Source organism: Rissa tridactyla, chromosome Z, assembly GCF_028500815.1.
Source record: "Rissa tridactyla isolate bRisTri1 chromosome Z, bRisTri1.patW.cur.20221130, whole genome shotgun sequence".
Classification (NCBI taxonomy): domain Eukaryota; kingdom Metazoa; phylum Chordata; class Aves; order Charadriiformes; family Laridae; genus Rissa; species Rissa tridactyla.
This window is the reverse complement of record NC_071497.1, coordinates 36,550,159-36,620,377: the sequence shown is the minus strand read 5'-3', so window position 1 is coordinate 36,620,377 and position 70,219 is coordinate 36,550,159. Positions and strand designations below refer to the sequence as shown.

The 70,219-nt window shown below is 40.1% G+C and overlaps 2 protein-coding genes across 3 annotated transcripts; one reads left to right on the top strand and one right to left on the bottom strand.

The window, feature by feature from the left end:
- Positions 1-9,885: 9,885 nt before the first annotated feature.
- On the bottom strand, positions 9,886-20,042 carry LYRM7 (LYR motif containing 7). 2 transcript variants are annotated; one of them, XM_054186585.1, is made up of 5 exons: positions 19,221-19,879; positions 18,464-18,536; positions 17,744-17,814; positions 15,328-15,409; positions 9,886-10,477 (listed from the first exon to the last, which is right to left on the bottom strand). In XM_054186585.1, exons 1-5 carry the CDS (start codon positions 19,383-19,385, stop codon positions 10,401-10,403), a joined length of 468 nt encoding a protein of 155 aa, XP_054042560.1. In that variant the 5' UTR covers positions 19,386-19,879; the 3' UTR covers positions 9,886-10,400. The 2 variants fall into 2 exon arrangements, with proteins under 2 accessions (XP_054042560.1, XP_054042561.1); XM_054186586.1 differs by lacking the exon at positions 19,221-19,879 and adding an exon at positions 19,888-20,042 and having other exon boundaries at positions 9,894-10,477.
- A 3,803-nt stretch (positions 20,043-23,845) lies between these two features.
- LOC128902690 (adenosine 5'-monophosphoramidase HINT1) lies at positions 23,846-28,147 on the top strand. The gene is made up of 3 exons (XM_054186101.1): positions 23,846-24,009; positions 26,932-27,036; positions 27,807-28,147. Exons 1-3 carry the CDS (start codon positions 23,899-23,901, stop codon positions 27,969-27,971), a joined length of 381 nt encoding a protein of 126 aa, XP_054042076.1. The 5' UTR covers positions 23,846-23,898; the 3' UTR covers positions 27,972-28,147.
- Positions 28,148-70,219: the final 42,072 nt, after the last annotated feature.

Sequence of the window (70,219 nt, the reverse complement as noted above, 5' to 3'; positions counted from 1 at the left end):
GGCTGGATGGGGCTTTGAGCAGCCTGGTCTAGTGGGAGGTGTCCCTGCCCATGGCAGGGGGTTGGAACTAGGTGATCTTCAAGGTGCCTTCCAACTCTAACCATTCTATGATTCTAATAAATTATTCCTTAGGTCGGGGAAGTTAAAGCATTAATGTACCATATATAAAGGCATAAAGATGAGCATTACAAACCAAGGAAGTCAAAACACTTGACACAGCATGTAACTTGTCTTTTTGAAGCAGCATGTTCACAGCTGCATAGCTGTGCAAGCAGTCAGTAGCGTGAAACTTTGTGAGTTTCTTTGACAATTTTGTTGCTCCATGCTACAATGCATGTGCAGATTAGAAGGTCTGAAGAAGGCTTTGCTGGTGCTCTCTACAGCTGGTTCTGTGACTGTATCTTTTTGGACTGTTACCGTCCTATATATATGAACAAAAAAATGTATCTATTTAACTGTACTAGATACACTTCTTAGAGAACAGACACATTGTCAGTAGAAATCGAACATGCAAGATATGAGCCACAAAGCTATTTTCTATGAAAAGAAATCAATCACTATGGCAAAGATCGATACAGACATTCTCCCGGGTAAAAATTCCAAATGGCTCCAGAAATTAAATGAGTGGTTACACATCCTTTCTATTGATTTCTGTATTGCTTTTAGGCTACTACTTACCCAAAGGTACACAGTGCAAACAAGAACTTGGCACACTTTGAAGACTATGCCACATCCTACTTGCTTTACGCACCAAGGTGAATTCAGTAAGACTGCTTCTGTGCACAAGGCAGGAAAGATTTACTCCCAAGTTCCTTATTTCCTTGGCATACTATCATTATAAAACTTGCTGTCAGTTCTGCAACTGACATTTTAATAATGTCAGTTTAACAACCCATTTAATTGGGCTGTTTATAAAAGTTGGAAGGTGTATTTGCTCAAATAATAACCAATACTAACTATAGATAAAATTCTATGCCATAGCTGGAATTTTCATATAAAGTCATGCTTTAAGTAGGTAAGACACTCCTTACTGAAAGCCCTCTCCCATTGCTGCAGCAGTGATGGTGTGGGTGAGGATTACACACCCAGGGGTTTTAAACCTGTAGTTCCATACACTGCCTTTCTACTTCCTCGTTGTGAGATTGATGGTTGAAGATAAGGCAGCGAGAAGCGCTAGCCTTTCTGGTTCTAATGGACTCAGGATATCCACAACGATTTACATCTTGCGTATACAACTACCTGGGACAGAACAGGCTGCTGTTAACTCTTCTCGCAGTTCAGCAGGAGCAAAAAAAATAAATCAACCTCTCAAAAAGAATCATATGAGATATGTGGCACACAGTTAGCATCAGTTCCTGTATCTTGACAAAAAAGGAGCATTCTGGTTCTCAGGCAGCAAGAGAATGACAAAAGTTGTGAGGGAAGATGACCAAGACAGATGTCAGCCAACAAAACTAAAAGATTGCGAAAAAAGACATTTTTCTGTACCAAGAAACTGCTCTGATAATTGTACCCTAGCCAGAACTTGCTGTGGACCAACATTATGTACGTAAGAAGAACCAGAATGACAGACTTACAGGAAACCCTCTCACAATCCTGGAACAGCTGGTAGATGAACCTGAAACGTGTGGAGTGCTTCCACTGATTCAAGTGGGATTGTTATTCCTCACACTTAACTTAGTGCAAATATCAGCAGAGTCCCTGCAAATGATTACTAGCTGATTTTTTTCAGGGGTAGAATATTCAGAATCCATCTGCTGGGTAAGGATTAAGTAACCCATGCTAATACAGTGTTAACATTTAGTACTTGACATCTGTGAAATTGGCTCTGCGCAGAGTTTCTGAAGGGCACAGGTAGGAGAAGTCAAATGCGCAATGTTCATATGTAAACTATTAAGACAAAAAAAGAAGACTAGTAGCTCACACAATTTTCATCTTAAGTCACCTGGCAGGAAGACTTCCTGCTGTAGAGACCATGAGCTACAGAGGGGTATTACAGAGGGGTGTACTCCCACCGAACCAAGTGCATCACATCATCTTTTTTTGCACTGTCTCTCTCCTTGTCTCCTAATTTTCTGGTAAGCAATGGTGGAGGCGTAAGAATCTCCTTCCCTTTCAGCTGCTGTGTGGTTGAGCATGTTGCTTCAAAATTACTTTGACATACCTATAACATAGCTGTTACAACTCATTATTTTCCTAGCATCCAGCTGAGTCCTCAATTCCTACTCATTCTAATGTGTTTACTGCATATACTTCAGTATTGTGGGAGGTGAGACTTCAAACATCCTAACAAAAAGGGTGTCCACTTTCCTGGAGGCAATACTTCACTGAGAGAAGATACTGAGCAGAGTCTAATTGGCACCAGTGAGAGCTGCACTTCATGCTTTTCTTGATATTCAGCCTATATTTTCCCCACTTTCTCTTAGCCCCAGTTATACATTATCAAACCATCCCAGCCTTACCTTACCTTCTGAGGACATATATTGGATGCGTAGTCATATTGCGAAAGTATGCTATTTTACACCAGCCAAAAATACAGCTCTCAATTCTTAATTTCCTTATATATATGGATACTTCCTTGGAGATCACTGTTTAGCTAATCTTAGTTTATTCTTAACTTCACATCGGAATCCATATAAAACATTCTTTCTTGATCTGCTTTAACAAATATTAAGGTAGCATTTTGCGCCTCTGTTTAGTAACCCTTAGTGATTTCCAGATACAAAGCATTCCTCTAAATAATTCATAAAATAACAAAATTATTAACATTTCTTTTCTTCTTGCTAAAATTTACTATTACTTCCTATTAGTCCTATTACTTCCACAGAGGTTTTCTCGGGTTCAAGGGGATTTTAATTTCAAAAGCATGCCAGGTGCTAAGCAGTTCAGTTCAGGTGCTTTTGTGCTTTTTTATTTCTTTACAATTTCAGCTTTCCCTATTTATTTGCTTTCTTTGACATGGAGTAGAGGAAATGGCACTTAGGAGAAATCCCTGAGAGATCACTTGACTTAACTTCTGTGGTTTGAGTTAACTGTGTATTTGAATAAATTACTTAGGTAACTACTTCATCTGTGAGAAAATTAAATTTTAAATAAATGGAAATGTACAAGATCAAGGTGATGAAATTTGCAGCAAGCTTTACAGGATGTCTCAATCACAGAAACAATGTTGCATACTTTGTTCCTTGTTTTTGGGGTTTTTTTTGGCACTCCTTTCCTTTTGCATATTTCTGCCCTGGAATGCATGTACCAGCATTTGCATGCTTTTTCTCCATTTTAAGTGTTTGTAGTTTCAAACATTCATTGAAATGTGGTTAAAAGAAATAGTGAAAGAAATCCCAATGTGCATCTTAAAGCAGATTTTCAAACTACGAATCTGTCACAGGGGAATGGGAAATACGTCAAACAGCATGCTCTGAAGTGCGATTCATCATCTGATGTAACCGGTGCACCATAGCATACATTTTCTATCTGACAACGGCAGGTAAAGCACTCTTTACAACTCTGTCCCAGGTCTTTTGTCCTTGGAGTCATAAATCCCCTAAATTTTGTCTTTCACACAGTAGCTAAAGCAAAGCAGCACTGAGGAGCATACCTGCCACAGTTCTGCCTGCCCGAGGCCTTTCTTCAGTTTCTTCTCTAAACACACCTTAGAGGCATTGCAAAATGGACCTCACCATTTCTAGAGTCCTTGTTCCTTTTCTTTTTATAAGTGTTTGTATCGTTAGTCTGACATTAAGTTGCCATGTTTCATTTTCTCATACATAACATGCTTATAATCTACTTAATTCTGTATTTTGATGAAACTACAAGAAGCTGTGAGCTTACCACCTAATGTGTGCATATCTACAATGTTACCAGAAAGTAGTATGGGTATATTTGAAGTTCTTACATGATCCTCCTTGTTATAACGTTTAAGAGGTCCCTTATATGGGAAATTCTCTTCATTCTCCAAAGGAATAAAAATACAGACGGAAGTCTCTGCAAGTCATCGCAGATGGGTATTTATTTATCTAAGTACCACTGAATGCAACTGAAATAAAGCAAAAACTTACATAAAATTATACAAAAAAAGGACTGCAAAACAGATAATTGACTCTAAATCTTTCTGTTCAAAGAATTTACTTTCTGCACATGCTGCAGTCCTAATGACGACTGCAATGAAGCATAATCAAGTGAAAATTAAAGAAAGTATTTGCCTTTATTATTTCTCTATTCATTCCTCTGTTCCTCTTCAGTCTTCCTTTCACCTCCAGTCTGCACTGCAGAATATAATTAAACAAAGAAAATCTGACATTTTGTTATACTGGAAAATTGTTTAAAAAACCATTTAGTACATTGACTTTTTTTTTCACACTAGTGCATAATTTTTACGTAATATTCCTTTATTCCATTTGCTGTTCCTTATATGCATTTTAATGCTCTCATCCTCATTCATATGCTCATACATTTCACATTTCATTTATTGCTTTGACAGTATCCAGCCTCACCTCAGCTACTATTGGACAACACTGCAGGGTCCAGTGAGACGAATTGTCTGCTTGTATTTCCACAAAGCATGTTCAGAGGAAATTTACTGAGGAAACCACATACATAATTAAATACTAGTGACCAAAAAAACCTGGCACGTTCTTAACATTAAAGGGAAATTCCTTCAGGGACTATTTCCAGCTAGGTAAGAATTCCTTCTCAGTATTCCCTTTATTCAGTACCATGTTGTTATATAGGAGATTTCTTCCCTGCTGATCCAGTATAACACGTTGGCCAAACTGCTACAGAAAGTTTACTATATACGTAGCCTTTGAAATCACATCCAAAGGAATTACAGCCTGAGAGCCATACTCTGTGTTGTGACATAGCTAGAGACAGCTAACTGTGAAAAGTGCAGGTTTGTTCCTACTCCTTAAGAGCACTTGTTTTTCATGGGCAGAGTTTGTGCTGAGTCTCAAAAAATCCTCCAAGAAACTGATTTCAGGCAGTACTTCTGCAAGTGTCAGGAGGAAATGTGAAGCAGAGGATAGCAGCCCTCCCAGACAGAAAATGTATGAATGGACTGATATAGACTACACAGAAACATCAGTGCTAGCTCCTCTGCAGGTGGACAGAAATGGACCAAAGATTTTTATCTTAAATACACACTTAGAAAGGGAAGGAAGCATTGCGATGACCTTTTATTTTTTTTCCTTAACAAACTGACTGGAAAAAGTGCAGCGTCACTGCCTGCTTATTTTTACTACCACAGGTCTACTGCACAGAGAGCAGAATGACAAAATTCCCATGCTCAGCTACAGAGATGTCTTTCAGCTGGAAACGGCGGTTCAGCAGCAGCTGAAACAACCTCCGCACAAAGCCACTGACCTCAGAGTACACAGCTGCTACTACTGCAGCAGCAGGTGAAACAGTAGAGCTGTTCCTATTTTTACGGCCTAATGCAGAGAACGCTATCCACTCTTCCAGCTTCTACTACTTTACAGTAGTTTCACCGGCTGTTTATTTAATCCTGACTAATCCTGGTCTCAAGCCATAGCCTTTCAGGCAGATGAGATGGAAAGCAGAAGCACAAACTGCAAGAAAAAGGAAAGTGTAGTATGAAAAGTAGATGCTTTTACTCCTCCATCTGATGCAAACCAGATTATTGAAGTGCTAACTGAATGGAATTATTTGCTTATAAAAAGAGCAAATTATTTAAACTTATTGCTGTTTACCAAAGTATAAAGACGTGCCCTTCTTTTTTCCCCTCCTCAGATTTATTCTTGTTGGCAGAAAAAAAAAGTCACCGGAAATCTAAGCTTTTAAAAAACTGAATAAAGCTGTCATAAAAGCATCACTAGTGAAGTCTTTCAACAGAATTATAGATCTGGATATCTACACCACAGATTTAAGCCATACAAGCAACATATACTTTACCGTTAAAGATGACTGGATTTCTACTAGAGTTATCAAAACATCAAATCCTTGTAGCTGTAAAATACCATCCTTAATAGTAAATTCATCTTGCAATTTGTGCTTTCTGTTTAGTAATTAATTTCCCATAAAGCTAAGGATCAAAGATTTGAAAGCCCACCAAACTCCAGAGTTTAGGATTAAACTGTTGCAAGTAGTTTGGAAAGAGTTATCTAAGGCAGGGAAGTACTAGGACTCAGCTCTTCCTGTAAGTTGGTCAGCCTTTATTTTTAGTTTTCAATTGTCAATATTTTTTTTCCCTTTTGTAAAGGAAGCATAAAGAACTGCCAGTACTTGAAGCTAAATTACTTTATTTACCAGTCCAGTGTGATACAAACAGGACTGATGATGCTATGAAGCATTCAGACTAGTACAGCTCCTTCAGCTGGCAAGACCTCTAAGAAAAAGAATGAATGCTAATGCTGGATTTAGCCACCGAAGTTGCCACAGGTTTGTTGATCTTGTATTACCTGAAGAACTGCCCAAGAACTCAACACCTTGGGGAAGGTATAAATCACTTTTCCACATTAAACTTCTAATGCTACTTCTAGATCAAGTCTTTGTGTAGTCGCTTTGTGGTATACAACAGCACTCCCTGTAAAAATAGCAATTAAATGCTTCCCTTACCAAAGTGTGCAGGAACAGAGAAGTGGATTAATTTGGCCCTCCTAAATTAGAAAAGCCACTTTTGTTTCACCTGAAAACCATAAAGACCTCAACACAAATCCTACCCATGCAAACAAAATCAATTCATAGATTAAATCTATCACCTGTGTTTTATGAACATCAGGCTATAACAAATGTACTAATACCATGCTTGATCCCTATCCTGAGCTACTGCTTGCAGAAAAAAAATCCTGAAGAAACCTTGTATTTTGAAACTGTTGAATAAATGGGAGGGAAAGGTGTTTATAACAAAACCAAAATATTTAAACAGGAAATATTCCTTAGCTGTATTTAATGCTTTCATTAAAGCTACAGTGCACACAAAGTCAACACTTTGTGAAGGAGAACACCAGGGCAGAAGGCTCTAACAAACACATTTCTCATCGATGATTTCAAAAGCTGAAGTGCTTAGAATGTTATTATGTGTAATCACTGAGGTGACATCTGTTCTGCCAAAAACTGCGTAAGCACATGACTACCTCAAGTAGACCTGAAACTTGCCTTTAAAATACCAGGTCCAGCTAAGCAGCACTGCTGGTGTATCTGCACAGGTCACAAAGGCACCTCTGGACAGCAACACCCACTGGTTAGACCATGCTGACTTACTGGCTATAGCAGCCGACCTGTAGCAGATCTGAACAAGCAACAAGCCCCTTTCAACAGAATTTCCTGCCTGCCTGCAAAAGATTTCTACAGATTTTTTTCTATTTAAGATATAGTTAAACTACAGTTTAAAGAACTATTACCTTTAAGGCTTATCTTTTAAGAGTGATGATACATACACTGGAAGAAAGGCACATATGTCTGCTTTAAAATTCTGCAGTTCCAGTAAACCTGAAAGAGTTTACTGTGATGGAATCATGTTATTGTTTGCCTATTAAATTAGTGTCTGTTGTAAATAATCTTTTTCCCCTTCCAAGTCATTAAGTAAAACCTTGTGGAATGTTTGAAACAGTTTCAAACACTTCAAATTTTGCAGAGGGAATGCAAAAGTACTACCTGTCTTTTTAACGTTATTTATTACTTTATAACATTATTTATGACATTAATTAAGGAAAATAAAGAGATATATGAGCACAAAGCCAGCAGCATCAATAACAGATTTACACCTGGAGTGAAATGAAAATGGAAACGGAAGTTGGGGAGATGACTGAGTGGAACATAAACAAAAAGGTAAGCATGGAACAAGGGGAGGTGGAACAGCCACTACCACCACTTAGCACAGAGAAGCCTTTAACTACCAGCTGCTCATTAAGCAGTTTTGTGAGAGTCTTTCAAGGTTGGAAAGTTAAATTTGCAGAAAGCAAGCACCTGCTGCACCCAGACAGTGCCCAACTCTGAGACGCTTTGAGGCTCAATTCCTTACTTGGATTCCTAATTATCCTGGTCTGGATACCTCCTGGATTCCTGTTTAAGGACTTTAGTAGTCTTTTGCCTATCAACTTGATTTTCCTCATCTCAGCACTGCAAAATTCATGTCTTTGCTGCCCAGGAATGCACAAGGACAGCAGTAACATGGAATGTTAATGCACAGACAGTAAACATACTGCACAGCAGCATAATGAGAATTGTTCTGAAGGCCATTAAATTCTAACAACCTTTTTCTAACACATTCTTTATTTTCAGCAGTTGTCTATGTTATTCAGGTGACTCATTCTGTATTTTTATTAGGAGTATTCAAAATGTAGGTAAGATGAAACACACAAATGCCTGTCAAATCCGAAGCCTGATACTGTGAGTTGACATTTCCACAGAATCTTTCTATTAATGTGTTAATTTTTGTTAAAAATAAAACCCTCAAACATATGACAGCAGAACAATACTGAAGCAACAGTCACATGAAAATAGTTTCTCCACTTGGCTATTTCCTCAAACATCATGCAAAAGACCGCCATCTACTGTTGATGTCACTAAGTCTTTTAATACATATTTTGCACAGTAGCAGGCAATACTATTTTACATCACTACCAAAAGACTGCAGGCCTACCAAGCCTCAGTTCTATGAAATCGATCTGAAAGATAAATTACTAACACATTACTCCCATAGCCTAAAGCAATAGGTCTACCAGAGATTAATCCCCCCAAATTACAGCATGCCATGGGATGTATACGTTAACAGTTGTATAATTTGTCATTCTTGCCAGATCCCTGCTTAATTATTTGTGCTTAAAAATTAGTTGCTTCACTTGACGTAGTGTTCTGTTTTCTCTTTATAACTGCAATTACCTTCTGTTTTCTCTCCCTTGCACACTCTTATCCCCCTTATGGAAAAAAAGTCAATGTAAGCAGGCTGCAGAGCAGTGGGAAACCAGACATAGAATATGCCTTGTCCTTAGGGAAGTAAACAACACAAGAAGCCTAGAACAGCACATTCCCTACAGACCAAGACATTTGGTTTTTAGTGGAGCCACTAGATCGCAACAAATAGCACGAACTGCACTCATGTCATTCTATTTCCCATAATTTGCTTGCTGCCTTTAGCTACAATGCAGGGAGCATCAGTGCAACTGGAAGAGGGTTATACTGACAACATATTTGCTGCTGGCCGCCCTGCCCATGGCAGCCAGAGGCAAGAGTTTTAAAGAAAGGAGTACTTACTGCACTGACATGCTGTGTGAGGAAAACAGTCTGGATGTGGACAGTAGTTTTCCGTTTTACTCAATCAGTGAAGCCCTGTGAGATCCCACATGGATATGCAATATTGACATCCTGGAGGCCTACTAAAAAAACCAGAATCACTGGGACCTGAAACAGAGCTAAGAGGTGTCACTGGGCTACCTCACTCCTGTGGTGAGGTATTTAGATCTTAGGATGGTGCCTGTTACTGATTTCACACACAGAAGATTCTATGTATCACTGTGGTTGTATCTGGTTCCAATGAAAATGGAAGTGAGCAGATCACTCTGATGAACTCTGCACGAAGCAAATAAGTCTCCTTTAAAAAAACAGAAGTGATAAGGGCTTAGTAAATAAACTCACCATAAATTCACACCAGGCAAGACAGATCACTTACAACTAAGCAACAAGCCTCTTTTCTTTGGAAAGTGCCTCAGTAAGTCACTCTATAAACACAAGATAAAAAGAAAACCTTATATTCATATACCATATGATCTAAACCAACATCCTTAGGGGCTAGGTTGTGGCTGGGTTCTCTTGTTCCACTGTCATCTAAGAACTCCAACCCTGCCATTCCCGCTCGTTCAAAGATGCTGGGGAGAAGCAAAAAAACTACACACACTCTTCCATCTGTAAACCTGAATAATTTATTCAGATAGACCTTACGAATGCTCTCAAACATTACAGTATACTAGTGTACAATTAATGACAGCCTCAGAAATCACATTTTTGGTGCAAAGCATAAATTTAATGCTAAGTGCCACGAGACGGTTTTTCATTACTTCAAAGCAGCATATCATTTACAATAGACTTACGAATTTTACCAGGATTAAGAACTGCATTTAATTTGTGTTTAGTTTTGAAAAACTCTAGGAAATAATCTCTGTCTTACAACTGTCATAATTAAAAACATTCCTGTCTGAAGTAACAGCAGTGTATTTTTAAGGGAACCGTGTGACTTAAGTTTCAGTGGAAATATTAGTATCTTCAACAACAAAAGTGCACGATGGTATCACAGCACACAATTAAATCAGTGACTTGGTTTCAGTGTCTGTTTTCCTGATAACAATAGTTAACTGTTTTTAAAATTTAGGTTTTAAAAATGGTATCCACTATTGGCTATCAGAGATCTCATTACAGGATGTTAACCTTCTGCAGGGAAGGGCATGTTCTCCTCAGGATTCATGCTTTTTTGTTGATTTATCAATGTAAGGAGTGTTGTCTTGTAGCAGATCTTTCCTGGGTATAAGCACTGTAATAGAAAGAAACCCACACCTATAAGAAAATACTATTACACTAAAACACTTATTGAAAATACTATTTAAAATTCTAAAGTTGTTCTTACATTTACAACCAAAAAATCAGGTTACTACAAAAAATCAGGTTACTTAAATAAGAATCTGAACTTCTGGTAAGTGTACAAGCAGAATCATGGTATCTACCCAAGACAAAATTATGTTAAGATTTTTACTTTTTGTTGGTCAGAATATTGCCTTCTCCTTTTTGATTTTAAAAGCACTGAAAATATTTCAATAGCATTAAGAATCCATAAAAACTGGTGTTGCAGTAACTTTTAGCAAGTGAGAAAATGGCAATTTTATCATGCCTGAGTCAGATTATATTTACTTCAACAGTTCCAAAAATTAATACTGAATTTGACTTAGCCCTCTCCCCCAGCATGCTAGAATCTGATCTGTAATATTCATCTTGTCACACCCGTTTTAAAGGCCAACAGGAAAAGAAAGCATCAAATGAAAATTATGGCCACTATATCACCACAGAAGTGCAGTGTCTTTGTCTAATTATACACTGTTTTAACCTCTTCCTGACTCTAAGTTCTTGCCATCTAGCTCTTCAGAAATCAGCTTGTCCTTTCTTCATGAAGGGAAGGAGCTGTGTCATGTCAGATTTGCTCCAGTAGAAAAAATAAAGCACAAACACCTGAAAACATAATGCTGTACTTTGACTAGGTCAGACCACTGCAAAAGGTACAGTAAACATGCAAAACTGTGTGTGTTTGTGTGCATGTGTGTAATAAGTAACATTCTGTCCAAAGTGCACTGATATCCCTTATAAGAAAACTGATTTTCTTGAAGGTATGTTCCTTTTGCATCTGTGTACTGATACTGATGCATTTAATAAGTTTCTAAGAGCTTTAAGTAAAATTTCAATTGCATTACTCTTAGATAAAATACTTGTGAGTACATTTATGACAAAACATGTTGATCTACACACCTAGACATAAACACCAAAGAAAAACAGAATTGGACATAAAGTATTGAAAAACAGAAGTCCAAACAAATAAAGGTTGAAAGAAGAATTTTTAACCTTCCTTTTCGAAACTATGTTTTAAACATACACTGCAAAACCACCAAATCAAAATCATCGTAACATACTGCATGTGTGGTATGTTACTAAAATGTAAGCTCTACTTGTATCAGCTTAATCTGAAATTAAAGTGAAATGAATAGAACCCAGACATTTTTATACATAACTCAGACCAAAACACTTTAAAAAAAAATCATAAAAGTTGTCTAATATGACTAACAAGCTCCTAATTGAAATTGTCTTATTTTTAGTAGGAAAACCTCTGTCTGGTTTCTTTTCTTTCTTTTTTTTAAAGATTTACCAATGAACCCCTAAATGACTATACACTGTTACATCTCAAATTTTTTCTTTTTAAAGAATACCATTTCTCTGTGCACTGCTTTTACCACAGCACAGAATAATTTCATTTGATTAGGGAAAATTTTCCCCTCATCAATATTTGTTCTCATTAAGACAAGCCTTTGGCTTTTCCTTTTCATTTATTAAATAGCTATTTTAGAGATGTAGGATTGAAAAAAAAGCCAAAAAACACAAAAACCCACAAACATGAGGTGTAGCTAAATTGTATATTGTCAGCTATAATTCAAAAAGTTAGAGTCAAGAGATTCTGACAGTAACTGACATAAGGAAGCCAGCTGCAGCAGTAGGTTTCTGAAAACGTTTTACCTAGTTTCTTTTCTCCCTGCTCTTCTTTCATAAAACATAGGGATTGATTGATTTAATATTTTTTTGGGCAGGGGGAGAAGGGGGAAATAGCTTGGGATGAAGCAAAGAAATAATACTAATTAAAATACAGCCAAAATGTTAAGTATTCTACAACACTTTTTTTTTTTTTTCCAAATAGGCCGATGTACTTTCTATTACAGCAAAGTAAACCTTCACCTACAAAGTCTCCAAAACAAGCATGTAGCACCTAAGAAATGTAGCACTATGAAATGTAAACTTTTCAACTGCGGTCTCTTATTTTTATTTGCCAACAAACCGCAACTCAAGCAGCCACCTTAGGCCTGCACTTCCCCTTTTTTTTGCACGTGTTAATAAATCTGTCCCGAGCCTCTCATTTAATACATGATACCATAAACGCAATGAGGGAGCTAACTGTAATTGTATTGGCACTATAAAAGTTACTACAAGAGCATAAAGATTACAGATCAAACAAGTTGATTTTGTTCTGCTAACACTTCCTTAACCGAAGTCGTACTGGAACGGAATACGAGCTTTGAATGTAAATTTCCACTTCACTATATGCTCTTTACATTTTCATTATACCAGTACAAGTAAGAATATCTATCCATTCTATATGGTTTTTTATACTGTCCATTCTTATTCTGTGAACTTCTATTATGATACTCTAGATTTCTTTTCTAAGCATTCCTGATCTTCTAATTGGTGATTCACTACATTATCAAGACTAAATATTTCTCACTTCAATATATATTCCAAACACACACAAAACAGACAGCTCTTAAACTGTGATGGCTGTTTCAAGATTACTGTTTTGTTCTTACTGCAATAAGATCAATTACAGAATGAGAAGCAAAGCTCAGATCTATCCAAAAGAGATACGGGGGGGGTGGGTGGAGGAGGGGGGTGGGGTGTGGAACCATGGGCAAGAGACTGCATAATGACATCCTTTGCATTCATAAGCACGTCAAATCAGGTCAAATGCAATCTGTGTACAGATGCACTCCAGATTTTTTGCTGCGGGACAAAGTCTTCCTGGCCAGTACTAGACTCAGGAAGACCTCCCTCTGTAGAATTAGGTGGGGGCAATTCTATCGCATTTTGTTTACAGTGATTTTAAAGGAGATGGCATTAAAGCTCTGCTACAGTCAAAATGGACTATCATCACTACTCTCCCCTTGTCTTCTGAGTGAAGTCATTTCACTGTAAAAGGGTATTAGACTGGTCAGAGAAGATAAATCCTCTTCATAAATCTTTGCTGACTATTCCCAGTCCCCATTCTGTTCATACAGCAAGACCTGAACAGGCTAAGACAGTTGGGAAGAGCAAAACCTTATGAAATCCAACAAGGGCAAGTGTAGGGTGCTGCACCTGGGGAGGAATAACCCCATGCACCAGTACAGGTTGGGGGCTGACCTGCTGGAGAGCAGCTCTGTGGAAAGAGACCTGGCAGTCCTGGTGGACAACAGGATCACCATGAGCCATCAATGTGCCCTTGTGGCCAAAAAAGCCAATGGCCTCAAGAAGAGTGTGGCAAGCAGATCAAGGGAGGTCATCCTCCCCCTCCACTCTGCCCTGGTGAGGCCACATCTGGAGTACTGTGTCCAGTTCTGGGCTCCCTGGTTCAAGAAGGACAGGGAACTGCTGGAGAGGGTACAGCAAAGGGCTACTAAGGTGATTAGGGAACTGGAACATCTCTCTTATGAAGAAAGACTGAGGGAATTTGGTCTTTCTAGTCTGAAAAAAGAAGACTGAGGGGGGGATCTTGTCAATGCTTATAAATACTTAAAGGGTGGGTGTCAGGAGGATGGGGCCAGCCTTTTTCCAGTGGTGCCCAGTGACAGGACAAGAGGCAATGGCCACAAACTTGAAATTCCATCTAAACTTGAGGAGGAACTTCTTTACCTTGCGTTCTTTACCTTGAGGGTGGCAGTGCACTGGAACAGGCTGCCCAGAGAGGTGGTGGAGTCTCTGTCTCTGGAGACATTCAAAACCCGCCTGGATGCATTCCCCTGCAACCTGCTCTAGGTGACCCTGCCCTGTCAGGGGGGTTGGACTAGATCTCCAGAGATCCCTTCCAACCCCTATCATTCTGTGATTCTGTGAACAAGTTCATGAGAGAGAAACCCACTCAGGATAACTAAAACAGAAACCATCCCTGGCTCAGGAATGGCTGCCAGGTGTAAACAGCTGGAAGATTTGAGAGTTCACTTGCTTTGTTCCTCTTCTACTGTCATCTGCCCGGGATCACTGTGGAAGACTCAACACTGGTCTAGACCTATCTTTGGCCTTGATTATAATGGCTGTTCTAAAGCTAAATGCTTTACCAAGTCTAATACTGAAAAATAGTTACAGCTTTACAGACACCACTAAGGGGAACTGAAAGGAAACAATGTACACAGCTGAAGATTTCTCCTATCCTCTAGCACACAGTTGCATGCTGAATCTACTACTTCTCTTGTGTTTGATTGCAAGATAAAAGAACTTCTAAACCAGGAACCAAGAATTTGATAGGCTTTGCGTCAAGGCCATTATTATTATTATGTCACAAATCTTCCAAGGCATAATCTGAAAACTTAAATTGTCAGAATGAGGTTTTAGAAAAAAACACTCAATACTCAAAGAAAAAGCTATTCTATGGATAGCGTACTACTGCATCTGGTAATTCCTCTCAGGCAGCTTCTCCCTATTTGGTAGAGCAAACACCTACAGATACTGTGGCTACTTTCTTTAGATATACACTGACTTACTAGCCAGTGCATTCGTGCTGACTTGCTACCTAATCGTTGTCACTCCTGATACTTAAGGTACGAAGTTATAACTTCTTTCTCTCAGTAAGGACATTAAATGCAGTTATTACTTCTTTTCCACCAGACCCTCTATTTCAAAATATTTGTTTAGAAACTGTACTTCTGAAACCTCCACCCATCCTAGGTAGTGACAGTAGGCTTAAATTAAGAGCTTGGGCAGAGAAATGAGAGATAGACAGACTTTTGCCCTCTCTATCCCCTTACTTAGTTTTCAAGTTTTATATTTACTTACTGAACTACAACATTTTTAAACATCTTTTTAGCATGCAATTTTACTCACATATTTTGTCGGAATCAGTGTGAACTGCCTGAATAACAGAAGTTCTGAGAATCACTTCAACATCTGAAGCCATTTTCAGAAGCTAGTAAAAGGGAAAAAAACCAAACAAACAACACAACAGAGTAAGTTAAATTATATGTAATCATTCCTGAAGTATTTTCCATACTAGACAGCTATCCAAATAATAAAGCCAGTCAGTTTTATTATTCAGTTAGCTATACACTATCCATACATAACTTCTACTTTGGGGATCCTGGAGTAACTTATAGGTTGATACATAAGTTATCTTGACATACAGCACGAGAGGAAGGAAACCTGCTCAGTGACACACAGCCGTATAAAATCTATACACGCAATTAAAAGTGCAATCAAATAAGGTAGAATGCAACTACGAAAACAAGTAATTAGTTACAATGATCAAAGACATTGGTGAATGCCTCAATGACATTTGACTATCCCTAGTGAAAGGGCAATCTGGTTCTTTTAACATTCCTGCTCTTGAAATAAGGAGACAAAAATAAGGGCAAAACATGACAAAAATTTAGAATACTGAGGTTTCACAGAAAAGCAGTACAGGAACAAGAACAAGGCACTACCTAAAGATTAGTAGAGGCATTAATATTTGGCAAACGGCCTACGATTCCTTCCCTCATTAAGAGGATAAGCAGAAGCACCTTTTCTGGTTTTGCGGAGCGATTAAGAGAAGCCTAATACTTGGTTTGCATGACACCTATATCAGGAACAAATGAAATTGCACAAGTGGGATACTTCGCGAGACTTGCTTACACTAGGAAGTAATGTGTACCAACAGAAGGGGATCTTTGCAAGAGTTAGAGCTCAAGATTTGGCATCTACACTGAATTTCTCCATCCCCCTTTCCCTTTTAAGGGTTTGGATGAGGTATCCTCCAGTTCCCCCAACTGAAAGCCCATTAGCAGCTAGGCTGCATGCTCCTGAAGCACACCTTCCACTTCAGATTCATCTTAAAGGAATTCTGCCATTACCACTACCATCTGCCACAAAACAAGCCAAATTACAGCACATGGAGATAACCAAGGTAACTTCAGAAGCACACTCCTGGTCTGAACTAAAATGCTGCAGTAGATTCAGCTGCCACATCTCATATTCTAATACTGCAGATAGTTACTCCGACCTCCTTAGTCTCTCCATAACTAAGTATTCGATGTCACATTAGAAGACATTGCAGCCTTCTATTCTGGCCAAGTAATGCACATGTGGTTGGTCAATATTAATTTTTTTAGCTGCTCTCCGAAGCAGAGCACTAACACCCTTATGTTTATGCAATCAAGGGCCCAAATTCTCACAAGTCCTGTGAGAATTTGAGTCCTGAACAAGTAATTTGATTCAGTTTCTCTGCATCTGAGTCTATTCAGTATATATATATGTGTATATATAATGACAGCTTCTATGATGTTCTAGGATTCTGTCGTTGTGATGAAAGTCTAGAATTTCTTCCACTGCCACATTTAATCAAGATCTCAATTAACCCCTGTCTTTTGTAGGTTGCCATTCCCAAAAAATACAGATTTAAAAATTACAACAAATATTTTTCCTGTACATCTATAACAAAAAGAACATAAAATTTAACAGATCAGACACTGGGAACACAAACACAGGGGCCTGATAACAAGGTAGAAATGCTAGTAAGTCCTAACTAAATGCTCAGAACTATTTACATTACTGTCCAGTGGCTGGTATGATGCAGAGGTTTAGATTTACTTCTGCAAAGGACACACAGAGGGACTTTCTTTCAACTAGGGCCCAATGACAGTGTAAATACAGTCTGTTAAAAGGCTGAATGACAAGGACTAAATTACTCATTCTGTATGGAAGTTACGAACTAAAAATAGCTAAAATATAAAATTTTCATTTCAGGCCTCAGTAAGTTTTGGAAAAATGACTCAATAAGAAGTGTTAAGACAACAACTGAGCAAAGGTTACTTATATAGTGAGTTCGCAGAATGGTCTATTCCTTCAACTGCCAGATTATCTAATTTCTCTGTATCTTTCTGTGCTTGTGTATACAACAAAGACCAGGTAAACTTAAATGACTACAGCTTAGATGGACGTTAAGAGCAAAGTATACAAAACACATGCAAGAAAATAGCAAAATAGAACATTTTTTTCCATAATTTTATTATACGCTTCAAAGTAAGCATGTTCAACTACCAGAAGACACTTTCTCCTTATGTATTTTTTATGTGCAAAATTATTTAACATACTATTAATACCAATGCAAGTATCAATAAGATCCATGTAAAAGCCTTTCAAACTCACCCGGTTCTCACAATGTCCCAGTAAGTACTAACATGGGTTTAGAGATCTTTCAAGTAAAAAGCTCCTTTATAAGTATTCTTACGCAAAGTGGAAAAAAAACAATGAAAACAAGAAGTACCTCATTTATCTTCTCTTCAGATGTCTCATCCTGGTTATTTTTGAATTCTTCATTTATCTTTTGTCTTGCAGCTAAATAAAGCAAATAAATATACTAAAGTGTGAACAAAAAAATGTATCTTGTCTTTGTCACTGCTTCACAGCTCAGAATCCCAAGTCCTTTATAGCACCTTCCTTGTGTGCTCTGCCTGAAGTATTTTAATATAAGATTTCCATGGAATTCAGGTGATGTCATATTTTAAGTTGACTCATATAGGAATAAAATATGATTGCCTATCTAGCATTCTGAGCTTTACCTAACATACAGAAGCCACTAGTAAAAGCTGGTTCACTAAAAAAAGCAGCACTTACTTACCTCCTGAGGAGCAACTGTACCTAAAGAGAATCAACCCAAATCCTCAGTACAGTTAAATATGCTTTGGCTGGACCAACAAGAGAAAGAAAAAAAAAAAAAAGAAAAAAAAGGAGCACGGAAGATCAACAAGGTTCCAAAAGAAATGTTTTCCTTATGAAATACAGTTTGAGTCTAACAACCAGTTTTTGTTTCAGATTAAAGGATGCCTGGTTATAGACATACAAGTTTCCACAATGATTACTTGTAAAATGTGGAAGGGAATAATTTAAAAGATTATGTTAAGAATTCTCTTTCTATGTATATGGAGAGGAAAGTTCCACATAAAGATAGGTAAGCATCCACCACACAAAAAAAAAAAAATCTCACCTTCAAGGGCTCTGGTATCGTTTTTAAAAACTTCTTGCCGGGTTCTGTGTAATAATTTAAAAAGCTTCAAAACCTGTCAATACAACATTGATAGAATTAGCTTGTTTGATAGCAGGATGCTTAATTACAATGAACATGTTGCAATTAGGAATGTTCTGGTTGATTTTTCACATTCGTTCCATTTAGTACAGAATTTGGTATGGAATCAGTATTTAAGATGCTCTACCTCAATTCCTGATCAAGTAACTTGCAGACAAAGCTGATCAAAATCCTAGACAGTTCTAGATGTTTCAAATTAACCTAAGATGATAGAGAGTACTATCAATACACTCCAAAATAATAATGTGGCATGATGGGAATATAATCCTGAAAGTACATTGGCTCAAACATATTTATTGTGAGAATATCAAATAAAGCCAACACAATCAGAATAACTCTAAAAGTCAAATTATCAGAAGGGCTATCAAGGGTACATCACTGGATATTGTCTGATTACAAAAAAAAGATAGAAATATAAATGGCTGAAGTATTGTCATACTTACAAGCCAATATGAAAAAAGTGAATTTCAAAAGGATCTCAAACTGCTTATTAACTAATTCAACAATTATCTTTCATGCCTATATAACACCTGGGCAGAATCTTCTACAGTTGATGTGGCAAAACAAACACAAAGCGAAGTCCTCCCCTAAATATAACTGCCAGATCCGCAAACAAAAACTTCAGTAAAAGCAAATACTCAAAAAAAATAGGATTTACGATGTAGAAATGACATCTCTCAGCACGTTCATAAAGCAAAACTCCTGAGAACCACAGCTCACAGTCACATGGTTTCGGTTGTTTTGTGTCCTTCTTGCCCTGAAGGCCTCTGCCTGTTGATACTCTATCGTCCCGTGACATACAAGGAAAAACTCCCCTAAACATATGTGTGTCTTGTTACTATTTACAGCCTAAGGTCGCAAATTTGAGAGTGAGCACAATGCGCAGGAGACAGAAACTCCAGATGGGGCATGGCGGCAACGGCCCGCTGGCGGCAGCCTTCCCCCGGACGCCTGGGCCACTCTAGAGAGCACGGGTGAGTGCCAGCCTCGCACAGTGCGCAGGCCAAACAGGGAAGAGCAGGGTCGGTCCTGAGGCCGCTGTAAGGCGGCGACGGAGGGATGCGGAGCTCCGGCAGCCTCCACCACCGCCGCCTCACACGGGCGGGGCCTCCCCGTCCCTTCCCCACCGGCGCCGGCTGGAGGCGATCTCCGAGCCCCGGGGAGGCCGGAACGCCACCGCCGCCAGCCTCAGGAGACGCGGACAGTATGGGGCCTCGCCGAGACAGGCCGAGCACCCTCTCCTGAGTGCGGGGATGGGAAGGTGGCTGCGGCCGCTGGCGGCCTCTCCCCGCCGCACCCCGGCCGCGCATGCGCACCACCCTCACCTGCCCGCGGCTCGCCATGGCGACGGCCGTCCTTTTCCGGTCTGGGGGAGCGGGGAAGTGGCGGAGGCGGAAGTGACGCTACAGACGTTCTGCGGCCTGCCCCCCGGCGATGTGGCCCGGTCGAACACCACTCCCCGCCACCGCCGTTCCGGGCAGCCTTTTCTCCACCCGCCCCCGGCCAGCCCGGCGCCGCCCGCCGCCTCCCGGCGGGCCCTCCCCGCCTGGGGCCGGTGTCCAATCCTGACGCGGCCGAAAGGGCGACGCGGTCGGCGGGTGTACGGGGATCGCGACCGTGGGTCCGCAGGGCTCTGTAATACACGCGGACATAGAGGCTTCATCCTCGAAATTTCTCTACTTTATTGCAGATTGCTACAAAGTAATCATCACTAGCAAGTGTACTACCACAAAAATCACCCCTAGCAACCGTAGCTATGGTTAAGAAAGAATTAGAATATATATAGAATACGTATAGAATATATACCTATCCCAAACTATTACAAATTACTAGCAGCGATCAGCAAACAGTCGTATGGCAACAATCAACACTACAGCAACAGCCAGTAACAGCAACAACCCAGTTGGTATTTACTACTGCAGGTTACTACGAACTTACCATTAGTGAAGCAACTTATCAACAATAAAACAGCAGACAGATTATCACAGATTACTTGTATGGATATACGATACCAGTATCAAGTGAGTCAGATTTCAGAAGGGGCCAAACCATCCCAGAGTGGAGCACACTTCACCCAAAGGTTTGTCAAGCATTGGAACAGGCTGCCCAGGGAAGTGGTGGAATCACCATCCCTGGAGGTATTTAAAAGACGGGTAGACGTGGTGCTGAGAGACATGATTTAGTGGTGGTTTTAGCAGTGGCAGGTTAATGGTTGGACTTGATGACCTTAAAGGTTCCTTCCAACCTAGACAATTCTATGATTCTATGACACACCAATCCCAGAGAGGGACCTGGCCATCCCAGAGGTGGGAGGACAGGCTGAGCCAACCCCAGTGGCCGTCCCCAGGGGGCCATGAAGTAACAGAGTCACACTGCAAAAATCTGTGGCATGGAGTCTGGGGCCAGCCGGGCATCCCCAGTGGGAGTCCAACATCACCTAGAAAATTTCTGCAGAGAACTGAGCCTGTTTAGGAAGGGACAAGTACCTGCAGCACGGGATGTTTTCAGAGAGAGGGGCTCCATTTTGGAAAAAACTGCAGTCATTTTTATATCATAGGGACATAAGAGGGCGTAGGACACCACCACTGTCAGCAGCCAAGGGGTGCTGTTAATTTCTGTTTTCTGCCTGGAACAGCTGATAGATGATAATGATGATGTTTGCTCTTCTTACAGATCAATTTTTATTTTGCCGGGCTGTTCACCTGTTCTTGCAGTTAGAATACCCAGTCACAGTTATGAATTCTTACTTTTTTCAGGGTGTTTTCCCCTTTCCCTTTTTCACCTTTTCAGACAAAAAGTTGCTGTTACAGTTCTTTGCTTCTGTGCTTATCGATGGTATCTCAGGATGTCTCCCGTTTCTAGGTACCCAGCTGCACTTAAAAAAGTCCAGCTGCACTTTTCTGGTTCCCAGCCCCCACAGCTCCCAGGCTGGCAGGCATTTTCTCTGCTGGTGTTTTTCAACAGACATTTTTTTCTGTTCCATCATTTTCCCTTTCCAGGCAGGTCACCTTTTTGTCTGCTCACACCCAGCTCCCCACAGCCCTGCCTTCCCTTACCCACAGCCTGATTGACCATCCCAGCCGCAGCCCGGCCATCACAGGGCTCTGACTGTACTTTAAAATTCAATTGCCATTCCCTAGAAAACAAAAAAACCCCAAGCTTATACTTCAATAACACATCATCTATCATTAGCTACAGGCAGCATAAGGACTTTAAATGTAAAAAGCTTTACTATTTTGCTAGACCTCTCGCTTCAATATATAGTCTATTTCATCATTTAATTGCAATGACATTCAAAGCTGATTGAAGTGTAGGAACACTAAATATTTTTAATATTTCAAATTTCCTAAATGCACTTACTTTGTACTATGTACTTCATAAAGAAACTTGATCCATTAGTACAAGAAATGATCCTTATTCATAGATCTATTTGCTTGAATAATGATTGCAGCTGTGAATGAATGATTTAATACTTTGAAAAAGCCTTGTTATACTCAAAAATAACATAAAATCTGACATTTACATGGTGAGAAAAAAATATATGTTGAAGCCAATTATATGAAAAAAATGCTTTTGCATTTTCAGAGAAACTTCTTCAATTGTCTCTATATGTCTTCTCTTAACATAGAAATATGCTTTCTAGACTGACTCCATGGAACTACTTAAATACACTAACATGTACAAATGGATCCTGAATAAATATATGTAAGTTAAATTGTTCTGTCTGTTTAGCTAGTAGTATCAACTCTTCTTTCACAAAATATGTTTAATTCCTGAGAAAATAGAGAAAATTATTCACATTTTTGGTTAATAAGCACAGTTAAACAACAATGGAAAGCAAATAAATTTGCCTGTGAAGCACCAATTCCATCCTTGTTTTAGCAATCATACTTTAGCCATACAATACTATCCGTAGGACATACACATGTCAAAATACCTTAACACAGCTCCATCAAGTGAGGCACAGAATATCATCCCAGTGTTTAACATGCTTTGTCAGAGCTTTGTTTAGAGTATCTCAAGATATATAATTTCAGAGTTATTACCAGACACGTATGACAAATTCTGCTCTTTTTGTAACAAGTTCAGGTAACTAAATGCGGAACCATTTTAGGTTTAAACCACTTAGCAGTTTTTATTCCCTGCCTCCTTCCAGAATTATGTTTCCTGTGAGATTTTTGTCACAAGGCAAATATATTTAAATGTCAATGTTAAAATCTTCCTAGACAATGCTTGAGGGAAATCAGATTAAATCTATTTCAACCATGAAGTTTAGAAAATGAAGCTTTGTTGTTACTATTTTAGGGATTTTTTGTTTGGTTGGCTTGGTTTTGTTTTTCCCGCTTTTTCATTTCTCCTATTTCATGACTGGTGTCATATATATATATATGTATGTATAGATAAATATATACATATATAAATAAAAGCACTTATGACCAGTTATGTAGCTGTCTAATATTGTGTTGCCTGGTCATATTGATTGGTCGATTCAACAGTTAGGAAATGGCTAATGTGTAGAAGGGCTGGCACGTTAAACTGCCACAGATTTCTCCTCTGCAAGAGTCATCCCCATATTAGCAGGGCCTGACACCTCAAACTAAATCCTGTGTATTTTATGACTTTACCCTCCAAGCTTTGGGGCCAGTGCTGATGTTTATGAGAGGTGCCTGCCTGCCTCAAACCAAGCCCTATCTCGATGGGGCCCTGCAGCCCTGAAAGGCCTTGAGACACTGGTGTGGTCCGTTCGCCTTGTGCTCTGTGCAAGGGGCCACACAGCTTCCATCTCGGAAGTCTCTGCCAAGGCAGCAGGGCCTCCAGGACAGGATTCGTGGCAGTTTGTTCTTCTGCAAACTTGTATGGAAAAGGCAAGAGCACCCTTGCCAAAGCTGTCATTTGGCTGCAGGACACAGTACCAAGAAGTCACACAGATATTTGGCATGGATTTGATGCGGCAATAAACAATATTTCTGGGTGCAACCGCTGCTCCACAGCCACCCAGATGGTCTCTCCACAGCCACCCAGATGGTCCCTCCACAGCCACCCAGATGGTCTCTCCACAGCTCGCAGCGTTGATTCCTCCGCGGCCTCCGTACACCACTACCCCTACCCCTCCCAACTCGGATCCCTCCGCGCCTCCCTGGGCCCCATCACCACCGGCTCAGCGAGGGCGGGACAGCCGAGCGGGCGGGGACAAGCGAAAAAGACAGGCGAAACCACCAATCGCGAGGTGGGAACGGTCAGCCGTGACTTGTCCACCCAATGAACGCCGTGGGGGGCGTGGCCTTGGGAGGAAGCACGGGGAGAGGGGCGGCGGGTGCCGAGCGGGGACGGCCGCCATGGCGGACGAGATTAGTAAGGCGCAGGCCGCCCGCCCCGGTGGCGACACCATCTTCGGGAAGATCATCCGCAAGGAGATCCCCGCCAATATCATCTATGAGGACGACCAGGTGCGGGCGGTGCGCGGTCGCACCCGCGCTCGCAGCCGCCGGGTCGGGGGGTACCGCTGAGGCGCTCGGGAGCGTGGCGAGGCGGGCGGGAAGGACGGGGCTTCTCCGTGCCCTCCTGCAGCGTCCCTAAAGCGTCGGACACGTTCAGTGCGCGGCCGGCTCGGCCCGGCGGGTGCAGGGCTGCAAGCGTTGCTCGGCCTTAGCCTCAGCCCCGCTGTGTGACCGGTCTGCGTGCGGACGAAGGGCCTCTGGCCATAACGCACCCGGTGGCGGCCGCTGGCATTCGCCGTGTCGCAGCCTTAACGGTATTGCAGGCCGTGCTGGCTTCACTGCCAAGGGACGGAGCTTCGCACACCTGGTGTAGGAGGGTAGTCGTGAAACCTTAGATTAACCACCCTTGTGGATTCCGGACGTATGCATCTAAACAGTACACCGAAACTAGCTGTCTTTTGCACGTCAGGAATGCAGGTCTTGATGTACCTTTCAATAGCATTACGGAGATTATACAGCTGTACCTGCCAGGCTTTCGTTATGAACCTCTGAGAAGGATTCTGAGAGTAGAGAATTATAGAGAATTGCAGCTTGTTCTGCTGTTCGCAAAAAGCGGGAACCGGTTATCCTGTAGGCTGCAAAAATCCATTAAATCAGTGAGTTGGGAGTGGTAGCGTTCAATGATGGTGGTGCACCACAGTGTGCTAGGAGCTAAGTGAAATAGCTTATGAAAAAATGCAGCTGTTGTCTCTTAAGATGTAAACTAGACTAGTATCCAGTAAACGCCTTTTTTTTTATTTAAATACTGAACATTAACAGAGGGTTTTGCTTTTAAAATAAGGGATTATGTGCAGTGTAGAATACAGGCTCACTAAAGATGTATTTTGCCTGATTGTGTGCTTAAAAATTATGGATAGCTTGGTACAATGTTTTATTGATAGGGAAAGGTTGCAGCTGGCACCTGCTCTCAAGAATACTGGAAATTTTCACTGCTTTGTGAAAACCATGCTTATGTTACTGTTCTGTGTCTATGTGAAGGTGTGCATTCTTTCTTTCCCCGGCTCCAAGCTGCCTGAGGTTTTTCCTCGGCTGTAATGGCTACATCAGCGTAACCTGAGCACGGTGCTTGATTGAGAACCAAGACATTAACTTTGGTGAGGACTTGAGAGCATGTAACCTACTCTGACTGCCATTAGTGCAGAATATTTTCTGGAAGAGCAATTACCTGCAGTGTCTCAATTAATTTTTACCTTGAAGTATGCAGAAATGTAGAACTGCTCTTAGAGTTTAGTTCAGTAAAGGGGATGATCTTTAATGTGTTTTGTTGACTCTGTGGAGGTCTTAGAGATGCTTGAAACATTACAAGGAGAAATGTAAGGAAGGCATTTAATCATTACTTGACATGCAGAGGAAGGGAGATATTAAAAAGTACGAAGGTTCTGTGGAATTAGGCCTTATCATTATTGTTTTAATTGAATCTAAACTTGCTGAAATTAAGGTTGGTTTACTGTGCATTCGTGGGCTTCCTGTGATTGTGCTTTTGTTTGATACTGTTTCTGCTCTCTCTCCCTTAGAAAATTATTTGCTACTGGTCTTCTGTTTGTTAAATTATTTGACTCAGTTTGGCCATTTTTTTTTATTCATCCATTCTTTGCTTACCACCCTTCTCTGTTTGGGAGAAACAAGCAGTTCATCAGAGATTTAAAACTCGGCATTATCTTCTTAAAGATAGCTTACAATAGGACAGATTGGAGGTATACAAGATAAGGCATTATTAATGTAAGTAAAGTTTGAACTTTTCACCAGCTTTACTCTTGGCAAAGGCCGCAGTTTCTCTCGGTAGAATTAAAAGCTGGTGTTGTCACATAGAAAATTCCCTTTATTGATTCACAAATAACTGAAAGTATCTAGGAAATACATATTTTGAAGAATGTAAGGTATATGTTTATATGTGTGAACTCTGTGGCATAACTCAACTGGTAACTGTGAGATGTTTTGCAATTAAATGTGATGAGTGAGTCAGGGATGCCCCCTGGTTAGCAGTGGCAGAGTGCATGCTCATTGTCGGCATCTGCAGATTGTGGTCATTGCAGTAGCAAGTCCTGGTTCTGTGGTTGGCCATTTGCACAAAGTGGCATAGCTTTCTTGTCGCTGCCCTTTCTTTCTCTTCTATTTCTCTTACCTATTGGAAATTCCCAATTTGAGATTTATTTGATGTAATTAGGTGCTGTATGCAGTTTCTGACTGATAGTAATTTTGATACTTCCATAAAATTATCTGGGAGTCAACTACTTACTACAGGCGGTTGTTCATGTTTCAAAAGTGATACCTTTCCCTCAATTTGAGAATGTCTGAAATAGAGGCGGTCTTAGTATATTTTGAAATAATCTTTTTCTGAAGTACTTGGTGCTGTTGAGAACAGAAATATAAGATGACCTCAATCACATAATTTCAGGTTCTTTGAAATGCCGTATTATCTTTGATGAAGGCAATATTCAGACATAACTGGAAAATGATTAGCAACTATTTGCTATTTGTTTTATTCAACAGGGTGTTAATAAATAAGCGTAAGTCTACTTTTTATAGGTATGCATGCCATGAGCTCTATTAGTTGTTAGGCATATGTGTAAATAATAAATAATGACCCTAATTGCATATTAACTTGCAGATAAGACTATAACTTTTAAATAATGCTTAACACAGAATAATTTTTTTTTTTTTTCATACCAACAGGTCTTGGTAAGTAGGTATTTTGTGTTTAGAAATTAGAGAACCTTGAATAATGTATCACTCTAGAAAAATCAACATCTCTGCTTATGTTTGCAGTATCTGATAATCTGCTTAAGTATATATTTAGTGAGGCATATTGATTTACCTAACCAGTTGCCTTTCTCTGAAGCGAATTTTGTTTTAACTGTGTTCTTCCTCCAGTGCCTTGCGTTCCACGATATTTCACCCCAAGCTCCAACGCATTTCCTAGTAATTCCTAAGAAGCCAATTGTCAGGTTATCTGAAGCAGAAGATTCTGATGAATCTGTAAGTACTCAAGAAGCTTTCTGTACACTAAACTGTACCTCTAATTACTGCATAATTTACTAGACTCTCCCCCTTTCCTTTTGACGTTTCAAAGTGGCAAAGTAGTTTTTCGATACTATAATCCTTTTCCTTTAGCTTAGAATGGGAATGGAGTTGAGATTTTCCAGTAAAAGTAGTGATATAAAGCAAAATGTGTCTCTAGGTATGTATTTACAGTGCAAAATGCATTATTATTTTGGAGTACAGTCTTGATGTCTGTTTTTATGATTTACAGGCAGTAGTACTTATTCTAATATGGGCTTGGGGTTTTTGGCAGGTCAAAGTTAACTGAGAGATGCTAAGTATTTAATTTGTCACTATAAACACCAAGTTCAAAGATTTTGTAAACTTTTACATGATAAAATAAAGTTTCTTTTCCACAGAATTACGTATATTGCCTAAAGAAGTAACGGGGTCTTTAAACATAAGATAAATTTAGCCTCTATGACACTTCTGTAGTCAGCTACTGTCTAGATTGAAAAAAAAATCTTTAGCTCTTTTCCCCCTCCCCCTATATTATGCATATTCAGTCTTTATAGCTTTTCTTGGAAAGTCTCGGTTGCAGGCAGACAACAATTTGAAGAGCAGTGGCTGAATTCTAAGAATTAGCTTACTAGCTTGTCTGAATGGTTTTCTGCTCTTGTTCCTTCCCTTCCTGCCCTCTCCCCTTTTTGTGTGTTTTCTGTTTGTTTGGTTTTGTTGTTCTCTTTTTTTTTTTTTCTCTTCTCCAGCTTCTTGGTCATTTAATGATTGTTGGCAAGAAGTGTGCTGCTAACCTGGGCCTGACCAATGGATTCCGGATGGTTGTGAATGAAGGGCCTGAGGGTGGGCAGTCTGTCTATCATGTACACCTCCACGTTCTGGGTGGTCGTCAGTTGGGCTGGCCTCCTGGCTAAGATTTTTCCACCACAAGAGTTAACTGCATGCATACAAACTACCACCAAATAGATTTAACGTGTTCCCCATCAATGTAGCCACTGTTAATGTTGGTTTTTTTTTTTGAATGTGTCTCTATAAAGGGTAATAAATGCTCTGAACAACATTCGCACAATAAAGATTTAGCATGTGGGAATCGCCTCTGTCTGGTGTGCCTTACTGATGGAAACCATTGTGCAAGTTGAAATGGTCTTCTCCAGAGTTTTAAGTATGTAGTGTATTGCAGTCTGCTGTTAACAACCTTCTGCAGACAGTGATTTGCTGAGTCATTTGAAACCTGAAGGTGCAACTGCTTATCAGTCTTCATGTCTTTTGGGAAGAAAACTTAGTAAGTTTTTTGAATGTGGTGTGTAAGTATTCATAAAGCCAGTGTAGGCTTCTGTTAAAACTTCTTAAAAAAGCGTTGTATGTGAAATGCCAAACATGCTGTGCAAGGGCTGTGTCAGTACGCTGCAATGTGTTGGAAACCTACATCTCCTATTGGAACCGTCTGTCAATGTCTGCTTTATAAGGTCCCATCTTTCTGATGACAAAGGCTAAAGCAATAGTCTTAATGGCAGCTGTGATAGTTCCATAGCACACTGATATTTACTTCTCTGCCATGATTTTGATGGAATTGAGGGCTTGAAATAAAAATATTGAACTGTATCTGTAGGGCCTTGTAAGATGCTCAAGGCATTTTGTCTTGGCAGACAGGCAGCATGATGTAGTACGTATATGTTTTAGATTCCTGATTTTATTGGGCAGACTTTGTCCTTCAGTAGTTTCTCTATGTTGCTGCATACAGTTGTTCATACAATGCTGTCATTGAATCTCCAAGACAATGGATTTTCCTGAACTTTGGGTTACAGATGTGTCTGCCAGTGTAAATATAAAGCAATTCTTATTTCTGTTAAAATTGAGAAGTCCCAGCTAGCCACTTCTTATGATGAAGATACTTGGAAGCCTTTAGGCAGATGCCTTAAGTAAAACTGGAGTATTTGTGTACTTCTCTGGAGTACAATTTTAACGCCAAAAGTGTTAGAGAAAGAAATATGGAGTGTGGAAAGTGGACAGGTAAAGGCTGTGAGTTGTGATTTCTATTCATGTAAAAACTTGCGAGTTTGGTAAAGGCATTTGAAGTCATTCGATTTGAAAGTATTCTTTAAGTACTTCTGAAGGTCCTGAACCTTCAGAATTTTTACCTTAAGACATGACTTCAATTGGAAGATCAGCTAGCACTTCTGAAGGTGGCTGGTCTATAGTTGAGTTAGGTTTAGAAAGATGGTCCTGTAGTGGCACCTTGACAGCTGTTCTCCTGGATATCCTGCGCAGAAGTGGAGAAGAAAACCAACCAACCCGCAGAGGTACAGCATCCCTGAGCAGACAGCTGCTAGTGAATGAGGTATCACTAGCAGATACAGTGGGGCTACAGTAAGGAGTTATGGCTGGGAAACTTGCTATCAGAACAAGTTCTTGAAAAACACTTAAAAATATTGAGATTAACCATTGGTTCCCAAATGTGGGAAAGGGTATACAATGTATATACTACTTTCAGTTTTCTAATTTCTGTTCTGCTATGTGTATGCTTTATACCATTGCCATTTGTGAATGAAACCATGACTGTTAAAAGTGAATTGTATTGCTGCTGAACCCTGTATGAAAGTAACACAGTAAAGCTTTTGTTGCTTTACTTGGAATCTGACTTGAAGATGTATGTGTTTCAGGAAGGTAAGAAGACTTCCGAGTGAAGGCAGAACCATGGAATTGTTGTAACAGTAGCCACGAGGTGAGCTTGCTAGCTGGTTTGGTTGTGTGTCAGTTTAAGGTTAGTGTGTTCTGCAGTACCTTGAAAACAAAATATGTGCTGAAATGGTGAGAATAGTAGTACTGAGCTCAAGCCACCTGTCAGACAATGGTGAACCATTGAAGGAAAACTTTCTTTTCCCTAATTCGTGTCTGTGAAGAGATAATGAACCTTCAGGAAATGGGAGGACTGGGTATTAGTTGCCCTCTTCTAGGTCTTAAAAGCACATGTCAGTTTGTTGCTGAAAGGTGGGCTTCAGCCTCCCTGCCACCAATTTCCTTCTGCTTGAGTTGCAGTCTGTTACGTCTGTGGCTAGATAATCATCTCTGGTACAGCTGCTTTGTCCTGTAATTTCTAAGGTGAGTTACAAAGTGAGATGCGTTAACTGCATCACAGGGAGACAGCAAACTTCATCTTGGATATTAAAAAAAATAGGGACATGGACACAGGAAAGCAGGGTTATCCTACATAGCCCTTCAACTCTGTATTACTGACGGATCTGAGACACCCACTGAAAGATGTCTTAGTCTCTCGTATTTCTCCAAATAATCAAATGTCAAATGTAGTTAGACGACAAAAGCCGGTAAGCAGCCCAAAGACTTCACCTTTATTTAATCCTCATGGGCAGAAGGTGGAAATTCTTCACCTGAAGTAGACAGAAGCTGATGTATGGTCTGAAATTGAGTTGCTGTAGTGTTTGTGTCCACTTAACTGAATGATCGAGCTAGACAACGTCTATTGTTAGGTCTCTGTAAACTCCCTGAGGTATCTGGGAGGTGTTGCTGCTTTTCAGAGATAGGGATGGAGTAGGAAATGTGTTGGGAAGCAATATGGTGAATTTTGAAGAAGCTAGGTATGGATCATAAATTCAGGAAGATGGGTTTATAACTGTAAGTTTCAGTGGTCTCTGGTGGAATTTATGTCTCATCTTCCAGATAATACCACTTATGTTGCTTCAAATCAGAGACAGCAAATGGATATTAAGCATTAGTCCCCTGAAAAAGAGCTTGGCACAGAAAACTACTGGTAGAGAAAGTCTGTGAGTCACATATTTTAGTCCATTTTTGAGGAGTTAAAAACCAGTAATCAATATATGTCTTATATTTTGTTTAAAGCTGTCAAAGGCCTTGAAGTTGTATCCTCTTGCAAAACAGGAACAGTTTTGTCAATTCATTCATAAAATGCACATCTGTGCTGCAGGGACTTTTTTTTTTTCTTTCTCCAAGAGTAGCCAGTCAGTAAATGCTATTGTATGTAAGTACGGGTGTATGATCAATGTTTGAGAACACAGCAGCTAGTACTTACTGAAGCAGCTGGTTGGAGCCACAGCGTTTTGGTCTCTTACAAGGTCATTTACCCTTGCAGAGTTGAGATAATACTGTTTATCCCTGTGCCTCTGTTTTAACCTTGTAGTTATATGTAGACTATGGTGTGTGTGGAATAACAATTCCAGAAGCTTCATTTCAGGAAGGAAATGTCTGGGGAAAAGGAAAGGGAGAGGTGAGGAAAAAAAGAAACGGTAAACTGAATGTTGATTGAATGCGGTGATGCTGCAGTGAAAACCCATGCCTATTTATATTGTGTTCCATCAGGAAGGGGGCTATTCCGCTTCTGCTTTCATATGTGTCACTGGGAACTTGTGTATTCCCAATATTGTTCTCTCTGGGCCCTTTGCTCAGGTGTAGAAATCTGGAGGTCAAGTTGCGTAGCTCCAGGAGTGGTTGCTTGTCTCTAATTCAGCTCTGTGCTAGGGGTCTGTCTCTGTCAAATAAATAGTGCAAGCCAAGAGAGGCTCAGCTCATCCATGTATCTATAACATTTCTGTACTCTTGCACAGAGGAGAGGTTCCAATAAGCTGTGGTGACAAATGCAACATCACCATACTTACATAAGTCTGTCTTTCTGTAGTCTCGACTGGAATGCGTTCAATGGATAGGTTGCAAATGGCACTGCTTATTGATAGTGTTTGTTCTTTTTTCTTTAATTTCTGCAAAAGGATTTAACTTGGTTGAATTTTTAGTCCAAAAATTTTACCCCATAAATTGCATCTGGATCTCAGTTCAGTGAGAACACTTGATTTTATGCTTGATGGAATGAATGAGCTTGTCAGCACCTTTTTTGCAGTTAGAAAAAACTAATCTGATTCTTGATATTGTGGCTTTTTTATTTTTCAGCGGCTCAGCAGCGTCCACAAAATTGCTTCTGGTTTTATTCATAGCAAACAACACACATTTGCTTTTCCAGCTGTGACATAGAAACATTCAAGTTCTGAATCAAAAGGTGTGAAATAAGTGGCAGGCACGGTACAGTTCAGTTTACACTCTGAGGCACTTCTCTGGATTGCATCTTGGTCTCCCTGGAGACTCCAGTTATCATTAAGTTGTAAGCTAGCTTAGGGTCTTCCTCTGTTATTTCTGCACAAACAGAATGGAATTTTAGCTTCGTGGCCAAACAAGATGCATCATGACTATAGGCCAGTGGTTAGCAGCTTATTTATATCCACTGAAGCTTATCTTAGAGAATTGTGGAAAATACTGTCATCCTGGTCCCGGAAGAGATGTTGAACACCACCAGCGTTAGGGTCAGGCTGATATGGCCATTTTGCAGAGGAAGCTGGGAGCAACAAGAGGGGAGAATTATGTTCCTGCACTTTAAACTCAAGCCCTCTGTCCCATACTAAAGGCATATGGTATATGACATGGTGACTACTTCAAATGCAAAATACAGGATGGAAGGGTAGACATTTTGTAATAGAATTTTTCTTCAGACAGCTTTTGTTAATAAAAAGAAGAAAAAAAAGTTCTGACTGTTTTATTAAGTATCCTGGTCTTGTTTGTTGGGGGGTGTATGTGTGGTGTCTGTCCATCTATGTGTGTGTAAGGTATGCTGTAAGCAGGCTTACCACATGCACGCTCTTTGAAAAAATGTGGGTAAACATGTAGCTTTTTGGAGGTAACTGGGTAGAACAGATGTGTTTCTTGCACATTTAAGCATTTGCAGGGCAAGGGTGTTGTTCTGTCTGGGTATTTTGGACACAGGTGACCTGCATATCTGTGTCAGATAGAGTAGAAGAGTCAAACTCAGCTGGAAATGAAATTGGTGGATCAGAAAGGCAACGAGAAGGGCTGTTACAGCTGCCTAAGCAGCAAGAGTAGGCTAAAGAACCCATAGACCTGCTGAAGAGTGGGGTGATGGGCCTAGTGACAAAGGAAGTAGAAAAAGCTGAGTTACTCAACAACTTTTTTGCTGCTTCCTTACTGGAAAAGTTCTGCTGTCAGGTCTAGGTGTGCCTAGAGGCCAAGTTTGGGCCGTGGTGAAGGAAGATTAAGTTACAGACTTCTTAAGCAATGTAGACATACACAAAAGTTCATGGGACTGAGTGGAATACATCCAATACTGGTGAGGGAACTAGTCAATGTTGTTGTGAAGCCACTCTCAGTGATATTCAAAAAGGCATGATGACTGGGTGAAGTACGTTACAACTGGAAGAAGGCAAGCGTCACAGCTGTCCTGAAGAAAGATAATGTGTGTGTATGTGGAACTTCAAGCCAGCCAATTTCCTAATGGAAATTCCTAAGAGCCTGGAGCCAGTCTTCCTGGAAGCCATTTCCAGGCACGTCAGGAGAAGGTGATCTGCAACAGCAAGCACTGATTTACCTGGGCAAATTGTGCCTGACCAACCTGATTGCCTTATAAAATGATGTGATTACCAGCATGGGTGTGGAGAGAGCAAGAGTTTTGATACAGCCTCTTTGTATCTGAAGTGGAGGAACATGCAGTGAATTGGCAGATTACCAGGTGAGTGAAAGGCTGGCTGGCCCAGGGGGAAATGGGGCTCAAACAGGAGGAGTTCAGATAGTGGTTGGTTAGGTATGGCATTCCTCAGGGGTTTATATTAGGGATGCTAACATTTAATGTCTTCATCAGTCACCTAGAAAACAGGATGGAGTACACCCTTAAGAAGTTCACAGATGACACCAAACTGGGGAGGGGAATGCCTGATAAGCTGCAGGTCAGGGCTGATACTCGGAGGCGCTTTAGCAGGTTGGAGAAGTGAACTGACAGGGACCTTTTGAAATTCAACAGTCAGGTGCGGAGTCCTGCACTTGGAAGGGACCAGCCTCATGCAACAGGTACACTGGGGATTGACTGGCTAGAAAGCTGCCTTGCAGAGCAGGATCTGGGAATTCTGGTGAAGTTGAACAAAAATCAGTGTGCCCTTGCAGCAATCGAGGCCAAGCATTCCCTGGGCAGCATTAGCAGCAGCTTAATTGGGGGAACTCATTATTTGCTTCTCATTAGTCCCCTCAATTCAGCACTTGTGAGGTGGCATCCGGAGCCCTGCGTGCAGTTTTGGGCTCACCAGTGAAAGGAAGATGCAGACTATACTGGAGAGATTCCAGTGGTGGGCTGCTGAGATGTAATGGGTGGTTGTAGAGAAGACAGTGTCCTGGAGGTTCAGAGGGAAAGGTGAGAAGCATTGGGCTGATATTGCAGCAGGAGAAATTCCGAATAGGTATTAGGAAAAAATTCCTCACGGTGAGGAAGGTCAAATGCTGGAGCAGTTGTTCGGAGAGGCTGCGTCATCTTCATCCTTGGAGAAGGTCCTGAACAATGTGTATCTGACTTTAAAGTTTGTTCTTGTCTGAGCAGGAAAGTGGACTAGACAGTCTCCAAAGGTCCCTTCCAATATTTTTCTGTGGTTCCATTAACAACAGCATAAACATCTCCAAAGAAGATTCAAAATAAAGTGATGGAAACAAGAAGAAAGCCACAAGGCAAAAAACCCAAAAAGCCAAAATTGCAGAACTGAAATAAAAAGCACATGAGAGAGAAGAGTCAATTGTGTTTGAAATCCTGTAATTTTGAAAGTATAAATTTACATTTATAAGACTACATATTTGTACAGAATGTATGGCATATCTTACTCCTTTTGTTTTCAGGATGGAAGAAATGGCATATTAAGCTGCTTATTGTTAGCCACAATTAATTAGAAATCAGTGGCTGGAAACTATTAATCAGAATGTGGAACACATTTCTTTCAAACAGCACAGTAAAAGAAACAACAAAAGAGAATCAGAGCGGCTATAAACAGACTGAATTCTCTGCCTTGAAAAATGTATGATTGTTTCTTGCTTTACAGGACATAAATGGTAAGAGAAGTGTGGATAAAGTCCCCTGCTCCCGTTCCAACCTCTGATGGGCTGCAACTGTTTTGGGATGTCAGTCGGCCATTGTTAATCCCTGTGTGAACTCAGACAATAGTGCCATTTTCAACCTTGTTAACTGGAAATGAGGCCTGTCTCATTTTCTCAGGTGACAGACCTTGATATGTGAAACTATGCTGACACTGATAATGTTGATAGGCTCAGATAATTAGTGATCGTGACTGGGCTGCATCAAGAGAAGTGTGGCCAGCAGGTCAAGGGAGGTGATTCTCCCCCTCTAGTCCACTCTTGTGAGACCCGACCAGGAGTACTGTGTCCAGTTCTGGAGCCCCTACTACAAGGGAGATACGGACGTGCTGGAGCGTGTCCAGAGAAGGGCCACAAGGATGATCAGAGGGCTGGAGCACCTCTGCCATGAGGACAGACTGAGAGAGTTGGGGTTGTTCCGTCTGGAGAAAAGAAGGCTCTGAGGAGACCTCATAGTGGCCTACCAGTATCTTAAGGGTGCCTACAAGAAAGCTGGTGAGGGACTTTTTAGGATGTCAGGTAATGGTAGGACTAGAGGGAATGGATTAAAACTAGAGATGGGTCAATTCAGATTGGATGTTAGGAAGATGTTCTTCACCGTGAAGGTGGTGAGGCACTGGAACAGGTTGCCCAGAGACGTGGTGGAGGTCCCATCCCTGGAAGTGTTCAAGGCCAGGCTGGATGGGGCTCTGAGCAACCTGATCTAGTGGGAGGTGTCCCTGCCCATGGCAGGGGGTTGGAACTAGATGATCTTTAAGGTCCCTTCCAACCCAAACCATTCTATGATTCTATGAAAAAACAAAACCCAAACCTAAAATGGTGCAACTTGTAGTGTACCTGAAATTTCATTCTATAAAGGATTTTGAGAGTTGCATGAGCTGGTGCCCATCTCACATGGTTGCTTGGTTTAAAATGTATGCATACAATGTACACATACGTTGTTACTTGGCTTAAAAAGTAAAGTATAATGTAATGTATATGAGTTCTTTTTTGCCTTTATATAGTAGTGTCTGGACTGCTGTACAGCAATCCCAGCTGACTGCTCTTTGCATAGCAAGAGGCCAGTTCTGTGCTGCCTGATGGATTGCCTGCATCGAAGAGAACCACAACATTTCTGCTGCCAAGTCAGGTCAAAATTTCTGTCTGACAAGAGAAGAAGATTTGAAAGAAAAGCTTTTGGTCAGATTTTGAGTTTTGGTCAGTATTGAGCTTTTGGTCAGTGTTTGAGTTTTAAGATGTTCTGCCTGACATTCTTGGTTTGTTTGTTTTTTCAGCCTCTGTTGTTTTAAATAGCTGCATAGATTTCAATGTTATGATTTATAAAAATGGTAATTTTTTTATTGGAAAAAGTGATGAGTGAATGGCTACATGTATTTTAGCCATTGTTATGGCTAATTCTTATGTAGTTTTGTTTCACAATACTTTTATAATAAACTTCTATAAAATATGCATGTTGAAGTGTCAGTACATGTATTTAATTTGACTGTTAAAAGACACAAAGCAGTTTTATTTGATGCTATGTTAATGATAAGCTGTCTGGGAGTGGTTACTGCCAAAGAACAAGCTGTTGTATTTGTATTGGAGCCTGAAACTCCAACCCCCAAACTTCAGGTTGAATCTTAGTCCTCTCATGTCTTCTTTTGTCTAGAAGAATATCTTGTATTTAGAAAAGCGAACTCCTGTTTCGCTTATGTTTAGGAAAAGGTCGGAACAAAGGTGTACATGTGATGTAAATATACTGACCGACATTGTAAATCATGCGAGTTTATTTGGTTAGTTGGTATTGTGATGTAATCAGACAGGAAAAGTTATTCTTTCCTTTGTCACCTGGATTTTCTGTCTTTCAAACTTCTAATTCAGAAGGCCATGTAGTTGACCTGGATTAAGAAATTGAAAAATGACAGTATTTGGTGGTTACAGCTGTTTAAAACTTTCTTCACTGCCTTGAAGGAACTGACCTGTGGCAGTTCCCTCGCTAGTCGAGACACTTATGGCCAGCCATTAAAATTATTCTTCTTTTCTTGCCCCAAACAAAATAAGTGCTGGCTGGCACTACATTTTTCTAACTCATTGTGATCAGTCTGAACTTTCTTGCAGTTCCAATTTGAAAAACACGGGATAGATTTTGAAGAAACCAAACACTTTTAATCATCTTTCACAAGGAAATATGTTATTAGTTGTTTATCTTGAGCTGCTAAAACTTGTGAAATGAACTGCATCTGATATGTTTCAAAGGTAAAGTTGTGACAAGATGAGGTAAAAAAAATACATTAGAAAAAATGAATACATTGTAAATGGAACATTATAAATAAACAAAATAGATTAAGAAAGACTAGGACAATCACAAATCTAATATGTAATGTAACAGAGAGGAAGGTGAATTTCAAGACAGATAATAGGATGATGGGAAATTGAGACTGAGAGATAGGAGATTAAATAATTATGGCTTACTGAACTTGACTTCAAGTCCAGATGTTAAATAAATATAATTTTTATATATATTTTATTGAAGTGTTTTCCAAATGCTCTTAGCAAATTTTTGCCTTTGGAACTTACACTGGTTTCAGTGTGAATCACATTCAGCCCTCCCTGAGCACTTCTAAAAATTCCTTATGTCCTGTCTGGCCACGCCAGGGCATATTGAAATATAAAATTCTTGTGGTAGTGAAAAACATATTGGTAACCAATGAAGGATATTCTGATTCTAGTGTGTATTCTATAATTGAAATAATGTGTACTTTGGTAAATATGTAAAAGGAAAAATGCCACACCCAAGTATCCACAGTGAAATGTCCTTGTCTCTTTGTTACAAATCAGCATGCTGCCTTTTAAATGAAGGAATCATCTCTTAAAACAGCAGATAAAATTTCTGAGCAAATTTTCCTAAATGTACTTCCTAGGCCTGGCCGCTTGAGGGCAGCGTAAGACTATTGTCAAATTCAGCCTCTGGTGTTTCAGCAGGGGCCTTGAGTGTCTTGGCTTTTCACTAACGAAATGTGAATGCTAATATCAAAAGTTGTAAAAAATAAGTGATTCGACTTTTTAAATGGCGGCTTCTCTGAGGGGCAAAATTTTCTGTTTGCAGAACAGCAGCATCAGTTCAGTATGGTTGATATGGATAGATAGCCTTTTTCAGAGTTTTAGCTTTTAATTAGCTTGATAGAATCTTAAGAACTGCTGTGTGATAGTACAGAAAAAGATCTTGCTGGTGTCCTTGTGCATCATACATTGATTGTCCTTGAGAATTTGTCGCATACACTCATCTTCATATGAACTTGATCTATTCTGGAGGGTCCTTTCCAAGAATTATCAATGCAAATGCTACCAAAATTATACTTAGTTTCATGTTTTTGAGGTGGAAGGTGTAAAAACTTATCTTCACATCTAATAAATTGTCACTGCAGGCACGTAAAACATAGGTGGTTATACAGCACTTTCCTATAGGAATCCTGCTGTTGCTGTTCATTCAGACAAGCAGTGGATTATTGCAGCGTGTCATTACATTTCTAGGACTGTATTCAGAACATTCAGAGGGATAGGGTCATAAAAAATCTCTGACTAATAACTAGAAGTAGACTAACAACCACTTAACTATAGTTTTCTTCTTAACTGTAATTATATATCAATGCAATCTTTCTTTCAGAAACACTTTGGATTTCTGCACAATATTATAAAACCCCCTACCGAAGAATGCTGTCATTAGCTTAACATTGATCAAGTTTTTTTCAAATCACTCTTTAGATGGAGGGTTGCATTTCAGTCAGGAGGAGCAGTAAAGTATAAAGTTAGGGACTGAATGCCACATGTAGTCAAGGATATTCTGAATCTCATTGGCTATTTCTGTTTCCACCCCCCCCCGTAAGTGGGGTTCTCATATCTGACTCACTAGTTCCTTCCATATGTTTTAATTTAAACTGCTGGTGGTGCCATGCATGCCTCGAAACCTTACAGAAGCAGAAACCAGTCCTGTGTATTTCCTGGGCAAACACTGCAATTAACTGAAGGAAGAAATCATTTGACTTACAATATCTGCTAAGCAGTGATGATTGTGTGCAAAGATCTTCAGCTGCAAGGATCAAACAAGAAAAAAGCAAGCTTTAGAAAGCTGCTGTGTGAAAGTGAGGGAGAGAAAAATAAACGTTGTAGTCTAAAGCAGGATTAGGAATATGAATCTATAACCAGATGAGAGTCAGGTTTGACTGACATTCCTGTTTTTTTGCCATATTACTAGGGTTTAGTAATTCTCAAATAAGCATGGACTATTTTATCCCTTAAAAATCCCATTGTCTTGGAGGGTCTACGGTTTAGAGTAAAAAGGACCATATTCTGGCCCTTTGCTTCTAAAGTTACACTCTAATTAACTAACTTTTTAAGGTCTAAATGATTAAAGAAAATAATCGTTCACTGAACTCTGTGGTGTGTGGGCTGGGCCTTAGCTTCTGCAAATGGGAAAAAAGACTGCTGTAATACTGTTGGATCCTATCTGACCCAGCAGAGTAGGACCTTTATTGTGACTATTTTGGAGCTGTCAGTCTGCTCTTCTCAGTAAGTTTCATGTTCCCGTTGAGATTTGCAAGTATTGGGCAGCTCACAAGGCGAGGTCCTTGAGTTGTGTATTCTTCTAAGCAGAGGTACCTGTTTGTTTGCCAGAACATCATGAGTATATGTGGTGCTAAATAAATTATTAAGGCAAAAAAATAATGCAGGAGTGCTATCTTTAGGTTAGCTGCAGACCTGTGTTTGAGTAGAAAGCACAGTAAATAAGTATGTTATAATTCTGAAGCTGAAAGTTGTAGCAATAAGTAATGAAAACCAATGAAAGATTTGTATTTCAGGCTGCGCTGCTTCATCATCTGAAATATCCTTCTCCGTCTTATAAGAAAATGATATTTTTTCATGCTTCCTGCTTTTTCCTAATTCCTTCCTATGTGTACGTGTCTGTACATTGCTGTTGTTAAAACAGCAAAAACAACAACTTAAGACTTATTCATGGAATCATAAACTGGATGAGACTTTCAACACAATGTGTGTCTCATTTCTGGTTTTAAGATGCAAATGATTTGAAAAGGTAAAAATGAAGTAGAGAAAGATATATTTTCTGAATTTTAATAGACAATTCAAAATACCTCAGGAATACTCCTTTCAAGTTGTAAATTATTTTAAAGAATTTTAATACTCAAATGAAAATACTTCATGAATACTTCTTTCAAGATGTACATTGTTTTAAGGTTTTGTTATTAAAAAATAAATAAATAAAAAAATGTGAAATCTGGAAATCTGTTGACTCCTTGCAACTTTTTCAGAGACCTGACTTGCAAAGATCTTCAGGGCTTGCTGTTTGCTTTATACATGTGTTCTGCACTCAACAAAGCTCCTAACACTTTGAAAGAAAATGCGTTGTTTTAAATACCTTAGTTCACTGAACAAGATCTTCCACTCTCTGTAGTGCAGGTGCTTTCAGAATGTCACAAAGTGGTAGGTGACAAGCAAAGAACACTTGGGAAATAGGTGAAACTAAAAGGCGTTTAATTTTGAGGTGTAACAACTCAAGAAAAATATTTTCCAGTTAGCTTTTGTAATCCTTGTAAACCGTTAAAAGTTGCTGCTAATGAAGCTCACATTTGAGTGTACTTGTATTTCCTACTTGTACATGATTGGTACAGTAGGAACTAGAGATGAAATCTTAGTTATATTTGTGCCTCAAAGTAAGATCTTAACAACTTTAATTTTACCCAGCTGCTTCAAAAATAGCCTGTGTCTCTTTGCAACTTACTTAATGAAATAAGAAGAGTTGTAGAGTTGTAGGGAGATTTTAGTATTTAATTAAAGCAGCTGATATGGGGAAGCTTTTGTTCTCAGAAGCTCTCTTCATGTTTGGTGCAAAAGCTGTAGAAGTGTTTGTGCAAGTGTGCTCAACTATGTGATTACTTGCATTAGCAACCGAATCCACAAGATAGAAAGCCGAACCAGAGGAGGTGCATTGCTGGTCCTGTTGCTCACCAATGCAGAGGAACTTAATGGAGGGGTCTAGGCTGGGTAGCCTGAGCTGCAGTGATCATGCCCTGGTGGAATTCATGATCTTGAGGTATACGGGCCAGGTGAAAAGACCCTAAACCTTAGAAAAGTGAACTTTCAGTTGTTTAAGGAACTAGTGGTTGGGATACCCTGAGAAACTGCCCTTAGGGATAAAGGAACAGAAGAGATCTGGCACCTATTTAAAAACATTTTTCAGCAAGTTTGCAGGTGACAACAATCTGAGTAGTGCAGTTGACATGCTAGAGGGAAGGAACGCCATCCAAAAGGACCTTGATGTCCTTGATGGAGAAGTGGGCCAATGTGAACCTCGTAAAGTTCAGCAAGGCCAGGTGCAAGGTCCTGCACCTGGATTGGGGCAATCGCCAGCATCAGTACAGGTTGGGTGGTGAATCGGTTGAGAGCAGCCCTGCAGAGAAAGACTTGGGAATATTGGTAGATGAAAAATTAGATACGAGCTAGCAATGTGCATTTGCAGCCTAGAAAGTTAATCGTATCCTGGGCTGCATCAAAAGAAACGTGTCCAGCAGATTGAGGGAAGTGATTGTTCTTCTCTACCCTGCTCTCGTGTGACCCCACCTGCAGTACTTCATGCAGGTCTGGGGTCCCAGTACAAGAAAAAGGCAGACCTGTTGGAGTGGGTCCAGAGGAGGGCCATGAAGAGGGATGGAACACCTCTCCTATGATGAAGGACTGACAGAGTTGGTGTTGTTCAGCCTGTAGAAGAGAAGGCTCCGGGGAGACCTTGCTGCAACCTTTCAATATATAAGGGGGGCAACTTACCAGAAGGTTGGAGAAAGACTTTCTGAAACTGAAAGAGAGTAGACTTGAGACATTGGAACAGGTTACCCAAAGAACTGGGTGCCCCAACCCTAGAAGTATTCAAGGCCATGTTGGATGGGTCTTTGAGTGACCTGATCTAATGAAAGATGTTCCTTGCCAGGGCAGGGGGGTTGAACTAGGTCCCTTTTGTTAAGGTCCCTTCTAATGCAACCTATTCTACGATTCTGTGTTACTTGCTGGGAGGAACTCCAGTTTCCTACCTGTGCTTCATGATTGGCCAACTGAAAATGTACAGTGTTGTGCTTGCTTTTCGTGGTTGGAATATGCAAGTTGGTGACTGGACTTCAGTAGTTAAGTGCAGTTTTTTTCACAGGTTAAGTTAGATGTATGCTTGATTTTATTTCACCCATAAACCAAAGATCAGCCTTCTATGAGCATTTGTGGGAGCAGAGTTCAATCCTTGAATTAATATATGTGAAAAGTAAACAAGACTGAATAGAACATGAGTCATAATTAGCAAAAATGTTAGCAGAGTCATATTCCCAACATTTTGCTCAGTACATCTGGGCTGTGATTGCCTTAGCTGGAACAGTGTAAAGTCTGAGATTTCTTGTCTTTGTAATAGCAATAGCAGGAAGTGAATGTATTTTAAGTACTGTCTGTGACTAAAGAATATAATCTGTAATAAGGTGTTTAATGACATGCAAATATAAAATGGTTGTATTTTCTTCTTTGTATTTCTACTTTAGATTAGATTGATTAAATGCGAGCTGCAGAATAACAAAAAAATCACTGGTTTAGCTTTGATGCTTTTGACCACTATAATAGGGAAAATTAGTGTTCAGCTGCAGCTAAGTTTATGTTTTCACAGAGAAGAGATATGGACAAGAGATGGAAAGCGGAAAATGAATTTGTGAACAGTCACTTTTCATTTACCTAGAACCTCTAAATACATTATGAAGGCATAGATCCCTAGGGAAATCCAATGCAGCCTTGAGATGCCTGGCAATCCAGGAAAGAGGAGAGTCATGAGAGGCATTACCTCTGTATGGTGACCAGAAGAAGGATTGCTCAAACTTCTGTGTTCTCTCCCATGAAAAATTCAGTCAGAAAGCCACAGCTCTGTTTCACATCTTTATGGAATGTGTGAGTTTCCATATTGTTGCTCATTTCTGTCTCATTTCTGAGAAACACTGACTTCCTCAGAGCTACAGTGGTTTCAAGTGTTCATATGTAAATACTTAAAGATACTGGACTCCCTTTTCTTCCCCCAGTGATGTGGACCTGAGCCAGACTACTGACACTGCTTGCTGTTCTTTTAGGTATGCTCTGAATCAAACAGGAGCTAAGGCTATATCAAGCCTTACTCTCTTACAGGAAATGGATTTTGGAGTAGCCCAGCTGACTAAAATTATTTTATAGTGGAAGTATTTTTGGCGAGCTCTTATCACTGACTGAGAAATTCAGGAATCAGTTTTTCACTAGGCAGTCTTTGGATGGTCTTTGCATTCAGTTTGTCTTTTAAAATACAAAATACTTTTTCTTATCTTCACTTAGGTAATTTTGATACTAAGCTATTAGCAGATTCATAAGTTTTGTCTTCAGATACAGCAGAGTGCCTCTGTGGGAAAACGGGATTCACTCCCCCTTTGTATCCTGTTTCCAGCTTTTCATGAGGATAGATTTGTAGGAGTGTCAAAAAAAATGTGCACTTATAGGTAAGAAGCAATTTGAACTTACAAGAATTCTTTGTAAGATACTCAGAACCCAGCTAATAAATGAAAATAACCAGCACTGTATTAACACCAGATCCTGTCAGGAAAATGAGCAGAGCACTACTTGAGATTAGAAAGCAGACAATTACCTTAATAAGAGCTTTGTCTTGCTTCTAAGTGGAAGTTAGAGCACTTGCAAAAAAGAAGCTGTTAGCAGGGTTAAAAGCATTTCACATATTACAGCTATTGCTGCTTTTTCCAGAAAGCAGCAGATAGCTATAGTAAATAGGACTCTTAGACACACAAGAAAGCTATAGATTATCTTCTATTTATTTTTTTGCTGCTTTTAATGTGAACGCTGATGTATCCATATCCACCAAAGTATCAGGTATTACTATGAAAGCTAGGCACGTGATGTAATGCTACGTGTTTCACTGCTAATGTGTTTTTATGTAATTGTAATTAGTTTGGAGTATTTCAAAGACGGTGATCAGATTGCTGAGCCTACTGAAAGGTTTTGGTTAGCTATATGTAAAGAAGTATATTAGTATACATTTCCCTATATATCTGATCATTAGAGTGAATATTTAATCAATGCTTCTGTTCTTGACCTGTCTGCCACCATTGGTGACGCAGTGTCAGAGATAAAGTTTGCCACTCTGTTTGATATAGGTGAATTATTTTTGACCATCTATTCAGGGGTGTAGTTGCTAAAAAAGTATGGAAAGAAAGAGTAGCTTCTTCCGGGCTTGAATGTGCTGATCAGAAGGCCCAGGGCAGCATGAAGGAGACTGTGTCAGACTGTCAGATATACTTGTAAGGCAGTTTATGGGGGGATCCCATCTAGCAATATTTGGGGTGAGCCAGAAGTGGGATTGGGAGTTGGGAAGGTATGTCAAAAGCAGGCTGCACTCTGATCTGACAATCTGCAGTTAGAGCAGCTTGGGGGTGCTGCTGTGATTTTGAGAATAACAACTGTCTAATTTATGAAAAGTCCTTATGTTAGTCCCTGGAGAATAGCAGAGAATCAGAAGGTTGCAAAATGCTCTCAAATAATTTTAACATCCTTTCCCACGGTATTTGTTGCTTTTGGGAAGCTCATTCTGCATTGTGCCTAATAGAGGAGCTGCACTGCATCTTGCACAGTTTCTGTGTGTTATCTGTGGGTTACTGTCACTTGTTTTGACAGCAACTTTCTGATAGTAAGTTTCTGTAAATGAAGCCCAGTGGTAGTGAGGAAAAAGACTGTGACTGAGATTCTCCAAGCAAGACTGATGGCAGCTATATTTTCTAATCTGGGAAAGAATTTATCCCCTTGTTATGCTGGCAGAAATGAAGGAACCTCATAATTTAGGGAAATATTCTTTCTTATGGTCTGTATGATAGACCGTGACTGATGCTTTCCTACAGACACAAGTGAAAGTGCTAGGCAATGGTGATGAATAAAACATTGAAGCCAAGGTTTACTGTATGGTTCTAATATGAAAATTTGTTCATAGTATTTCCTGAAAATTAATCAATAAACAGGAAACACAGCTGATTCTTGATTGCTCATACATAGTGCAATTGCCAAGGTGGAAATAAGCAAAATAAAGAGACAAGCTTCAGTGTTACGGGAATGAGACTATCATTTGTTTATCCGTATTTCAGCTGTACTCCTACCATCCTGCGGCTGAAATTCACTGTTAAAAGCTGGTCTCATCCTCTAACATGGTATTTGACTGGGGTGTGCTGTAAGCCTTGAATAGTTCTTGGCATAAGGGCTCCATGGACCACGGTGTCTGCCTGTGCTGAACTGACTGTAATGAACTGCCTTGGTTTTGTGATCCAGTGCTGCAAACAATATATACTGGACTTCTCCAAATATTTTTTGGTATTGTTTCCTTCTGTTGGTTAAGCCGTTGAAGCAGTCCATCTGGCTTGCAATGTAAGAAAGAATTGTGTTTATTGTGCAAAATATATTTGATGCCCAAACTATTGTTTTGTTAGCTCCGAACTATTGTCCCTTTGTAAGACTGAGTATCATTATCTCAGCATCAGAAACAGAGACAGCGTGACCACTGACAGAAAGTAATTTCAGCTCACATCCTAGCTTTCCTCTAAGAAAAATTTTGCATCCTTTCCAGACAAGTGATAACCTTAAACTGAGTTCTATAATTAGTTTGTGCCTTTAAACTGAGCATTTGTAAAATGGGAACAAGTGGTTAGGATAGGTAGAATTTAATTTGGTTATATAACTAAGGGGCTAAGTGTTATCATGACTCACTTATCAGAACTGTCAGACCTTCCTTTCAGTGCATTATTATTATAATAAATATGAGAGTTTAATTTCATTGTCCTTTACATACCTCTCTTCTGTGAAGATAGTCTTTTTGCTCTCCATTAGGAGAACAAATCCAAAAGTAATATCTTTTTTTTGGCTGCTGCTGTTGTTTTTTTGACACCATGTAGTAATCCAACTTATAGTGATGCTTACTTTAAATTGTTTCAAATCCTCTTAACATGGAACACCCTAAAATGGCCATAAATAATAGAATATCTTACTAAGATTGTATGTGTCTCCTGTACGTATGCATAAATTGAGTTCTAAATGGGTGTTTAGAATTTTCTTTTTTAAAATTGTACTCCTTTTTTGTAAACTGTTCCACATTTTTCCAATTTATGAAAATTTGGTGTTTCACTAAAAGTTGCATGATATCCAATTAAGTAACACAAAATTTAAATGAGCGTCTTTTAAGCAAGAGAATTCTGCAAAAGAAAGTAAAGGATGTTGGATAATTACGTTGAGGGGTGATTCTTCTTAACGTCAACCTGGTTCTACTCAAATTAATGAGATTTTAAGGTGCATCTTTATATCCACCAGCTTTTTCACACACAGAGAAATGAATACTTACTCAGAACACAAGCACTTTAGGGATCACTTCTTGTGTTAGTCTCACACATCTATTCAATGAGACTACATCTGCTTTGTGATCCTCCAGTCAAAGGTAGGGGTGTGACTTATTTTTGAGAAACATCAGTCAGAAATGTGAGAAATTCAGGCAAGGGGTGATGTTCTTGCTTCCTCTGACATAGTGTTGCAGCACAGAAAGCGACAAGGTAAGGTTGGCTTTCTGGAAAAGAAGTCCTGGTTCTGGCAGGGATAGGGTTAATTCTCCCTGGGCTTCGGCAGGAACACAGGTGTTCCATCCCATGGAGCCATGCCCACCCTGAGTGGCTGGGGCAGAGGGCAGGAAGTCTTGGAGCTGGCTGGGGCGTCCAGGGTCCAGTCGGTGAGTGGTGGTTCCATAATTGTGTTTGTATATTCCTCTGTCCGTGTTATTGTTGTTGTTTTCCTGTTCCCTTTGCTGTTCTGTTAAACTGCCTTTGCCTCAACCCACGAGTTCTGCCTTTTTCTTCTGATTCTTCCTGTATTGGGAAAGCTGGAGTGAGTGGCACATGGTTCTTTGTTGTCATCTGAGGCCAAACCACAACCGGAGTGGCAGAATAATAGGGCTTCCTGGGCTTTGTTTTTGTTACTGGAAGCCAAAAAAGTTTTCATTGAAACTGCAGCTTGTGTTTTAAGTGTTCCCATAGACAAATGTTCTTTAACGGGGAGCTAAAACATTGCCCAGTCAAATCTAAGAAAGTTCAAGAAAGATGTTGGGCATCTTCACGTGATAGTGATTTGTATGAGATTTGGGAAACTCAAGAGGAAACGCTTTGGAATTCAGTTTGTAATATCACAGTTGTTGGAAGTATTCTATTTGTTTTCTAATTTTCAGTCCTACAATCATGTATGTTTCTTCCAGGTATTTTCCAAGACAGCAGTGTTTGTGTTCCATTAACACTCATTTCTTTGTGGATCTGTCATGTCCATAGTCCACTGACCTTTCCAGCGTGCAACTTAGTGTCTGGAGGCGCACTGATGAATGCATTAGTCTTTTAAGCAAAAGAATCATGCAAAGAAACTGAGGGATGTTTGAGTCTTGTTTTTGTTTTTTGGTTTTTGTGGTATTTTTGGTTTTGGCAGTTTTTTGGGTTTTTTTTTGTTTTGTTGTTGGTTTTTTTTTTTTAAAAAAAAAAAGGTGTAATGAGCTAGTGTCCAGGCAGTAGGATGTCCGTTCTGACTTTTGCTCAAATTTTTTATGTTACTTTGGGAAAATCACAGGACCTCTAGAGGTACAGCTATGGGATTTGTTGGCCAAAACCAACAGCTCATGTGCCCCATGCCAGTCACATTTTCAGTTGTGCTGGTACAGGTAAGAGTACAAATCCAGAGCAGTTTTAGCCTGTTCATGTCTGGACTGTCACATTTCTCACCTGGCCCTCTGTGCTTTCTGGTCCCTCTTCCTGTGCCAGCACCCACACTGGTTCCATTGCGTGATGAACTGGGCGGTGACTAGGCTAAAATTCGTACTACTGCTACCACTAAAATATAAATATTTTTCATGGGTTCGCTTCCTGCATCGGCTTACCACACAGAGCCAGTGCCTAAGAGGAAGTCAGAAAACATACCAGGAGGGGAGTGCATGACTATTACTTCCAATATTTTAAATGCCTAAGGCTGGGGTGGAACCATACTGCTACCTTTGCCTGAGGTAAAATAATACATGTCATATAAGCCTGTGTAATTTCCTATTTTTGTAAAAACTGGAAATACTGGAGTATGATATGAGCATTAAGACCCACTAAACAACATATTATTGCTAAAGCAAAGTGCAGATCACAAATTGTAGCCTCTCATTTTTCTTCTGTTCTCTAGTTGTTCATGAACAGATTTTACTGTTGAATCCATAATGTTTTCATGATGTCGGTGCACTGCGGATAGTTGGGCTATTCATAAACCGCATGTTCTTCATAGGCTCTTTCATCATTTTGAATACTCATTGTCACTTTGTCCGTCATTGAATGAGTTATCTTTTGGGTGATGGCAGAAGGGGAGGGGGGAAAAATGGCATCAAGTTCCTGGTTCCTTGTGTTGGTTTTGTTTTCAAGAAAGTGAAAACTTCAATCTGAAAAGAGCCAGGACAGAGGCACTGTTGTCTGATGGGACAGGGCGTGTGGCTGGATAAACTAGAATTAAATTAATATTCTCCTTTTGTTTTCTATGTGATTTGAGTAATTTCCACTATCCTTTTTGTAAAACATGTTGAGGTTCTTAGCTCTATGTGAGCTGGGGCTGTCTCACTTCATACATTTGTACAGTGTGCAGCACCAGAGGGTGATAGTATCTATCGGTCTGTACATGTTGCCATAATTAATACCTGTTTGTTTCCTGGAAACTCATTCACTTTCTGAAAAGATGACTACTGGTAAATTAGTGCTAGTGTTCAGGTTAGATTGAAGCTTTAATTCCTTGCAAAATATTTTCTATGCAAGACCAGTCATAGTGAGTGCATCTGGGCAATTCTCTAACTTACTTAATTCACTTTTTTCAGTTAAATAGCTTTGGTTATCTTTGATTTTTGTCAAGCCCCATCTGTTCTTACTTCCCTTATTGAAGATGAAGATTCTTTAATTGATCTTTTTCTTTCTGAGATCTGGAAAAACTGGTGAACTCTGCTTTCTGTTGAGGACAGCTACTATGAGGTTTCAGGTGGCTGTGCCTTGTGGCATCGGTGTGCAGGTCCTGATCCAACTAGGTGTGTACTTCCTAAGTTGAGGGTAGCCTTTAGATGAACTGCACTTAAAATGAAACACATTTCTCACTGGACTGAAGTTCTAAATGTCAGAGTGATTTTACCTCAGGAACTGTTACGCTTAAAAAGGAAAAAGAAAATTTTATTTTCCAAGAAAGATCTCTAGGAACTTCTGAGTAGATCTATAGTGCTAACACTACACAGATTTCTTTGGTTAGCTCAATCCTTGTGAACGTTTTTTCTAGCGTTTTGGCAGTATTTAAGAACATGTTGCTTAGCCTTTTTTCCTTCTTTGCCTTGTGGAGCAATAATGTAATATACTGTACATCTTGAGATTATGTCTTGCCTGTCAGAATTTGTTCTAGATCACTAGTTTGCCTGATTATGATGGGGTCAAACCACAAATAAGTGAAAAGTGTCTCAACTGCCAGATGCAGTAATAAAGTTAAAGTTCAATAGGAAAGAAAGGTGTTAAATCAAGCTTGATTCTTAATATTTTCGTAGCTCATTGGGGCTAATCTCTAAATGAAGACAAACCTTTTGAAAAGTGTATACATAAAAGAATAATTCTTATTTTCTTTTGACACATGAAGCAACTTCAGAATTAGCTCTTGTGCCCTCAGCTGTTTGAAATTACCAGGTGTCTTTCATAATTGTCCATATTGTTCAACCACAGAGGGAAATACAGAAAGCAACATTTTTAGGGGCTGGGAAGGAGGGAAATGAAATTAAAATATTGGTTAAAGAGCATAATAATGGAGAAATACTTGTGCTTGCTGTAGTTCCTCATTGAAGGTGAGAGTTGCTCAATATGTGTAAGAAGCCCTAATTCTTCTTTCTGGCTCCTGGACATCCTTATTTCATGGGACAGAGTGCAGAGGTAATCTGATCTGCACTGATGTCTCCACACCTGTGGAAGAATTTGAACTTCAAAGAAGTGTTTTTGCATGGACAAGATTAAGAAAGCAAATGTTGAAGAGAGTGAGTGATTCTCTTGATTTCTGATTGAGAACTAATGTCTGCCCTCTTGAAGTGACATCCTCGTGTTGTCTTTCAAATGTGTTAATAAAGGCACAAAGAGAAAGACTTTTTTAGGACTTTGTTTTCAGGACTAATAATGGACACATCTTTCATGCATTTTTAAAGTGAAGGAATTACAGTATTTGTGTTTCATGTAGGTGGAGCAATACACCTGCAATTAACCTAATAGAACTTTTATGTGCACCATAGCTGCATTTGTGGGCAAATCATCACCTGCAAATTTTAATTATAATTTTCATATTTCTATACTATATTGTTACTATTCTTGACATCCAACTATAAAAAATAAGGCTGTAAAAGTCACAGTAATTTGCACAGCTCTGCAAGGTGTCCCTAGTACTGCGTAATATCCATTATAATTTATCTAGGAAGATATAAATTCAACCCAACGCTCTGCAGCTTCTTTTGGGACCAGATCAATAGGAGACAGAGAATATATTAGAGATTTTCCTCTCCCCCAGAGGGAATTAGGCAGGGAGAGTACTGCAGTGGATCCGCCTGCTTTCTGTCGAGGCAGGTCTGGCTCACTAATGAATCATGCAATTACTGACTCCTGTGTTTTGACAGAAATGCAAAATGAGGGAGAATAAGAAGTATGTTACCTCTTCTCTCTGCCCTCATGGAACAGGCAAAACTTTTTGTGGGCAGAGACAAAGGGTGTTGATTTTACAGGGTGTAGATGATCTAGGCTTTCTTTCTCTGGACTTGTCTGTATGGTGATGCTGGCTTGCAACTTAGATCGGTTTGCCCTCCTCATCCACACTGCTGAGGTGCTGGCGTACATACTAACTGGTCTGCAGCCAGCAAGTCACACAGAAGTGCGCTTAAGTAAGGAATGAAGTTTGAGTCTTTTGCCCTGGTCTTAGGCTCCCTATCCGGAAATTTTGGGTAGTGAAACAAATACACGGGATTATTACAACACTATCATTACCAGGTTCTGATGTTAATTGTCATGATGGCGTTTACAAACCCATGTAAGCTGCTGCTCAATTCTGTCACACTCAATAGATCCACGCCCTTAGCTAGCTAATAAGACTTAACTTCTGCATGTGTTGCAACAAATAAGTGTGAATTACAGGTGCTCAGAGAAAAACAATTAGTAGTCTTGCAGAGGACTGAATCTAATCCTGTAGGGAATCTAGCAGGCATTAAACGGAAAAGAACAGTGACAGAAAAAATTAAATGTTCTGATCTCTGTGCGTTGTGCCTGTTTCTCTGAAAGGATGCTTCACAAGTACAGATTTGTATATGTACATAACTTGTTCTTCTTATGAAAAGATGTGAATAAAACCAACTTGACCTCAATGCTCTCATGCCTCTGACGTAAATATGAACCAGACTGCATGGGCCTTGCTTTATTTTCAAGTAGACAATTTGTGATCTCATTGTTTTCTGCTGCTCACTCCTATAAATATTTTCTTTGAATATTTCAGCAGCTCTTCAGAGTGTCTTCTGTCCAGCAATCTTGCCCAACTTTTTTGGAAAACTGCATTAATTAACCTTTTCTAAACAAATTGTCTAGGTACCCTGAATGAATCTAAGAACTTGATGTGTAAGGTCGTCTTTCTTCCATCCTCCTTGAGATTTTTATTTTCTAGTGCCATTTCTTCAGCCAAGAAGACTGTAAAACTTTAAACTTTTGAAGATAGATTTATAGTTCCAAGTATTGGAATAGGCTGTTCAGCTGCCTGTGTACTGAGTTCCTGAAAGCATCTAGTCCTTATGAAAAAGTTAAGAAAGGCAGGGAAGAGTGTGATGATACTTCCTCAATATGCTTTTCTAGCAGTCTGAGGCTGAAAGACTTTATGGTCTAGAAATAGTATGGTTTGGGGCTTTTTGACTCTATTTAAACATTTTATACTTCACCAATGGATTTGTCCAGTTTCCTTGTGGATTTTAATACGTCTTTGTTATCCACAACATTTTGCAGCAGTGAATTCTTCAGTTTACTGTAAGTCTGTTAGGTAGGTGGTAAAGTACCTCTAATAAACAATTTAAAAACCCTTTTAAAACTTAACACTTTGTACTTTAATTTGATGCCCTTAGGGTTCTGTATTATGTAGAATAGGGAAAATTCACCTTTTTTTACTGGCCTTTGCTTATCCCCACCAGCTTTTTACTTTCTTCTTGGACAGAAGCAAGTCTGTGCCTTTGTTCATCATTGTTGACTTTTTAAAGTTGTTGTTCACATGTTCCCTTTTGTCCGAACTGCACACAGTATTCATGATATGGTCTCTTTTCTTCCAGGAAGAACAGAGAGAATGCTCTGTAACAGTGGTTTACCCGGGGCAGTGAAGGAAATCACGAGCAATTGAAAATGTGTGTATTGCAGATGTCAGAGTGAAGCAAGATAAAAGCTCTAAATGGGGGATTCAGTTAAACAGGGAGGGAGAAAGCAGATGAACATGGACTTTGTGAATATCAGTGCTACTGGTCTAGTAGATTTGAGGTAGACATCTCTATATGGCTGCCCTTGTAGTTTGAGCCTAAAGATCTACCAAAAGTACCTCTGGTTCTGATTGGTACTTCTTGATACTACCAGAATATGAATGATAAATCTCAGTAAGCATACACCAGAAATATCAGCCCTTTTCAGACATTCTCACCTTTTTCATCCTCCCTGGAGGAGGGAGGCAATAAACCTGTATTTTTTTCTCTTGGCTTTGGGAGAGGTTAAGAAACAAATAAAAAGCTATAAATTAGTGTGGCACTCCTTTCAATCACATAGGTTTTTGCATTCAAGAATTGCAAAAGACTGAAGCAACCATTCAGTAAGGCTTTGCAAATGTTCAAATGCAGTAGCCAAACTTCTGAAGCAGCTTTAGAAAAGGTCCTGAAGCCTATTACATTTGTTGAGATTAGCTTTTCCTCCCCTAAATGAAAGAGATTAATTACTCAATTGAATGATTTTGTAAAATTCCCAGATCATCTTGGCCCTGGGGAAATTACCATTAGTATCTAAGCTATATCCCAAAGTTGTTCTCTTGAGTTTGGCCTCTATATGCCTTGTCCATTAATTTCACTGCTTGCAATGAGTCACAGTTTTTTGACTCATTTTCTTTTAGATCTTCCAACTGTGAATTTATAAAGTCACAATCTGCACCTGGAAGATAAACATAACTGGTTAAAAATGTAGAACATGCCTTAGAGGCACGAAATCCTGGGGTCACTGTAATGCATCATCTTTAGGCCGAAGCTAGGACAGTTTACATACAGCCACTGCATGTTACAGTGCTGCAAACTACTGCTGCAGAAGCCAAAACTTGACAGTGGACCAAGACCTTCTTGCTGCAAATCCTTATCCCTAGAAACTGTTGTCACAGAAAGAAAGGATATTGTGCACACAAGCTGCGAAATTGTGCTTCCCTCCTGCAGGGGTGGTGGTCCTGTGTTTGCTGCTGAGATTGGCTTTAGGTCAGCTCTGTGTGTTGGAGATTTTTTCTGTTGTTGTGTGGGTGGTGTGGAAACAGGAAAAAACAGTAAGATAAGCTGCTTTTTCTGATTTCTTTTTTTTTTTTAACCTATGTGAATGCATATATTTAGTAGGATCCATCACCTCTAATAGAGAAAGTAGGTGCTATAATCCTGTACTCAATTTGTTTTGTTAAGTGTTAGGTTTTTGGAGTAGAACCTGTGTTCTCCTGTGTTTTATAAGTCCCCATGTACATTCACAGTGATGTAGGGTTTCTTATTCTTAATGGAAGAGGTAACTAAAAAAGGGCCATGACAAGATCTGTGCACCTGGAAGCACTAAATCTAGTGGAAAGATTCCTGAAAGTTCCCAAGTGCATTAACATTTCTAATGCCTAGAGTTAATGTTCTTAAACAACATGGGTTTCAGCTGATATTTGCCAGTGTTCACATTCCAAAACCAATCATCTTCAGGGGTTTAAAGACAAATTTTTTGTTTTCAAGCAAGGATCTAAATACCTCAAAAGCAATTTTGCAGACAGAAATAAATATTTATAGATGGCTATGGATCAGTTTCATTGATGTTGGCCTGCTACAAAGGGACTTGCTTTTTAATGATCTTAAAACATATTCTAATTGTAAACAAGCAGCTGCATACTTTAAAACTCTGTAATTAGCTAAAGCTTTACTGCACTTAACATGTGCATGTTTGTCTAGTCCAAGGAAGGCTGCCCTTACCCTTACCTTTTCTTGTCTTCCAAGAAAAGGTGCTTCTGCTGGAGAAAATAGTCACAACGTCTGCTGCTGGAGCTAGATATAAAGTGTGAGAGACCCATGAATAATGGAGTCTGCTTTACTGTTGGGTTGATTACATGTTCTCTGCCTCCTGTAACTGTGAGAAAAAGATTGCCTCTCTTCTGCTTGTGCATTTCCAATCTTTTTAGGCATCTAAAATCCAGATGGACTCCAGCAAGAAAGCCTTTTCTCCCTTACTGCTCCTTGAGCGTTGGACATTGCCTCATCACAGTCTTGCTGCAAGCGCTGTTACTACAGTTGTACAGCTCTTTAAATGTTGGGTAGTGATCGGGACAGACAGCACCTACTCCAGTAAGTGATCCCGTAGCTTTAGCTGAGTGCTGCCTTCGGATGGTATTTTGCTGTATTTCATAATAATATCTTCTAAAGGGGACCAGGAGAAGATTACATTTTGCGTGTATGCTGAACGTGTTACCTGCAGTGTATCTGAGAATCATTTGATATTCATAAGCAAGTGTTATAACTGATGGCAGACAGTGGTTTCAAGGTAGAAAAAGCTCTGCGTATAAGCAGGAAAATGAGACTGAGCATATGCAGATGGGGATGTACTTCTCTCTGGGACAAGAGAGAAGCAACTTGTCACACATCATTCATTGGCATGCATGAGAAGTGGTGAGATGGGCTTTTGATGCTGATGTAAATGTGTCTTACAAGTAGATTTCCAGTCTATAGGATTGTTTTAGGGACCTTTTATAAAGGGCTGGCGGCTGAGAGTTTTGCTGAGGGCAGTGCAAACTCTTGCACAGTCACCAGTCTTCTTGAAGTACTGGGTGGATGATAAGCCAGTGGGCAGTAAGGGGGGAGGATGTGATACTTGTGTGCAGTGAGGATGCTACTCGATGGGGCTTTCCAACCAGGACTTGGAACAGGCAGTGGCTAGAGGCGGCAGAGCCTGCTGCGCTGAAACAATGACAGTCGGAACTTCTCAGAAGACAACCACTTGAGTTGGGGGACAGCCAGCGAGTTACAAGGAATTGATGCATTGGAAAAGTCATTTGAACTTCTGTTGCCAAGTGGTGTAATGAATGTCTAACTACTGAAGCTGAGGACTGAAGCAAGTAGTGGGAGAGCATGCAGAATCATACAATAGAATCATTTAGGTTGGAAAAGATCATGAGGCCAACTGTTAACCTAACACTGCCAAGTCTACCACCACACCATGTCCCTAAGTGCCACATCTACCTGTCTTTTAAATACCTCCAGGGTGGTGATTCAACCACTTCCCTGGGCAGCCTGTTCCAGTGCTTGACAACCCTTTCAGTGAAAAAATTTCTCCTAATATCCATCCTAAACCTCTCCTGACACAACTTAAGGCCATTTCCTCTTCTTCTATCACTTCTTACTTGGGAGAAGAGACCAACCCCCACCTTGCTACAGTCTCCTTTCAGGTCGTTGTAGGGAGTAATATGGTCTCCCCTCAGCCTGCTTTTCTCAAGACTACACAACCCTAGTTCCCTCAGTTGCTTCTCACAAAACTTGTGCTCTAGACCCTTCACCAGCTTCTTTGCCCTTCTTTGAACGTGCTTTATTACCTCTTATAATGAGGGGCCCAAAACTGAACATACAATTCAAGGTGGGGCCTCACTAGTGCTGAACACAGTGGGAGGATCACTTCCCTAGTCCTGCTGGCCATACTATTTCTGATACAATCCACCACGCTGTTTGCCTTCTTGGCTACCTGGGCATGCTGCTGGCTCATATTCAGCGGCTGTTGACCAACACACCCAGGTCCTTTTCTGCCAGGCAGGTCTCCAGCCACTCTTCCCCAAGCCTGTAGTGCTGCATGGGGTTGTTGTGGCCCAAGTGCAGGACCCAGCACTTGGCCTTGTTGAACCTCATGCCATTGGCCTCGGCCCATCAATCCAGCCCGTCCAGATCCTGCTGCAGAGCCTTCCTACCTGCAAGCAGATCAACACTCCTGCCAAACTTGATGTTGTCTGCAAAGGATGTTAAGAACATCATTAATCCATGCTTGCATCTCAGGTTAACAGGATACAAATGCTTGTGTCCTCCAGATTCTGCCCTGCCCTTGCTGCACAGGTGTATGAGACACTGCTAATAAGCTTCTGAACTGCTGCAGTGTATACAGCGTGATGTTTGTTTCAGGGTAAACTTCACAGATTTTTGCTTGCTTTTGAAGAGTAGGCTACAAACTATGTTGTTTTAGGGGCTGATTGGTGAGCAGTGTGATTGGGGCAGAGAGGAAAACTTCCTAATCAACTTTCACAGGCTTAAGCAATCTTCTCTGTTAGTCAGAAGTGTTGCCCTGTGAATAGTGACTGAAACAGCATTTATTATCTTTGTACATAATAGCATTCCCCATTCCTTCTACTGGATAAGATGCGGACTTGCAAATCTGTGCCCTGCTATGGCTTGGGTTTCTTTGATGTCTGAATTTAGAGAGACTAGTAGTATGGCTCAGAGTGCCCAGAAAGAAACCACGGTGTAGGTATTGGAAGGCTGAGGCACTTCTTCCCTCACGGTTTGTCATGAGGGACATGTTTCTGTGGTCAAAATGCAGTCCAGAGGAGGCTTTCACTTCCTCTTCCCCATACTGTCTGTCAGCGCATCTTCTGGACTGGTAATCTGCACTACATTTTCGCTAGGGCTTTCTAACTCAGTATTCAGGCTTTAGGAACTGGAAAGACCCGTGACACTGCAGGGGAATGAGAGATGAAGGTTTGAGAGAAAGTAAGTGGCAAATCTGTCTCTGTATAAATAATTGAAGGACACCATTCCTGGAGCTAGAGGAGCAGGTGGGTGGGAAATGAGTGTGCCAGGAAAAAGATGATGATTGGCTTATTCAGGAAGATGAGAAGCAATACCAGCATGACTAGAAAAATCATCCAGGAAAAAAAGTCCTGTCTCAGATGACCTATATTTTGGGGTGTTTTTTACCATTGCAATTATGACATGAAATAATTTCTCCATGCCAATATGGATGTGTAAACCTGTTATCTCAAATGTAGAGACAACTGTGGTGTACCTGTATTGAGAAGAAGGGAAGGACAAACAATGAAAAGATCAGGTAACCACCCCAAAAGGGTGAAAGAGAGAACTTAGGAGTTTCCTGGCAGGTTTCTTTATCTCACCATGTCAGACCTGTTGTAGAGAACTTTCTGGTTTGTCCTTAAAGATTATAACTTAATGCAGTCTTGAACAGACAAGTCTATGGATGATCCTGCTTTGCCAGCCCTGAGTATTTAGAATCCAATGGGATAAAATCAGGATCTATGAATGGGCTCAACAACAGAGAAAACCTGTGTGAATGACAGACTACCAGGACTCTTAGAATTTTTATCAGTGATACAGGGTTTGTGCTTGTAAAAATTTTTCAGCTAATTTTGCATTAAAGAGAAAAGTCATAATAGTGACTGTAAATTAAGATTGTCTGGTAACTAATTTGCCTTAATGTTAGGATTTTTTTATTGCTGTGTTATCTTGGCAGATAGGAAACATATCTTGTTGAAGTTACTGGAGTTGTCTACAGATATCTGGCAAACTGTGGCTGTCTTTAGACTGGTATTTTAATGCTGCTTTAATGCTGAGATCACTGCATCAGTACAGTATTGTGCAGTGAAACTACAGGCAATACAAATACTTCAAGGAGTATTTAATCTTTTGCTATATCTAGTTATTAATTTTCATAATTTCTTTCTATAGAAGAAACAGACCTGGGCTTCACCTTTAGGTGTTTGTCTCTAGAAGGATAAAGGTCAGCATGGCAAGAGATATAAAGGGTAATGATAATTTAAGGCATTGAAAATATATTTTAGAATGAGTACCAAATTGTTATATTGTTATTTTGTTATTTGAAATACCCTAATTTTTCCTTTGCACTAAACAAGTAATATTTCATAGATGTAAATCAAATCCATGAAACATAGTTTTCTAACGTCATCTTCATTATGAAATATTACTTTCTCTTTAAATGTTGGTGATCATGGTAGTTTTTCTATATATGTTGGAAAAACAAGTGCATGCATGATGGTTTTGTTAAGATATCATATTCTAGAACAAGATCTAGTAGGATAATTGGGTAGATAGCATTGATTGGTCAAACAAACAAATTTCAAACCACAGCTGCTTTTGATATACCTATGTTATTGTAGGATAAGTAGCTGTAGGGCAATTTACAGGCATTAAACAAGTTTGTGAAATTCCCAATATATTAAAAAGAATATGGGAATGCTTTCAACATTTCAACATTTCAACAACAACATAAAATGTTGCTTTATGTCACAGTCTGAAGAGGTATCATGCCCAAGATGAAATTTCACCCAGTGACAGTTAAATATGATTTATTTTATTTGTCACAAAGTCTTTATACGAGACAGAAGAATTCACATGGTTGTGAATTAATTTACCGTACAACCTTTTGGTTCATTGGTCTATAATTAAAGTTGGAAAATCTTTGTAAATTTAGCCTCTTTCTGCTTTATACTGGAATATGCCTAAAACAAGAATCACATTCATGTAGTAATTATGAAAACTTCTGTGAAGAAAGAAATATGGCACTTTGGCTTGGATTTATCCTGTCTAATTTTAGTTATCTCTTCACATGGACTGCACCATACTTCTAAGCAAACTTCACTAACTCTGTGGATTATATTATTTTATGCATCATTGTCTCTTTTTTTGTCAGTCCCATAACAGCCCTGTGCAACAGTGACAACTTCAGAGAAAGCAATGTTAGACTAGTACTTAGTGTGTTCTTGGCATGCTTTAGTCATGTATTACTTTAGTCTTTTCTGAAAATTATAAATCTTACTATCTGCTGCTTTTCTGCCATGTGCCTCTACCCATTTGTTTTGGGCTTTACAACTATTAACAAGGAAGACAGCTAGAATCATGTGATCAGCCAACTGTTTATAGATTATTAATAAATGTTTAGCCAACATTTAGTGGTCTACAGAGGAGGACTGATTTGCCTCAAAATATTTTTCTCCAAAACAAACAAAAAATGTCTGAAGATCCCTAAACTAAAATGTTTCCGGAAAGGGGAAGAGATTGGAGTTTAGGGCAGTTACTCTTACTTTCTTTTTTTCTGTAGCCTTGATAATAAAGCCCATTTAAAATGGGCCATTGGCCATTACTGGTTGTTTAAAAACCCTGCATTCTAAATCAAAATTAGAGTTATATTTGGTGAGATACAAGAGGGAGCTTCACAGCTTGTCTTGGCGGAAGACCTATAATAACATGTGAAAACTAAATTAACTTATCTAGTGCTTAGTTGGAAAATAGATACATGGGTAATTTCTTTGTGAGCAGAGCTGGTTACCCATATGCTTACAGGAGATTTGTTAAAAAGTCTATTTTTAAATTGGCTTTTTAATTAATGCATTTAAGGATAAATGCATTAAGAAAAGCAAGGGCAAAAGTGTGTGAATGGCTGAAGTTCAAGAATGTGAAAGATGGTTTCTGGAAAAGGTTTACAATCCTTGGAGTCTTGGCATGACTGAGCCTACTTCCCAGGGGAATGAAAAACAGAGCAATTGCTGTACTCTGAAAATCCAAAACCCATCTGATCTTGTATCGTGCCCTGTGGGAATCAAACTGGAATGTGTCTTTTTCAAATAGCAAGAGATGCCACATTATATACTGTTAGAATATAGCATCTGATATTGAGAGTCTGATAATGAGATAGTGAGAAGTCTACACTCTATCATGCAAACGTCATTGGTAAATGGTGACTTGAACTGATTTGGCAATGGAGTTATGAAAAAACTAATGTTTTTGATATCAAAAATTATTTCTATTTTTGTTTTATTTGAAATAAAGGCATGGTCCACTGGGGTATACATGCTTTAAAAGCTGACTTTCTTTTCTGTGTATTGCCAGTCTTGGGTCAGTAAAATGACAGTTTTTTGTAGTCCATAATGGGGTATCTTGGGAAAGGTCCTGCAAAGTAGAGAGACTTGTGGCCTCTGTCATGCTATATGAGTGCTCATTGCTGCCAAAAGACAGTATGCCTTAGTTTTACTGGGAACATTAAAAAAGCATGGTTCTTGAAGACGGTAAAATAATTCAGCCATTTAAGCTGTATGAAAATATCAGCCATAAAGCATAATTTTGACAAGCACAACTGTTCCACAAAGCAATCATAAAGTTAAAAACGAAAATTAAAATTATTCGGAAGAATACTCATCTCTTAATGGAGCAAAAGGAGACGAGTCTGTTCTTTCCCATCACAAAGCCCCATATGGATGTGGAGAATACATTTTTTGATTACTCCCTATTTGTAATATAAATATAATTATGAATCGCAGTGCTTTCTTTGTTATGCTGGGACAATAGACACACTATATGGTATGTCTCACCTTCACAGTCCAATTTGTGATGTTGAGTGGCATTACAGTGTCGGTGGATAAGGGAAGAGCTACTGACATCATCTATCTGGACTTGTGCAAAGCATTTGACACTGTCCCACACAACATCTCTGTCTCTAAATTGGAGAGACATGGATTTGATGGATGGACCACTCGGTAGATAAGGAATTGGTCGCACTCAGAGTTTCAGTCAATGTCTCAATGTCCAAGTAGAAACCAGTGATGAGTGGCATTCCTCAGGGGTCGGTGCTGGGACTGGTGCTGCTTAACATCTTTGTCGGTGACATGGACAGGGGGATTGAGTGCACCCTCAGCAAGCAATTTTGCCAGTGATACTGAGCTGTGTGGTGACATGCTGGAGGGAAGGGATGCCATCCAGAGGGACCTAGACAGGCTTGAGAAGTGGGCCTGTGCAAACCTCATGAAGTTCAACCAAGGCAAGTGCAAGGTCCTGCATGTGAGTTGGGGCAATCCCAAGCACAAATACAGGTTAGATGGAGAATGGCTTGAGAGCAGCCTTGAGGAGAAGGGCTTGGGGGTGTTGGTGGATGGGAAGCTCAACACGAACCGGCAATGTGCGCTCGCAGCCAACTGTATCCTGGGCTGCATCAAAAGAAGCATGGCCAGCAGGTTGAGGGAGGTGGTTCTAGCCCTCTACTCTGCTTTCCTGAGACCCCACCTGGAGTACTGCATCTAGCTCTGGGGCCCCCAGTGTAAGGGGGACATGGACCTGTTGGAGCAAGTCCAGAGGAAGGCCACAAAGATGATCAGAGATGTGGAGCACCTCTCCTATGCAGACAGGCTGAGAGAGTTGGGGCTGTTCAGCCTGGAGAAGAGAAATCTCCAGAGGGTGACCTTATAGCAGCCTTCCAGTACCAAAAGGGGGCCTACAGGAAAGATGGCGACGGACTCTTTATCAGGGAGTGAGCAATAGGACAAGGGATAATGGTTTTAAACTGAAGGAGGGGAGATTTAGATTAGATATTAAGAAAAAATTATTTACTATGAGGGTGGTGAGACACTGGAACGTGTTGCCCAGAGAAGCTGTGGATGCCCCATCCCTGGAAGTATTCAGGGACAGGTTGGATGGGGCTTTGAGCAACCTAGTCTAGTGGGAGGTGTCCCTGCCCATGGCAGGGGGGTTGGAACAATGTGATCTTCAAGGTCCCTTCCAACACAAACCATTCTATGATTCTACGTTTTTGGAATTTAATACTTACTGATGATTACTGCAGTGACTCAGAAAATATATCATTAATCATCAGCTGTTCCGCTACAAACACAGAGATCCATCTATATATGCATGAGTAAGCTTTTACCATTTTACCTTCTTAGAAGGTTAAGTTCATCCTATTTCTTGATGATCATATTTTATACATTATGACAAAATTTTGCAAAATAAGAACACAAATGTGTCATCATATTTGGTTCATGCATTCTCAAGGGGAAGAATATTTGTATTTGTAGCAATAGTTTCACCTATTTATATTGGGTAGAAAAAGGAAACCTGTCTTTGTCCTCATATTAATTTTTTTCCTTTGTTTTTGACAGAAAATATTTTCAAGTGTTTTGACATTTTATTTTCAAATAAAGAAGGATCATCAATCCATCCTTCAGCTGTATGCCCAAGAATAGACTTCTTGCAGTGAAATACATTGTGAGAGACCCCATTTGTATGGAAATTCCTGGTCAGAACAAACTGTCACGTCCAACTTGCATGTTACAATCACTCTAATTCTGTCATTTGAAAACCCCACAGGAATATTGTTTTCCCTTCTGTTTGTCTGTTTGCATAGTTTCCTCTTAAAAAAGCTGACCAAAACAACTGGAGCAACTTAATTTTTAAATAACTGCATTTTCAGTGGTGTAATGCTGAAATGGGAAAGATTATGTGCCTTATGTATTTATACAGCAATGATGTACCAAACCACTATGTTTGGTTTCTTTGTCTTTTCTCATCAAACTGTGTAAAAATTGAATGAAAAGGCAAATAGAATCAAATTTGCATGTAATCTTGAAATTAAAAAAACAAGGAAAGATGTTTTGCACCATTGTCTGAAATCTCATATTTTCTATAACTTGACTCTTGAAGCACTCCATTGACTGGCTTATCAAAGTGATTTTCTTTAATCTATATGCTTCCTTTGTAACTACCCATTCACCATGGAATTTTAATGCAAAATGCAGCTGAAATTCAATATGTAATCATAGGGAAAACTAAGGCTACATTGATTTAGTATATTGCAAATGTTGAGAGCCTGTGACTTGAGAACAAACAAACAATTTCTCAGTCAGGCAACAGCAAACTTTACTGTCACTGTTTTCTCATACCAAAGTCCCAACCCAATATTCCCAACAGCCTCTTATGATCCCTACTATCTTACCAAACTAAATTAGGACCTATCTGATTCCATTCTCCTCTTTCACAGCCTGCTTTCCCTTGCAAAGTATCCCTGTGCTTACTGACCACATTTATCCCAGAGCTGGGAAGCAGAGAGCCTGATATCCATTCCTGTAAGTGTGGTCATATCAGGGAGAGGCTGAATCAACCTCTGTACCAAACATGACAAAAGCCCACTCCCAATACCTGTGAGCATGCACTTTACAGGAGCTAGAAGGCAATTATAAATATTTTTCAGGTGAGATGCGTGACTTTGAAGCAAGGGAGTCTTCTGAGTTGGAGATGAACTTACAGCCTAACAACTTACTGTCTCCCGTCTGGACTCCGTTTGTTTTTCTTTAAATTTTCGACTAAAAGCACTTTCCTACAGGTTATCTCCACACATTTCCAAAGCAGATGTTAAAGAACATTAGCAGCATGAACTAGGGAAATGCAGCTGGGGGTAAGTAGGGGTTTGAGTGTCTGAAATAGCATTGGCTCAAGAAAGAGGGGAAGTTCTGACTGCAGATGGTAACAGTGCATTTTTCAAGGCAGTAATATTCCCTCAGTGACTGGAAATTCGGTGACCTCCTGGAAATACTGTTTAAGACTTCTTTTGAAATTACTGTAAAATGCTGGGGTTTTTTGCAAGATTTATAGTGAAAAACATCTCTGGGGCTCTCTTGGTGGCCACTTGACAGGTGATAGAGCTGCTGCTGGCACTTTCAAACTGATGCTTCTTGAACTTATGCTGGTAATGGTACAGCAGTGAGCTGTGATCATGATGATACGTTAAGTGAGAATAAATTGCCTTTATGGTTTTGCAGTAAAATAGCTGATCAGCCAGCATGTGTTGGTTTTGACTGCCTTAGAAAGTAGAGCTGTCTCAGAGGTCTCTCTTCAAGACCCTGAAAGAATACAACGAAATGTAGCTTGCTGCTGAAAATCGCTGCAAACCAGTATCTGCTTCCTGTAAGATCAGCATAACTGATATTTTTTTGCTCACGGGGACTTTAGGAAGTCCAGAAAGTGTCCAGTTTTCCAGTCAGGATCGAAAAAGTTGCAGGCAACCACAGGAAGAAAAGGCTGCAAAGGATGGAGAAAGAACTTTGCCCTTTGAGAGAGGGCAAAGAAAGTCAGTGGCTGATGTAGCAGATGTCCCAAACTGCATGTGCATGGCAGTTGTGAGAGTACTCTTGCAAAAGGTATGCTGGCTTTTTCGGATGGTGGATGAAGCAACATCAGCATTCAAGAAGATCCTGCACAGCATGGAGCTAAACTTTCAGAAAGAGAGCTCTGCCTTTTGAATTGCTACAAAAATGAAATGGGATTATATTTCTGCAGCATCTTTGTGAATCTAAAATTTCTTCTTGCCACTACTGTTATTAAAATAAAACTTGCCTGCTGCCCAGAATTTCCTGTTTTTGATGATTGGTACTCCAGCATGCTTCCCTATTAACCAGAGGGGGGATATCAGTCCAATACCTGGTGTTAGGTAGGTTTTAAAATCAGAGTTACACTTTTCTTTCTCTTCTTAGATCTCCAATACTGGAGCTACAGAGAGCATCCTGATTTCAGTCCTTGCATGCAACAGTCAATATCAGTATACTGCAGCTGTAATTGATCTGTGTTGAAAACTATAAAAAGGTTACACTTACAAAATACAATTTTACAGAACCTCTAAACAAATAATGACTTAAAGACTCGGATGCCATAATGGAAAGCCTGTCTTCTATCCCAGAAGAGCAGAATCTCTGATACAGTTATGAAAAGTTTTATAAATACAATTAGAAAGACTAATTGCTTAAAATATTCACAGACTATTGTTAGGTAGTTAGACTGTTCTGGCATTGTTATTTATCACGTGACTAACTGCAATTCAAACAATTTAAAAGAAATCCGCTAAGGAATGAACACTCGTTTATTCCTTGATGTGCTGCCACATGAACAGGCATGCAATGTACAGATAAAGCTCTAGATGACTCTTGGAGCAGGCCAGAGGAACTTACTGTTGAGACACTCTGAAGTATTGCCTGATAATGATGAGATGAACTCTGATCGACTAACCCAAGGAATGCTGGGGTATTGAAATAGATGCATGGGAGAGCTTGCAAACTTGCATAGCTTAGCGCTGCAAAAGGAGATGAAGGCAATGAGTTTGCATCGATGTTTAACCAATGCTGCAGATAGGGTGATGCCATTGGTCTGATCCAATGAAGAAAGCAGCCAGTTTACCACTGCTGGGTAAATTTTTGTCCCTGGTAGAGTTCACAGACTTTTGTGTGGCCAGAGCATCACCTTATTTTTCGCAAAACTGGTATTAATCTCCACGCAGTTGTAAAACAGCAAGTCGTTTGTTCTTTCTTGTTTGGAGAATTGTACTCTTCCTTCTTGATTTTTTGACAAACTTCTGGTATTCATTTCTGGGTTTGCCTGGAAATGTTTTGGGGATATGTGATTTTTCTTTAGGTATAGTTTTTTTTAATCTTTTAAAGTGTTTTGGAATTGCAAAACGTGTTAGAGGAGCATAAACTAATGATGTAAAGATAATAGTAGGTTCGAGAAGAATTTAATAGGATAAAAGGTAGCAGCTTTTCCTTTTTTATGCCAGAAGTGTTGCAGCAAGAGTTTACTCTGTAGAAAGAATGCTCAAGTAATGGAAGCCCTAACAGAAATGTCTGCCCATGTGCATTCCCACTAGTGTAATTCCTCTGACCGCTACCATGTGCAAATTTTGCACAGCCTGTAATTATCTGTACAGCTGGAGTAGCCTTGTGCTGGTCTGAATCTTGATCTTAGGCAGAATGTTCCCTTGAGGTTTATGAACAGGTTGATCATGAGCATGTTAGCCTTGACAACATATTCTTTCTGCTATGGGATTACATTACACTAACAAAACAAACTGCTGTTATAAGAAGTGAATTTTGTTTGGTAAAGAGAAAATATCTTCTAAGACTCTACAAAGATATTGTAAATCTATACACATTTTAAGCATACGTGTTGTGAGGTATTTAAAAAATACTGGTTTGGGAATATGAAGGTGTGGGCACTTTTAACTGGCTCCTGCTGGTTTAATTTTTCTCCACATCTGAGACACATGCTGCATCAAATTTCAAACCAATCTCGGTTTAGGTTTCATCTGAAAAATACTCACATTAATATCTTAAATGCCTGAATACCTTCATTGAATCTGCTGGGGCTGTAGGCATTGTTCACATGAGTAACTTCGTACTTACTCAGTTTTCTGTGATGGACACTTACTTGCTGAATGTGGGTAGCATTTTTACCTGTACGAAAGGGCAGCTGCTTAGAAAAAATACAAAGTCACTGAATGGCAGAGGAAGGCTGGAAAGGCCATTGCCTTCTTTTGCCCTTCTTTCCTCCACGAGCAGCACTCAGGGCACTCAATGTGCCCTCACTCACTTGATGGGCTGCAACCACATGGTTGTTCTGTTCTGTCTTCTGTCTCACTTTGACCTTGCTGAACTGATTGCAGACTTCTCAGCAATGTAAAAGTGAACGTAGACAAACTAAGAATGAAGACCAAACAAAAAAAAAGCTGTCTGAAAATGAGTATCTGGGACAAATGGCCAGCTGAGAGCTCAGAAACTTCCTGCTTCTGATGGCAGGGAGGAGGATGTGAAAGGCAGCTCTGGCTTGTGAGAGAGCCGATGATCTCATCCACCTTGATCCTCCTCATTAATGTAGAGGCGGCAGCAGCAGCTATAACCAAGTCCTGTGTGTATAGCTGTGCAGGTAAGAGGCAGAGAATGAGGTTAAATGCAGCATATGTCAGCTAGTTGTGCTGGATAAGAGAAAAATCTAGCTGGCTGAAGTAGGCAAAGAGGTAGTTAGTTCTTATACAGGTGCACTGAAGTAGCCTGTAATAGTTTTATGTGCCTGTGCCTAAGGGTATTTTGCAGCTCTGCTGCAACTTAGAGAATATAGAACCAGTCTCTTTCAAATTGTTGGCATCCTCTTTTACAAATTCCTGAAGTGTGCTTTCACTCAGTAATGGCTAAGATAATAAAGATAATAATATTTTTTTTGTGATTCCAATGTCAAGGTGCCCGTTTAGGACTTTTGAAAGTAAATATAGCATTGATGATGTTCTGCATAATAAAATAATAGTGCAGGTATGTTAGCTGGATGGTATGTTACACCAGAAGCTCCAAATACTGTGGCTGTGCAGCAGCAGCAGCAGCCTGTATGTAGGCAGAATTGGCAGAGAACTGCATCAAAGCAGATTTTGGTGTCGGCACATAAATTCCTTGTTTTGAGCATATATTGAAGTATCATAAATGTTAAGGGGCAATGTTCAGTAATCTAGTTTACAGAAGGTGGATTCAGTCTCAAAAACATCCTCCCCTCCAGCCAAAAATGGCAGTCTGTGATGTTCTTTGTCATTCATAGACTGGGTGTATTAGGGTGTTAGGAAAAGACACAATTGCTGTGTTCATTTGAGGATTTGGATAGTTCCTTATTTATCTATAAATCACATTGAAAAACAAACACTTGATAGACAACAGCAGTAGATGTTGCCAGGGCCATACTTGCAATGAAAAGCTGTCAAGGATTTCTAACTCACACCATTGCCTGCTGCATGTGTATGGTCAAACTAGGAAATCCAAATTACCTTCAAAATCATTTTCCTTACAGAGGAAATCAGTATTCATTTATTGAAGAATTAAACATGATGATGTAAATGTTTGAGACTCAGAGTTGCATTAAGGCACATTATATTACTTCAACCCCAAAGTAAGTATAACTTTAATTGATTTACTGTATTTAAGTGCATAAAGGAGAACAAAAAGCCCATATCTGTCATTTAAGTTTAGTCTTTTTTTTTCATTTTGCCCTTCTGTATGCCTTTCATCCCATCTCTGCTAATTTTCAGCATTTTTAGATATAACCAGTTATATTCTAACTGGAGCGTTTTCTCGCTATCTGGTATTACTTAGTGTATTTTCTGGTCTAACTATCAGCCAGCTGGCTGACATCCTCTGACATTACCTAAATAACGTGCTTGAAGCAGCTTTGTGCACATGGATGCGTTGTTTTTCAGAACCCTTTTAGGATGTTGATATGTACATGCTGATGATGCTTTAACATCTGTATGTATTTGTATGTGTACGCGGCTTTTGGCACTATCTGAAGCCATAGCATTTGAACCTTTGTTAAGAGTTTCAGATAAAGTCTTTGGTTGCACTGCATAAAGGCGTGCAGCCAGGAGTTGATTAGCTACAAGCACGTGTTATGTCCCAGTCCGACTACGTTTGGCCTAGGAGAGGTTCGCAATGATTCCAAGCGTGAAATTAAGACACAAATGAGGTCAGGTGCCGCTTACTGTAGCTTTGTTGTTATTCCCCAGCAATAGTCACTGAGATGAGTGATAGACTAAAGGCGGAACTAGAGGAAATGCAGAAAGAAGAAGCAGTGTTATGGAGCACAGCAAGAGTATAGTCACCACCACAGGCCTGTCAGCGTCCTGACAGTCCTGTGGAGTTCAGTGGCATCCTGTTGATCCATGGTTCTCAAGTTGTCATGGCGGTGGGGGTCCCGGTCCCAATTGTGGTGGGTCACCATACCAGTTATAGTCCAGGTTGGTCCATAGCTTGACCAATCAGTGTAACAGTGGCCTTTTCCCAGCTAATCGTCGTTTGACACGGTCTCCATATGAGCTCCTCCTGCCTTTATTGCTTGGGCAGAGCTTGGAGCTTGGTTCAGCACAGTCATTGTGCCTCAGTGAGTTTGGGTTTGGTTTTCGCAGTCATCATGCCACAGCAAGTTTGGGGTAGGCAGGGTCTGGCCACTCTGACAACCAAAGGCCTACACCTTTTCAGCTGGTGGCAAAACACCCCTTTCAGCTGGTGGCAACCTTGTGTGGTGACTGATAAGCAAAAGAATGGTCTGCAGAAAGTGCTAAATAGACACAAGGAAGCTTCTTATCGGCCCGTAAGTCTGCTGTCGATTTGCAGAAGATTAAGCAAGCTTTGAGACAATTATTTTGAGGTCCCAATATCTCACAGCACCAGATCTCCCTGCCCTCCTCTGACCACCTCCAAAAGAGAGAGAAATGAACCATAGAATCATAGGTTGGAAGGGACCTTTCAGTTCATCTAGTCCAACCATCAACCTAACTCTGACAAAAAAGCATCACTAATCTATATCTCTAAGCACTATGTCTACCCATATTTTAAATACCTCCAGGGATGGTGATTCAACCACTTCCCTGGGCAGCCTGTACCAGTGCTTGACAACCCTTTCAGTGAAAAAATTTCTCCTAATATCCATCCTAAACCTCTCCTGACACAACTTAAGGCCATTTCCTCTTCTCCTATCACTTCTTACTTGGGAGAAGAGACCAACCCCCACCTTGCTACAATCTCCTTTCAAGTAGTTGTAGGGAGTGAGGTGTCCCCTCAGCCTCCTTTTCTCCAGACTACGCAACCCCAGTTCCCTCAGTCACTCCTCATAAGACTTATTCTACAGACCCCTCACCAGCTTCTGGTGGTGACCCCTCACCTCTTCTCTGGACCTGCTCCAGCACCTTAATGTCTTTTTTGTAATGAGGGGCCGAAAACTGGACACAATACTTGAGGTGGGGCCTCACCAGTGCTGAGTACACGGGGATCATCACTTCCCTAGTCCTACTCACCACACTGTTCCGGATACAGGCCAGGATGCTGTTGGCCTTCTTGACCACCTGGGCACACTGCTGGCTCATATTCAGTTGCCAGTTGATCAACACCCCCAAGTCCTTTTCTGCCAGGCAGGTCTCCAGCCACTCTTCCCCAATCCTGTAGTGCTGCATGGGGTTGTTGTGGCCCAAGTGCAGGACCCAGCACTTGGCCTTGTTGAACTTCATGCCATTGGCCTCGGCCCATCAATCCAGCCTGTCCAGATCCTGCTGCAATGCCTTTCTACCCTCAAGCAGGTTGACGCTCCCAGCTAACTTGGTGTCATCTGCAAACCTACTGAGGGTGCACTCAATCCCCTTGTCCAGATCATTGATAAAGATATTAAAGAGAAATGTCCCCAGTACCGAGTCCTGGGGAACACCACTCATGACCGGCCGCCAACTGGATTTAACTCCAT

Bases quoted from the DNA above. Each gene is read 5' to 3' on its own strand.
- LYRM7 (XM_054186585.1), bottom strand. From the start codon at position 19,385: ATGTTTAGGGGAGTTTTTCCTTGTATGTCACGGGACGATAGAGTATCA. The intron at 18,537-19,220 runs GTAAATCCTATT...TTGTATTGACAG, and splicing joins AGAGATGTCATTTCTACATC to GTTTTGAAGCTTTTTAAATT. The intron at 17,815-18,463 runs GTGAGATTTTTT...TGCTTTATTTAG, and splicing joins CGATACCAGAGCCCTTGAAG to CTGCAAGACAAAAGATAAAT.
- LOC128902690 (XM_054186101.1), top strand. From the start codon at position 23,899: ATGGCGGACGAGATTAGTAAGGCGCAGGCCGCCCGCCCCGGTGGCGAC. The intron at 24,010-26,931 runs GTGCGGGCGGTG...TTCTTCCTCCAG, and splicing joins TCATCTATGAGGACGACCAG to TGCCTTGCGTTCCACGATAT. The intron at 27,037-27,806 runs GTAAGTACTCAA...TCTCTTCTCCAG, and splicing joins CAGAAGATTCTGATGAATCT to CTTCTTGGTCATTTAATGAT.